Source organism: Physcomitrium patens, chromosome 7 (genome assembly GCF_059467195.1).
Source record: "Physcomitrium patens ecotype Gransden chromosome 7, ASM5946719v1, whole genome shotgun sequence".
Lineage (NCBI taxonomy): Eukaryota > Viridiplantae > Streptophyta > Bryopsida > Funariales > Funariaceae > Physcomitrium > Physcomitrium patens.
In genome coordinates, this window is record NC_143416.1 from 9,065,789 (window position 1) to 9,137,877 (window position 72,089).

At 31.7% G+C, this 72,089-nt stretch overlaps 6 protein-coding genes across 10 annotated transcripts; 2 read left to right on the top strand and 4 right to left on the bottom strand.

The window, feature by feature from the left end:
- Window positions 1-3,248: 3,248 nt before the first annotated feature.
- LOC112284197 (vacuolar protein sorting-associated protein 29) lies at window positions 3,249-4,864 on the bottom strand. Its single transcript, XM_024523771.3, has 3 exons — window positions 4,315-4,864; window positions 4,014-4,151; window positions 3,249-3,709 (listed from the first exon to the last, which is right to left on the bottom strand). The coding sequence occupies exons 1-3, from the start codon at window positions 4,444-4,446 to the stop codon at window positions 3,425-3,427; spliced, it is 555 nt and encodes a 184-aa protein (XP_024379539.1). The 5' UTR covers window positions 4,447-4,864; the 3' UTR covers window positions 3,249-3,424.
- A 3,394-nt stretch (window positions 4,865-8,258) lies between these two features.
- Window positions 8,259-9,960, bottom strand: LOC112284321 (glutathione S-transferase F10). Its single transcript, XM_024524027.3, has 4 exons — window positions 9,886-9,960; window positions 9,509-9,688; window positions 9,317-9,365; window positions 8,259-9,122 (listed from the first exon to the last, which is right to left on the bottom strand). The coding sequence occupies exons 2-4, from the start codon at window positions 9,653-9,655 to the stop codon at window positions 8,623-8,625; spliced, it is 696 nt and encodes a 231-aa protein (XP_024379795.1). The 5' UTR covers window positions 9,656-9,688; window positions 9,886-9,960; the 3' UTR covers window positions 8,259-8,622.
- An 11,475-nt stretch (window positions 9,961-21,435) lies between these two features.
- On the top strand, window positions 21,436-22,992 carry LOC112284977 (glutathione S-transferase F10). 2 transcript variants are annotated; one of them, XM_073535129.1, is made up of 4 exons: window positions 21,436-21,544; window positions 21,746-21,925; window positions 22,109-22,157; window positions 22,352-22,992. In XM_073535129.1, the coding sequence occupies exons 2-4, from the start codon at window positions 21,779-21,781 to the stop codon at window positions 22,849-22,851; spliced, it is 696 nt and encodes a 231-aa protein (XP_073391230.1). In that variant the 5' UTR covers window positions 21,436-21,544; window positions 21,746-21,778; the 3' UTR covers window positions 22,852-22,992. The 2 variants fall into 2 exon arrangements, with proteins under 2 accessions (XP_073391230.1, XP_073391231.1); XM_073535130.1 differs by having other exon boundaries at window positions 21,454-21,544; window positions 21,751-21,925.
- Window positions 22,983-24,411, bottom strand: LOC112284437 (uncharacterized). The gene is made up of 2 exons (XM_024524221.3): window positions 23,946-24,411; window positions 22,983-23,627 (listed from the first exon to the last, which is right to left on the bottom strand). The coding sequence occupies exons 1-2, from the start codon at window positions 24,285-24,287 to the stop codon at window positions 23,508-23,510; spliced, it is 462 nt and encodes a 153-aa protein (XP_024379989.1). The 5' UTR covers window positions 24,288-24,411; the 3' UTR covers window positions 22,983-23,507.
- Window positions 24,412-39,334: 14,923 nt separating this feature from the next.
- Window positions 39,335-42,016, bottom strand: LOC112284879 (uncharacterized). Of its 2 annotated transcripts, XM_024525218.3 has the most exons (4): window positions 41,644-42,016; window positions 40,941-41,341; window positions 39,845-40,813; window positions 39,335-39,660 (listed from the first exon to the last, which is right to left on the bottom strand). In XM_024525218.3, the coding sequence occupies exons 1-4, from the start codon at window positions 41,866-41,868 to the stop codon at window positions 39,654-39,656; spliced, it is 1,602 nt and encodes a 533-aa protein (XP_024380986.1). In that variant the 5' UTR covers window positions 41,869-42,016; the 3' UTR covers window positions 39,335-39,653. The 2 variants fall into 2 exon arrangements, with proteins under 2 accessions (XP_024380986.1, XP_024380985.1); XM_024525217.3 differs by having other exon boundaries at window positions 39,335-40,813.
- A 3,893-nt stretch (window positions 42,017-45,909) lies between these two features.
- LOC112284524 (uncharacterized) lies at window positions 45,910-49,189 on the top strand. 3 transcript variants are annotated; one of them, XM_073535180.2, is made up of 6 exons: window positions 45,913-47,127; window positions 47,321-47,413; window positions 47,856-47,943; window positions 48,149-48,312; window positions 48,459-48,524; window positions 48,816-49,189. In XM_073535180.2, exons 2-6 carry the CDS (start codon window positions 47,361-47,363, stop codon window positions 48,898-48,900), a joined length of 456 nt encoding a protein of 151 aa, XP_073391281.1. In that variant the 5' UTR covers window positions 45,913-47,127; window positions 47,321-47,360; the 3' UTR covers window positions 48,901-49,189. The 3 variants fall into 3 exon arrangements, 2 of the variants coding, with proteins under 2 accessions (XP_073391281.1, XP_024380166.1); XR_012217854.2 differs by having other exon boundaries at window positions 45,910-47,413; window positions 48,732-49,189; XM_024524398.3 differs by having other exon boundaries at window positions 45,913-47,413.
- Window positions 49,190-72,089: the final 22,900 nt, after the last annotated feature.

The window sequence follows — 72,089 nt, forward strand, 5'->3', positions numbered from 1 at the left end:
TGAGGAGATGGAGTACCAAAAACTAGCGGATTTGACTTAAGAGCCTTTGTTGCTAACTTGCCAGACAAGACATTATGATTGTCACAACCTTCAAGATGACGCAATTGAGATGAAGATCTTCAAGAACGACATGTTCTTCTTCGAATAAATGGCGAGATATAATGCGTTTGATATCACAACCTTGGAAGGGACTCCCGATGTTTGGTGATTTTACTAGAGGTAGGAACAACTCCTGACAGTGTTCCAAATGTTTTTTTTTCAAGGAAGTTATGAAGGCCTCAACAACGATCAAATAACTGAGTGGTCTTTCTACCCTCGTATGGAATATTATCAATGGTTGAGAGGCCTTATTAATCATCTTCGAAGAGAACAAAGATCAGAGTATGTGGCGAATACAATTCGTCGCATCATAGATTTTCTCAACATATGATGACCGCTCCTCGTAGAACTCGTACCTAGAAGGGGGGATAATGTCACGAATATATGCATGTAAGCCAATAATTACATGTATAAATAGATAGAAGTAAGTAAATATAAGTAAAGTAAGTAAAGGTAGGTAAAAATAAGTTAATTCTATAATATTTGCTATAGAAGCTTCCTAAAAGCTTCATAAATGCTACTTTGACTTTATAGGTGTCTTTAATTGACTTTTTGGATTAGAAACGTGGTCAACAAGTTGGCCATGTGCCATATATGTTGTTAGCTTGAAGACCAAGCTAACTATGTAGCCCACACGTAGAAAAACTTGCCTTGTAAGTCAATGCATGTATCCTACAAAGTCAATACATATTGGAGGTCCTATGGAACATCGTCATGTAACCCCTAGTTAGATAGTATATATAAAGACAAGAGTGAAGCCCTCTTCACTCTTGTCAACTCCTTTCTTGCTTCTAGTCTAGTTTCAAGGGTCTCTAATTTTCTTGTCTTTTGGAAATAGCCATTCCAGTTTCTTTTTTAATATACATATTGAGTTATTTCTATTTTATCATCTTTTTTTGAGAAAAGTCTCACTTATTTATTTGTTTTTATTAAGTTCTTGTCCTTGACACAAAGAAGGATGAATATTATTGTAGATGAAGAATCCAACTATAAGTAAAGAATGTTGGAAGTAAGAGTTATCTTATTTTACACTTCTCTTTGGTGCAACCTTGCTAATGCTAAGTGTTGTCTCTTCTAACTTATCTTTCTCCAATAATATAAATGTTTTATCTTGAAATTTGGTTCATAGTTGGTATTTGAATATGTGTGTTTTGGTCTTATAATTTTTAGTTCAAAAGAGCTTTGTATTATATATATATTCATTTATTTATATTATCTTTTTTATACATTGGTTGTATATTTTAGTACTTGGTAGTTATTTTTTTGAGATTATATAAGTGTCTTAGCAAGAATGCCTTCAAATTGTTTTAGTTGTTTTAAGACTTGCAAGTTTGAAGTTGGTTTCTATTCTATTTGGAATTTGTAAGAGTACTTAAGAAAATAAAATATTACATTAAGATGGTATAATTTCAAGTGTTTGTACTAGATTCGAATACATTAAATTAGATATAAATACAAGAAATAAGTCTTTGAATATCTATGTTAAAGTTATGTTAAAAAATCTTAACAGCTATTGATAACATTTATATAATTCATATTTTCTATACTCTATATACATTGTTTAAATTTTATATACTCTAGATACATTGTTTATACTTTTAGTTTTTTCCAATAATTACTTTGTATTCTTCATATTTCACTATGAATACACTATTTTATATTCTTTGTTCTTTTATTGAAAATTTCTTTTTGTATTTGAAGAGTTGGCTATGTTCTTATTACAACTGTATGAGAAGAATGTCTCATGGAATTGGACAAAACTGAACTAGATAATCAAAATTAATGAAAAATATAAAAAACATCATTGGAACAAATCAAGTAGATATCTAAAAATATTGCTTTGACTTCATAATAAATAAAATCATATTTACAAACATAAGTATCATATTGTTTTTTCATAGGATATGTCTTGATATTTTTTTTATCTTACAAATGTTTTGATGTAGAAGAATGTTATTGCATCTGACATCTCATTATTTATACTATATATATGTATAGAGATAAAGATATACTTATTTTTTTGCATGGGCATTATTTTGTTGTCCTTAGTTACCACTATTGCTAATACTCACACATAAGTTGATTGAAATTCTAATTTTAAAAATCCAATTATAAAAATTGTGATATCATAAATTAACAAAGTTCAAATAGAAGATTATTTTTAAAAAAACATAATTGTATTTTATTGAAGCATGCTTATTAAGTGCAAAAATAAATTAATGTATAAATAAAATGATAGGAGGTTAAGAAAATGGTCTCAATTTCATTTGTATTTGAATTGTTATTATATATGTTCAAGTGTCCGTATAATCACTTACAAATAGTAGGCTTGCATCAATTTAGACAACAAACCGCAATGAACTGCCACACCGATTCTTTCAAAAACAAATGTTTCATAACATAACCTACTCATGGCATGAAAATCAACAAAACAGTTGCTGAAAAACTCTGTAACGTGTCCATATGTTTCATCTCAACATTGCTACATCTCTGATTCACTACATCTTAAACCATCCACCTAATTTTGCTATCTTTCTGTCATAAAGTAAAATATAGCAACGTAGTAAAACATCAACCAAAATCAACCATAACCTATTTCCATGTAAATGCCGGCAATGTACCAGTCCTTGCTAAAGCGAAGTGATGAATCTACATGCAGCACAAAGACTGGGGACACGTTCAAAACACGGGAGAGGAAGCCCTAACGAAAGCTGAAACTGGCACAATTTTCAGGTTGAGGTTTTGCTGTAATGCAGCTGAAAGTAGCAAAAGGTGGAAGATGAGACACCATACCTGGGATCAGATCTGAAACGCAGGGTTTAAGGTGAAGACGAAACCCAACTACAGGATCCTTCTCATGACCCATGACTACAGCCCTAACTCTGTGGGTCATGCTTTAGAAAAACTAGAGTCCGTTACCATGTCTCCTACCCATTTTAATGTGTGCTCTGTGGTCTACACGTGGAAATTTCAAAAACCTCACCCATGTGCTTTTTTAAAAAGCAGCTATCAGGTAAAACAATGGGCCATTTCGGTAAAACAGCGGTCCGAACTTCTCTGTGAAGAACTTCACGTTCTGTACACCGCTCAAGACAACGAGATGTGATAGGAAAGAAAAACCAAAGCTTCCATGTTTGGAACAGTGGACATTTGATGAAAGTGCCCCAATTCTTCGGCACATCTTAACTTACTTATATACTGTTTACAGAACGACTGTCCTTATTTTTACACAATGGCATGCGACGTTGTAATCCCCCCAACTAGCACTACACAAATGAAGATGCTCATCAAGAACCCTGAACGAGACCACAATTCACTAGCTCCATCATTGTGGCTTCTTGAAGTCAATCTTGTCAACCTTCACTTCCCCATCAACGAGCTCGTAGACATACACCACAACCCTTAAGCCGTCAATATCCATAAGGACAAAACTAGGGTTCACATCGTATGTGATGCTGCTGTAAGCTCCGGTAGCAGATCCTGGATTTATTATCACTCCTCCTTCGTGCTTGTATGCTTTGAACTGGTGAGTGTGACCAGTGATCAGAATATCAACGTCTAGCTGCCGTTGAAGCATCGCCAATGAATCCAAATCTCCCCATGGCACAACCTGCAGATCATAGAAAAAACACCGAAGATAAAAGAAAAGAAAAGGAAAGGAAGCTAGTATAAATATTAATTTACGTTTAAATAAATAAACTAAAAACATGAACTTCAAAAACAACCAGTATCACGACGGCGAACGACAATAAATGTAACAGACAAAACCCTATTTTCTACGGATCGGACCTGAAAACATTGAACCAGTTGCAACCTGAAATTAACCCTGTGATAGCAGATATACGCATGAATTTCTACTTTGATGTAATGATTATGATGCAAGGGGTATAAGGTAAATGCGAAGAAGACAAGACCTGATGGCCGTGGCAAATGCCGAGCTTAAAAGCGCCGATATTCAGCTGCTTTGTCTCAGGGTAGCGGGTGTCTTCGTCATACTCACCCCGTGTAATTTGAACATCCGAGCACAATGACTTCAAGTAATCATGCACTTCCTGCAATTGCGATTGCCATAATGAGCACCCTAAGACGTGAGCCTCCCCAGCATGTCCCCATTGAACCCTAGATATAATTCCCAAACAAAATGAGCACAGAAATATATGATGCACATTCAACAGGGAGAGCTGTTTATTGCAGCTGCGTAAAGGGCGGGAAAACCTTGATGCAAAGATTGCCAGGGCTGAGGATGTGCTGAATCTTCCCGGGCACTAGCATAGACTTGAACTTAGCAGGCAGATCCGCGGCTCTGTATGGAATGTGGAGGTCACCTAGAGCCAGTACAAGCACCATCTTGAGCGATCGGTAGCTGGCTCCGCAATCAACACAAAACTGCGTCACTTCAACTCTGAAGCACCGCGTGAAATTCGACAGTCATCCAGGAATCATCAAGAACGACGTATTTTTAGCGTCCGTCCACGAATCAATGCACCGATCAATCTGCGACGAATGGAGGACAGAGTCTTGAAACACCGCAATACCCCAACACGGAGCAAATCATTCACTAAAGGCTTATAACAAGATGAGACCAAATTTGCGTCTAGAATGCCTCGTCTCTGAACCAAAATCTGCAACGAGCCCCAAAATCCGCAACGACCTCAAAACGGCCCTAACACTACTCCCTGCGCAGTTTTCCTGAGCACCCAGAGGCCTTGCATGCCACTCTCTGGCTGTGGCGTGCAAAATCCAAGGCAGACCATCAAACTCATCCACAGCAAACCCTAAGAGAAGGGGGTGCCAACTCACCGTGGCTAGAAAAAACACTCCAATTTTCGCGCAGGTTCGGCATCCGAACCTTCTCTCCAAAGGTGGACTGTACGTTCGGACCCGAACCTTGGGGCCGCGAACCCACACCGAACCCCTTCAAAAAATCTTCGTTTCCATTAAGACAAGATGTGAGAACTTTTAGTTGAAGTTTAGGCACGACAGCTGGGCAACCACCAGTATTCATTCAGAATTAAATCAATCATTGAATGTTTTTGAGGAATTGTTAAATTAATCTACCTTTTTGCTAAATTTACCCATCACGTCACTTATGTGGAATTTGGGCCTGTTTAATAGCTGAAAATGATTTTCTTCCAAGTCCTAAAAAACACTCATCTAGTATCATTAGCAGCTTTTAAAGGTCTACAAGTAGAAAACACAGTTGTAAAAAAATGAAATGCATGACAATCACGCCAATTGTCACGTGAAGGGTTGTTTTAGTGAAAGGGCAGATTAATTTAATCATTTTCTATTTTTTTCCTCATTCTTAGAAAATTGAATAAAAAAATTCTTTAAAAAAAATAAACATTTAAAATTTTATACTTTTTGGTTCTATTCACACAAATTTTATTTTTTTGTTTGATTTAAAAAAAAAAAAAAAAAAAAAAAAAAATTAGATCTTTTGAATTAGTTCAACACTATTTAAAATAGGGAATTGTTAACAAATCATTCCTAATTGATATTGTTACACCCTAACTAATATATTGCCACAATTGCAAGGAGGGCAATACCCTCATAGAGATGGTGCTGATTACTCATCAAGGGGCAAGGCTTGGCAAAGGTTTCTAGGGGTAGAGCTCTTAGAAAGAAAATTTGTTGGACTTTGTTTGTAAAACCTAATCTTGAATTGAGGAGGTTCTTTTTTGGAACTACTGCTTGGCATAATGTTTGTACTTGTTCTAGTAATTTGAGAATAGGTAGCTCACAAAATAGAAGGTTTTGAGAATTGGCCTTCCTAGCAAAGTGAGAGAAATACAAAGAGAAATTAAAGAAATGTGAGAGAGACTATTTTAAAGATTAGTGATCCAAAAAAAAAAAAAAAAAAAAAAAAACTCTTCAATTTAATATTACATTTTATAAAAAAAATATCATATATATATATATATATATATTTTTTAAAGAGCTTTGCCCTCCAAAACTCTTACACAATCACTGCCATTTGACTCCATCCATTGATCTGCCAACTGGACCATCATAAGAGGGGGTTGCACCGCCTTGACCCCCCTCAATTGGAGCATGTATTAATTAGGGTATAGCAATATCAATTGAGAATGTAGCATTAACAATTTCCTTAAAATAGCTAATCATTTATATTATGATGAATTATATAGAAATTATTACATAAAAAACCCATGTGTCTTGAGGTGGTCTATAACTCCAACTCCATATTACACGAGTTATTATTTGAAGGAAAATTTTCATATCTATATATATATATATATATATATATTCTTAAAATATCAAAAATACCCTACATTTTTTATAAGAGCAAATGTATCCCTTGTGGTGATACACTATTATATACAAGGGATATATTTGCTATTATTAAGAATGCAAGGATATTGTTGATATTTGAGGAATATATATATATATATATGAAAATGTTCCTTTATTTTTTATGTCATAGATGGTATTCAACATTAGTTATCTCCTTGCTGTTTTTAGGCATGTGCCACCTTAAACTAATAATCAAAACTTCAAAAAATTGCATTATATCAGCTTCATTTTTTAATTATAAATTTAATATTTGATAAATTCTTTGTCTTCTTTCCACATGGCCTCATTATTCCTATTCTTGTTTATGTTTGTATGTAGACAAAAAGAAAATGATGTTCTTTTAATGCTTGTAATTCATATCTATTTTTAAAGACACAATAAAAGTAACAGTGTAAAAATATAGTAAACACCTAATGAATGCAGAACACAAATCATTCTACATAACTTGTATATAAAACTTGGATGTTATACCGCCTTCAATAATTAATTATTAAAGTATCATAATTTATCAATATTCATTACTGATGAGTTAAGACTTTACATTACAAAATGTGCTATATCGCATAATCAAAGAAAATATCTGATTTTACAACTTGTTGAAAAACCATCATTCTTTGTAAACAACAATGACGTTAAAATTTTGGGAGATAAAGGAGATTTGAACCAAAATCAAAAATCAAAAGAAAAAGAGTTGAAAAAGGTGGAGTGAATCGTGGAATCTGGAAGCAATATACTTCTTTATGTGACCTAACATATTACATAAAAATAATTGTTGTGCCGTTTTCTTTTGCTGGGTATTTCATTGCTTTTTGTACAAAAATATACTTGCACATTGAGTAACTTTCATCACTATTTGCTTATTTTTTAAAATCCATTGCGTGCGATGGTGCTAATATGTATCTTGTATCTGTGGAATACGATTTCATGTACAAATAATTAAGAAAAAAAAAAAAATACAAAAAAACAAACAAACAAAAATAAATCAGATACACGGTTAAGAACTTTTTGAGGTCCTGTTAATAAAATTGATAGTAATAATGATGAATAATGTTATATTGATAGTAATATTGATGAATATTCATTAACGAAGACAGTGAAAGTAATAAAAAAAATCCACATATGTTCAAAGATGAGAACCCAGACCAACAACATAAAATTTCTTCAACTATTATTCCACCTCACTAAATAATTTTTGTTTTTGGGTATTTCATTAAGTGATTTCTGAAACATAAATATGTTAACATGTTTTTTTTTTTTCATTATTTAAAATAAAATAACAACTTAATCTTTTAGCATGTGAATTGAACATCTAAATTAATACTACTTTACATTTATTTGAAAGATTTACTGAGTTTTTTCAACTTATCCTTTGACTGTGTAACAGGCTCATAAGTTATGAAGAAATGTTTATGAGAATTAGCCGGAAAAAGCAATCACACATGCGGGATATTTTAGGATATTTGAGGGGTGTATCCCGCACGTGTGATTGCTATTTCATATACACCCCTCAAATATCCTAAAATATGATAGGTTATTTGAGGGGCATACATGTGAAAAATTCCCTTGTTTTAATCATTTGTCTAATGCAGTTGATTCCTTTTAGGTGTGTGCATTCTCTGGAGGCTGGTTCAGGTCTTTGCTTGTTTGGAGTTTAAATTGCTGAGCATTAGTATTTATCAGCAAGCATTGTGTTATTTTGCCTTGAATGCATTTTGGCTGTTGTGTGCCATGACGGTATTTTGAAATCGTGGCAGAAATCTGTGAACTAACCCCAACAATTCCAAATATTTGAGATCCTCAGCGTTGGACCATCCAGGATATTAAATTACCTTGGAATTAAAGTGTTAATCTCGAAATATTAATGCAGATGTATATTGAATTGTGTCGGAAGCAAATCTTAATACTCAGGAATTGGTCGTGAAATTGAGCTATTTCACAGCTCCATCCCGCTACAAAATCTTCAGCCCCAGCTGAAACATTACTCCTATCCACTATGCCTAAACTTAGGGTTCTGTATACATAAAATACTCTTCTTCCTGTCCACCAATCTCACCGAGAATGGGGTTGTCATCTGCTGCAGGTAACTGGTACTGAGTGTTCATACAGCAGCCACTGTTCAAATATACCAACATATATGCGAAATTACGGAATTAAGGACCAGTCACGAGTGATGACCTCCTGTCTGGAACGATCTCTCTTCAACTAATCTCACTGTGGCTTGAAGGACTTTGCAGCCTTTACCCACGACTCCCAGTCCGCACCCGAATTCTTTACGATCTCCTTCCAGGATGGCCGGCTCGTGATTGCTTCCCACCATGCTGCTACCCGCGGCCGTGAGCTCAACAGGCCCGGCATTCCATACTCGTTCAAGATCAAGTAGCTCACCGGCAAATGCACGAGGTCCGCAATGCTTACGAAGTCCCCTGCCAAGTACTGATGCTTCGTTAGATGCGCCTCGTAAGTGTCCATCACTTTCTGAAGCTTCACTTTGGTGTCCTCCACAGTTTGCTGGTTTGTGGGTTTCTTTTGCAACATCGGCGTGAAGATGAGCTCACGCACAAGGACCTGCATATGTGCGCCCCACGTGCCGACCTCAACCTCCATCCACTGCTCCACTAGCGCCCGCTCCGCTTTGGTCGACCCATACAGCTTAGGAGTTCCCTGAGCTTCGTACTTGTCGGCAATGTATCGCATTATTGCGCCAGACTCTGTGCAAACCAACTCGCCATTCATCAGACCCAACACTTGCAAACTAGGTGTCCACCCCGCCAGCTGCTCGCTACCGCTCATGCACCTGGCCCAGCAATCGCTTGCCGTAACTGTTGCCGCAATGCAAACCAACAAACAACCCATACTTGAAAGCAAAGCCAAGCCAAGCAACACACACAGCTACAGCGCGTACCGAACAATTTGAGGTCCTCGTCCTCCAGGAGTGGAACCAGTCCGAATGGCTGCAGGACACGCCCAACCCACGGTGGGTGTGAGTATCTCAGCAGGAATGAATCTGGCAACTACCCGAAAAATAATATGCGATGAATGCGCGAATAATGCTGGCAGAAAACTAGGTTGAAAATAGATAGTAGACGGTACTCACTTGCTTTGCTAAGTACTCGGGTTTCCGGTGCTCTCCATCCTTGACACTGACTCTGACAAGCTCAAAGTCCACTTCCTTCTCCAGCATCACCGCGATCGCCTTGGCAGTGGCGAGGGAATAGTACGTCCCATAAAGCTTGGGGGCCATTGTTCTTCACCTGCACGAAACGAGTTACGAAAGCTGCACCCACAACGCACCGTTGGTCAGCTTCGAGGAGCGCAATGAGAGACACCCAACGACACCCGAAGGAATTCTATGCCACAGTGTATTGGTCAAGCGAAGGAGAAAACTCAAGGAGCACTGTCAGCAGATGTACAGCCAGCAGCAGAACGTGAGTGAAGATGGGTCGGAAGAGAGCAAACGTTGAGCCTTCGCACCTGGAAATGTGCAGCAAGGCTGTTGATTCCACTAGAGTACTTGTCACAGGACAGCGATCGATGCGCTAACGATGTTGGGCAGGGTTGCAATCACCCTTCGCTGCATCACTTTTGTAGAGCTGCAGCCAGCAGACCCATCCACAGAAATTGGGTTGTTACATTCCTGATCAATCCAACTCGGAAGTTTGGTTGATACATTCCTGATTTACGAATATGCTCGACGAAGCTTCCGTCGAGGTTTCTGGCAAGCTAAAATTTCCACTGTCGGCGAATGATCGCTCGAAGCAACCTCAGAAGCCCCGATTCCTCGATGCAAGGAATGGCATTGAGTTGGTTCTTATGTTGGATTTTCTTATTCTGGACCACGTGTGATATGCATCCCTGATTGCAGGATATCCAGAATTTAGGTCTAGTAAACTTTTAGCCAGATTCGCGACGGTGTGCGAGTGACTCGTCCCACTCAATAGTCTTCGTCATAGCGTGTGCTTGTCTCCCTTGGGATCAGCCCTCATCGTGTTTTTTGTGCCGGCGTGCTGTAGGCTTACGTCAATGTCGTCCGGGTGATGCAGCATTTCCTTCTGCAGCAACAGAAGACGGTTTTCTCGATGATGGATGCACCAGATCGCCGAAGATCCGGCGATTGAGCGATCAGCTGAAGCCCTCACACACGATTCGATGAAGAGGCGGCTCTGACTCTGCGGATATGCCGCACAAATTTTCCACCTGGTTTTGGAATTACGTGGATTTGCAGTGTTTTTTTTTTTTTTTTTTTTTTTTTTTTGCAGTGTTTCCCAACTTTCTAGTGACAAATGAAGATTTTTGTGAATATAACTCACCGTCTTGACTTGGTAGTTACAAAATGAAAGTTTTGTAAAAAAAAACTCACAGTCTAGACTTATTAGAATGATGGAAGTTAAACTACTTTTTTGTTTCCTTCGAAATCGTCACCCAAATAGTGACCTTTTCGACTCCATAAGTGTGATCACACATTCATTTTCATTTGTTTTTGTGAAAATGTGTGATTTTAAATTCTAAGGATATTCGAAAATATCATTATTAAACCTGAACGGTCAATTTTTGTTGATAGGTACTCAAATTTCTTTAGTTCAGATTGGGCTTTGAACCTTAAAACTTCATCTTTGAAGAATTTTTAAAAGATTGTTGAAGTGAATGAGAAGATAAGCATTGAGAAGAGTCCAAGTATTAGTAAAGTGTGCAATGAATAGAACATTGGAAGTTTATTTATTTTTTTTGCATTTAATAAATAAATAAAAGTGGAATGATTGTTTTATAAAAAAAAAGTATAATTGCAATGCTTACAAGAGTTTTGCATTACTTAAAGACATATATTTATGCAAAAGAAATAGTTATAGAATACACATAGATATTAAAGAGGATGTTTTAGATTTAGAATTATGGTTATAATGATTACAATAATTTTATTTTTATGGCAATTAGATACAATTTGGAATAGATATTCTAGAAATAAATTTAATATTCTTTGAAGTTGTTTAATAGCACATTGATTTTAGATGAAAAGTATACATTTTTACAAAATTTACTTTGATTAGGTTTTGTTCATTACAAATGAGACAAAATTGGTCACATATCATCAAGGCACCAAAAAGAGATGATATTCATTGTTGTTACAATGCAAGAAATGGCAATGAGTTGGTTGTTTGTTATTTTGAATAATAGATTTTTAACTTGAAATTAAAATTATTTATTATATTTACTAAAAAAACATCTAAAATTATTTGATAAAGTCAAACCACATATAAGAGATTGCAACTTTATTGTCCAAATGTTACTAAAATTAATATTAACTTCACTTTGAATTAAGATCATATTAAGACCAAAAAAATAAAATCAATTGATTTGCTTTTATATTTAAAATAAGTATAAATTTAATTTTAATAATTTTGTATCTTACTATACACATCAAAATTTTATATTAAACAAAGATAAGGTGCAATCTTTATTAATTATATTACATATGCAAAGATATATTACAATCATTTCTAATCCAAACAAAGACAATGTTTACACTTAGAATTATATTTTTTACTTTACTCTTCCAATATCATAAAAAACTTGTTTATTTTCCAAAAATTAATTTTGATTAGATAGATAGATAGATAAACCCAGATCTTCCTTTCTATCTCATGACCTATTTTTGTACATGTTTCTTGTCTCCAATCCCATTCCTTACTTCATTCTAGGCCACTACCTCCACTCTATCTCACTCCCATTCTTGATCCTATCCCAAATAAGTAATATATATATATATATATATATATATAAAACTTGCTTTAAAATAATATTTTATGAATAATTTTTAAATCATTATGACTTACTTTCAATATAAATATAAGTTTTAATCCTAACATTATCAAAATATTTTTTATTACAATATAATTTAAAAAATATATATTTTATTTAATACATCTTACATCTTATATTTGAAATATATATATATATATATATATATATATAAATTCAATCACACTTTTCATGTTATAATATTTTTTATTCTCTTGTAGTGGTTTAAGAAAGATTTTTTTGGTTTAAAAACTAAAGTTTTAAAGAATTGCAAATAAACCTAAGACCCCACCTATTTACCATTAAAGCACTACTTTCACTTAGTTTAATGTTTTTGTGGTATCAGTTATTTAGAATTTATTTTTCTAAAAAAAAAAATATTCTCAATGCATTGTGATAATACAAGTTCAAGTCTCACATTTCTGAATAGAGATTCATGCCTCTATTTTATGACTAAAAAATATTATAATTTTTCATGTTTAGTATTTTTTTTAAAACCACAAATTAAATATTATATTTTAAAATTTTAATTTTATGAATAAAATCATAATTAAGTAAAATTTAAAAATAAAAATCTTTAAATAAATCATTTATTGTTTAGTTTTGCATGCACACATAAAAAATAACAAACTTGCAAAGTATTAACTTCTTATAAAATACTTATTTTATTAGAAAAAATATAATTTATTTAATAATAAATTAATAATAATGATATTTTTCTATTTTATTGGTATTGATTTTAATATGTTACTTAAAGAATTATAATATAATCATTTAATAATTTAAATTATTATATATATATATATATATATAGTTATTTATAATTATAGATGAATAGAATAGAAACAAGGTGGGATTGAGGTGGAATTAATGACATGTTTAAAGACGTGGATGGAGATAGAGAGTGGAGATGGTGGTTGGAACAATGGACATGTATAAATATCAAGGATATGAACCTCAAAGAATTAAAATGTCAATACATTCTTATGTCACTTGAAAAGACTAGAAAATCACTCAAAGATGACATGATATTAAACTAGAATGACTATTACCAAAAAGAAGAAGAATAGAAAGACTTGAAATAAAACTAAAGATTAGAAAGGCTTTGACAAGAGTAAAGAAGGCTTCACTCTTGCTTCTATATATACTCCTAATTAGGAACTATATGGCGATGTCCTATAGGACCTCCAAAATGTCTTGACTTTGCAACATACATATCTTAAATTGCAAAGCAAGTTTTTTATATGTATGCCATATAGTTACCTTGTTCCTTAAGCTACTAATACATGGTTATGTCACGGACATACTCATATAAGCTAGTAATTACATATACAAGTAGGTAAAAGTAATTTAATTCTATAGTATTTAATATGGAAGCTTTTTAGAAGCTTCATAGACGCTGCTTTGACTTCATAGGTGTCTTTAATTGACCTTTTGGATTAGAAACGTGGTCATCAAGTTGGCCATGTGCCACACATGTTGTTAGCTTGAAGATCAAGCTAACTATGTGGCCCACACGTAGAAAAACTTACCTTGTAAGTCAAGGCATGTGTCCTACAAAGTCAACACATATTGGAGGTCCTATAGAACGTTGCCACGTAGCCCCTAGTTAGATAGTATATATAGAGACAAGAGTGAAGCCTTCTTCATTCTTGTCAATTCCTTTCTTGCTTCGAGTCTAGTTTCAAGGGTCTCTAGTTTTCTTGTCTTTTGGCAATAGCTATTCCAATTTCTCTTTCAATATACATACTTGTTTATTTATATTTTGTTACCTTTCTTTGAGTGAAGGCTCACTTGTCTGAATTGCTTTTTCATCAAGTTCTTGTCATTGACAGATTGACAAGAGTACACCTACAATATCACACTTTTGTCTAATCTTGATTAAGAGTGGATTACCCCTTTTTTTTGATAAGATATAAGCATACTAGAAGTTACAGATTACCCTCTTCTAAACTGATACTGTCCTTAGTATTTTCTTTGTTCTCAAGTCCTCTCTTCTATTTGTCTTGAGCGATATTAGACATCTTCTCTTTTCTAAGTGTTATCATGGCAGAACTTGTTGAAATAAAGAATGCAATGGCACAAATGCAAGAGCAATTGAGGGAGGTAATGCTTGCGATGCATCAACTTAATTTACCACTACAAGGACCAACAAGATTGGCAGGAAGTGAAGATATAGAAATGGTTGGAGCTGCTTCAACATCTGCACCAAACCATGTCTTTTCTCCTATATTGGAATGCCCTTCCAGTATTAGACAACCAAGAATTGCCCTATCCGAGAAGTTTGATGGCACCAGATCCAAGTTTTGAGGATTTATCAATCAAGTATAACTTGTGATTGAACTTCAATCCCAAAGCTATCCAATTCCAAGATCGCAAGTTAGATTCATTGATACACTTCTTTCAGGTTCAGCACTATCATGGTTTTCATCTTTTCTTGAACGACGAGATCCAATATTGGATAATCTAGAGGCTTTTTTGGCGGAGTTTTGATCCATGTATGGAAAACATGATGTAATTTGTGTTGCAATCAATAAGATCCATATTTTACGACAAGATAATCGATCAATAATGTTGTATACTTCACAATTCTGACAACTTGCAATTGATATCAAGTGGAATGATGCTGCAATTATTAGCCAATTTTTCTATGGATTACAATATGAGGTAAAATAATTAATGCTCAACTTACCTGATCCTCAAACATTGAGTCAAGCAATTGACTTTGCTATCAAGTGCAACAATCGCCTTTTTGAATTTCGATCTGAGAATCATATAAGTAGACCTCAATGTTATTATAATTCAATGGCAACACCATCACCTCTTCAGCACATACATTCAGAACTAGAGGATATGCAAATTGATGTAGTACGTTTCAAACCTCTTACTAAGCAAGAAAAGACTCGTCGTCGTCAAGAAGGATTATGTTTACATTGTAGAGAATGAAAGCACACTGCTCAACATTGTCCAAAGAAATGATGCAATCACAAAATGAGGAGTATAGTTGTGAAAGAAGACAATATGTCAGAAAACGAGTTTGTCCAGTTACAATAGGGACTGTGCAGCTCGAACCTTGCACAACATCTAGTAAAGGTCCTATTCTCACCTTAGAGCCCTCTCCTTGTTTTACATTAAATATTATTTTAGGACCTAAATATTACAAAGCCTCTGCCTTGTTAGATTCAGGAGCCTCGGCATGTTTTTTAGATGAAGAATTTACTAAAAGACATAGCATATCTTTAGTAAAGAAAACTAAACCTGTTCATGTAGAAGTCATAGATGGTCGTCCATTGTCTTCTAGAGATATTACTCATGAAACCCTTCCTATAGAAGTAATAATCAATGGTCATAATAGCTTTGTAGTATTTAATATCATTAGATCTCCCTCTAATCCAGTAATTTTAGGTTTATTGTGGTTAGAAAAATACAACCCTCAAATAGATTAGATTTCTCGAACTCTTTCTTTCTCTAAAAGTATAACTAACAGTGTAATTAATCAAGTAGAGAGTCATAAGTCCAGTTCAATTAAACCCGTATTTATAGGTGCAAAAGCTTTCTTGCATGCTGCTATGAAAGAATCACCATATATTATTTATGCCACACCTGTTTCTACTGGTGGAAAGACTTCAAGTGGCATTCCAAGCCAATATCAAGAATTTTAAGATGTATTCGAAAAAAAGAATGCGGATACACTCCCGGAACATCGTTCCTATGATTGTTCAATTGATCTTTAAGAAAGAGCACAACCGCCATTCGGACCAATCTACAGTTTATCACAAAATGAGTTGACTGAACTCAAGGAATATATTGAAGAAAATCTAGCCAAGAATTTCATACGCCATTCTAAATCTCCGGCAAGAGCTCTAATTCTATTTGTGAAGAAAAAAGATAGATCATTACGAATGTATGTTGATTATCCAGGACTCAATAAGATTACCATCAACAACAGGTATCCACTACCTTTAATATCTGGACTTCTTGATCAACTCAATCAAGCTAAGATCTATATAAAAATAGATCTCCGGAGAGCATACAATCTAGTACGCATCAAAGAAGGAGATGAATGGAAGACTGCGTTTTGAACTAGGTATAGACATTTTGAATACAACGTCATGCCTTTTGGACTTACAAATGCACCAACAGCTTTTCAACATCTAATGAATGATGTTTTTTGAGAGTTTTTGGAAGATTTTGTAGTTTGTTATCTAGACGACATCTTGATCTATTCTAAGAATCCAGAAGAATATGAACTTCATGTTCGTCGTGTGTTACAAAAATTAAGAGATGCATGACTCTATGCCAAGATAGAAAAGTGTGTATTCTACACTACTTAAGTCGATTTCTTAGGTTACATCATTTCAAATGATGGACTTATGATGGATCCTAAGAAAGTTCAAACTATTATAGATTGAAAGATTCCAAAAACGGTAAGAGATGTCCAATGCTTTTTGGAATTTGCCAACTACTATCGGATCTTCATCAAGGACTTCTCTCAAGTTGCAGCTCCACTTACATGCTTGACTTGTAAAGACAAACTCCAATGGAATGAAGAAGCGGAAGTTGCTTTTGAATCTTTGAAGACAACGTTTGTTTCTGCACCAATCTTGTATCATGTTGAATTTTCCAAAGCATTCTTTATAGAAATAGATGCATCAGACTTTGCTCTAGGTGCAGTTTTATCACAAATGGGAATAGATGACAAACTTCATCCAGTAGCCTTTCATTCAAGAAAATTCTCAGCAGCAGAAATCAATTATGAGATCCACGACAAAGAACTTCTTGCAATTATGGATTCTTTTTAAGAATGGCATCATTATCTAGAAGGCGCTTCTAGTCTAGTCACCATGCATACGGATCACAAGAACCTCAAGTATTTCATGTCAACACGCGTATTAAATCGTCGTTAAGCTCATTAGAGCATGTCTTTATCAAAATTCGAGTTCATCATCACTTATTGGCCAGGAAAACAATAAGGTTTGTCCAATGCCTTGTCTAGTCGTTCTTATCTTGCACCAAAAGAAGGAGATGTAGCTTTTGAATAACAAAGAATGGTTCTCTTGAAGCTGGAGCAATTTCATCTTCGAGTAATAAAATCAACATTGACTGTTGATTTAACTTTTTTCAAGCAAGTCCAGTTAAGTATGTCTTTAGACCCTCTTGTTCATGATATCAAGAACAATTCTTCTAAATCTCATGATTCCTTTAAATTCGAGTTCAAGAACAACCTACTCTATTTCAAAGGACCCTTATATGTTCCAGAAGGAGAAGCATGTTTACGTGTTCTTCAACCTCGTCACGACTTCCCAACAACATGACATTTTCGGTATAATAAAACTTTGGAACTAATATCCAAAGATTTTTGATGGCCACAAATATGAAAAGCAGTCAAAGATTTTGTACAATCTTGTGATGTTTGCTCGAGATCAAAAACTCCTCGTCATCGACCTTACGGACTTCTTCAGCCATTATCCATTCCAGAACAACCATGGTCTTCTGTTTCTATGGACTTCATCACAGATCTTCCAATCTCAAGTTCTTATGACTCTATATTCATGATAGTAGATCGTTTTACCAAGATGGCATATTTTGTACCATGTACAAAATCTATCACAAGTGAAGAAACAGCTAAGCTCTTTCTTGATAATATCTATCACTATCATGGATTACCCAAGGATATTATATCAAATAGGGGAACTCAATTTGTATCAAGATTTTGGCAGACTCTTTTCAAGATTCTAAAAGTGGATATAAAACTATCTTCGGCATTCCATCCTCAAACTAATGGACAAACGGAGCATGTTAATCAAGTTTTGGAGCAATATTTAAGATGTACCATTAACTACCAACAAGATGATTGGACAACTCTTTTGCCATTGGTTGAGTTTGCTTATAATAACACGATACATTCTTCTACAAAACAAATATCTTTCTTTGCTAATTATGGTTATCATCCATGACTTGATACTTTTGACTTTTCAAAAGTTGATAATCCTGTTGCAAAAGATTTGGCGATTCATTTATCAAAGCTACATGCAACGATGAAGGTGCAGTTAAAAGAGGCTCAAGAACAACAAAATGTCAATGCAGATGTCTATAAAAAGGAACAACCACCATTCCTCTTGGGTGATAAGGTATGGCTACTTCGTCGCAATATCAAGACCACTCATCCTTGTGATAAGTTGGACTATCGAAGGCTTGGACCATTTTCTATTTCTGCACAAATCAATTCAATTGCATATCGTTTACATCTATCGGAGTCAATAAAAATCCATCTAATATTTCACGTGTCTCTTCTTGAACCATACAAGATAGTGGACATACAAAAAAGATGACAAGCTCCACCTCCTCCTATAGAAGTGGACAATAATGAAGAGTTTGAAGTAGAAGAAGTCTTAGATTCAAGGCGGCGCTGAAATAAATTGGAATATCTTATCCATTGACACGGATATGGTATTAGTGATTATACATGATAGCCAATAAAGAATCTTGCAAATGCACCAAAGGCGATGGAGGCTTTTCATCGATGACATCTATCAAAATCAAAATAAAAATCTTCTTTATAAAAGAAACAACATCTAGGTAAGATAACATTCTACTTTCAATTCTTGTTCGTAGCTTCTTTGTAGTTGTGACGTTCAAGAGATGGAGAACCAATAATTAGTGGATTCGACTTAGGAGCCTTCATTTGTTGACCTGTCGAACGAGAGATTATGATTGTCACAACCTTCAAGACCGCGCAATCGAGATGAAGATCTTCAAGAACGACATGTTCTTCCTCAAATAGATGGCGAGATACAATGTGTTTGGTATCATGATTTGGGAAGGGACTTTTGATGTTTGGTGATTTTGCTAGAGGTAGGAACAACTCCTGATGGTGTTCCAAATGTTTTATTTGAAGGAAGTTATGAAGGCCTCAACAATGATCAAATAACTAAGTGGTCTTCCTGCCCTGGTATGGGACACTACCGATGGTTGAGAGGCCCTATCAATCATCTTCGAAGAGAACAAAGATCAGAGTATGTGGCATATACAATTCGTTGCATCATAGATTTCTTCAACATATGATGATCACTCCTCGTGGAACTTGTCCCTATAAGGGCAGGTAATGTCACGGACATATTCATGTAAGCTAGTAATTACATATACAAATAGATAAAAGTAAGTTAATTCTATAGTATTTAATATGGAAGCTTTTTAGAAGCTTCATAGACATTGCTTTGACTTCATAGGTGTCTTTAGTTGACCTTTTGGATTAGAAACGTGGTCAATAAGTTGGCCATGTGCCACACATGTTGTTAGCTTGAAGATCAAGCTAACTATGTGGTCCACACATAGAAAAACTTGCCTTGTAAGTCAAGGCATGTGTCCTTTAAAGTCAACACATATTGGAGATCCTATAGAACGTCGCCACGTAGCCCCTAGTTAGATAGTATATATAGAGACAAGAGTGAAGCCTTCTTCATTCTTGTCAATTCCTTTCTTGCTACTAGCCTAGTTTCAAGGGTCTCTAGTTTTCTTGTCTTTTGGCAATAACCATTCTAGTTTCTCTTTCAATATACATACTTGTTTATTTATATTTTGTTACCTTTCTTTGAGTGAAGGCTCACTTGTCTGAATTACTTTTTCATCGAGTTCTTGTCCTTAATAGGTTATCTTGTTGACCAAGTTTCTAGCTTATTAATGAATTATAAATATATGTAAAGTCAAAGCAGCATCTATGAAGCTTTTCTAAAAAATATTATGAAATAAATCTACTTTTATCTTCTTCTACTTAATCATATAAGTAAATATTAGAATAAATATGTATGTCCATGACAACAAAATAGATCATGAGGTAAGAAGGGTGAATGTGGCTTTATCAACTCTTTTTTATTTATTTTTATTTTTTTATTATATATATTCAAGAATCACTAATTATAATAATATCTTTATATTAAAAACTTATTTGCATTGTTTATAATTTTATGAAGATATATTAATGCTAAGAACTATAAGTTGTTATAGTAAATGTATATAAGAATTAAATCAAAGTTCAAGCCTAAATGTGGTTTTTATTATGCTAATATTTTATTTTAATATTAAAAGTAAGTCTAAGAAATGTTATTAATATAAATTAGATAAGAATAAAAAAAACTTGTATATTAATATTTTTTCATATTAAATATTTAATAAGAAATATAAAACATCATTAAACATGAAGATATCATGGACTTCATTGAAATGTGTACTTAGAGGTTTTTTAGATATAACTATAGTATATGCTTTAAACATCTATAGACTTTATTAATTGTAATCCAATATGATAAGTATTTGATTTTTTTTTTCAAATTGGTAGATGGATTTAAAATTAATTATTTTTTTGCTAATATATAATAAATAATAAGTTTTATGATATATTAATATAAAATTTATATAAATAAAAATTTAAATATATAATTTTAATATAATATATATTTAGTAGTAATTTATTTTTCTAAAACAATAAAAAAATTGAAATCAAAGCCTTTGAATGTTAAGACAATTATAATGTCATCAAAAAAGGCCTTTCACAAGAAAAAAGAAAATATTCCTATAAAATTTGGAAGAATACAACATTATTAGATTATTTGTTAGAGGAATCACATATTAACCCAAAACAGTTTAGGCAACTAAAGTCACTTTATACAATGTTTTTATTTCTTATAAATTTCTCAAGTTATATATATGTATTAAAAAATCACAATACAGGTAGATTAAAAAAAGGTATTTTTTTCACTAGGCTAGAAAAAATATTTAGATTCCTTGACAGAATTTGCAAAAATTTAGATAATATAAAGAATTGCTCAAAAGATGAAGGAATAAAAAGATACTTTGAAAGGCACAATAAGACACCCCAAATAATCTAACATCACATGTAAATTTAAAAAACTAAATGATACCATAAGATCAACCTAAATACATTGAAAAACTACAAATAGAAGAAGTAATAACTGAGAAAAACATAAAGTAATAAAAAGAAACAAAAGTCGATTATTTTACCAAAAAAGTCTCTAAGATTGATAGAATCAGAAGTCTTAAATTGAAGATGACAGAATCAAAAAAATCAATAAATGGCCATACAAGAAAACAGAATTCCAACGCTCTCACAATTAGTTCCAGGAAAACTGGAACGAATCCATGAAATCAGAAACTAACGTGGAATCCATGCACACCCGGAACTCGACGGCGCCATGTCTACAAATGTCGATGGAGTTTGGAGGGACAGACACTGCAACAACTTAAGCTTGTCGATTTGAGTCCTGCCTACAAAGCATTTCTAGTGAAACCATCAGCCTTGATTGCTGCACACCACCACTAGGTGCCGCGTCTCTCACCGTTTAGCACTCTTCCCAACCATCTCATGTCTCATTCTGCTGGTTGTTGTTACATGTGTGCTGATGCCGTTGCTTGAGTTGTTGTATTCGCTGGACTGAACCATTGAGGCCTTTCGTTGCATCAGTGTGGATGTATCTCTCATTGTGGTCTTTGTGGCTGACAAAGTGGTGCGTTGTCGATGTAGGTTAGGTAACTCGTTTCGTGCAGGTGAAGAACAATGGCCACCAAGCTGTATGGGACGTACTATTCCAGCGCCACCGCAAGGGCGATCGTGGTGATGCTGGAGAAGGAAGTGGACTTTGAGCTGATCAGCACCAGCATCTTGCTTGGAGAGCACAAGAAACCTGAGTACATGACTTTGCAGGTAAGTAGCCTCCACTCTCTTTCTTTTTTTTTTTTCTTTTTTTTTTTTTTTTTTTCCATATTTTTTATTCTGGATTGCTGCCAGCATGATTTGTGCACTCGTGGCTATTTGTTTTTTGGGATGTTGCAAGATACGTTCCCACTGAGGTACTCACACCCACCGTGGGTTGGGCGTGTCCTGCAGCCGTTCGGACTGGTTCCACTCCTGGAGGACGAGGACCTCAAATTGTTCGGTACGCGCTGTAGCTGTGTGTGTTGCTTGGCTTGGCTTTGCTTTCAAGTATGGGTTGTTTGTTGGTTTGCATTGCGGCAACAGTTACGGCAAGCGATTGCTGGGCCAGGTGCATGAGCGGTAGCGAGCAGCTGGCGGGGTGGACACCTAGTTTGCAAGTGTTGGGTCTGATGAATGGCGAGTTGGTTTGCACAGAGTCTGGCGCAATAATGCGATACATTGCCGACAAGTACGAAGCTCAGGGAACTCCTAAGCTGTATGGGTCGACCAAAGCGGAGCGGGCGCTAGTGGAGCAGTGGATGGAGGTTGAGAGCGGCACGTTCAGCGCACTCATGCGAACCCTTGTGAAGGAGCTCATCTACGGGCCAGGGCTGTTCAAAATTGCAACGGACCAGAAGGCCGTGGAGGACGCCACAGAAAAGCTGAACAAAGTGCTGGACGTGTACGAAGCGCAGCTAACGAAGCATCAGTACTTGGCAGGGGACTTCGTGAGCATTGCGGACCTTGGGCATTTGCCTTTGAGCAACCTGTACTTCAACGTGTTGGGGAAGCGGGAGCTGTTGAGCTCACGGCCGCGGGTTGCAGCATGGTGGGGTGCGATATTGAGCCGGGCATCTTGGAAGAAGATCGTGTCCTTTGCGGGTGCAGACTATGAGTCATGGGTGAAGGCGGCAAAGAGCTTCCAGCCACAGTGAGAGTGTATTTGTTGCACGAATGTAAAGACCGATTACTACACAGATAGGAGTTCATCGCTGGATTGGATAATTCAAAAGCATGTGACCACTTGTACAACTCAAGAAATATAGTTTGCATTTACTCGATGCTATTCACCTTAATGAATGAGTGCCTTTTGTATTGAAAAGTGCAACAGGTGCTGAATTTCTCATGATTTATGATTGAATGTAAATGAATGACACACAGAGACGTGCTCCAAGTGTGCTCTTTAGTATGGAACAAATAATGTCATCGCCGTAAGATATGACCTATCCACTAAGGCCATGATAACTTCGAGGTTTGGTTCTCTAGTCATTGTTGAGGATATACAATTTTTTTTCGCTCATGATGAATGATGCGTAGGAGTAGGGATTCCTGGGTTGTTTTAAGTAATGTTTCGAATTCAATTCCTTATCCGAGGTTGTTCTGATTGATGGATACTAAAGACTACAATCAGATATTACAAATGTTTTGATACATGGTTGAGGGGGTAAATAAATTTTCTACAATTGTAAGCACTTTCAGAGACTTGACGTCGTCCTTCCCCAGTTTCGCTTCACTTGGCTGTCGTGGTTAATTTACAGAACACAGAAGTTTCGATAATCATGTTCGATGTTTCCGAAATCAATTTTTGTGTCTAGAAGTTTGACGTGTCTTCGTTACCTTGTGCAACTTGGGCAGCAAGCATGGACCGGCACTCCTTCAAACGAAGATCAAAGCTAATACTTCCGTGTGATGCACCAGATGGCAGGAAAACCTGAACCCAAAGTAACCACGTCAGATGAACTTTAAAAGAGAAAAAAGAAAAAATGCCTCAACACCATCATCTCGTTAATGATCTTAATCTTTCACACACTTTTCATGTTCGGCTTTAACTCTGGGGAACTAAGAGGCCCTAGTAACATTATATTCTTTGCGGAATGACCCTGGAGTACAATCAAATCTTTTGTTCTGTACAATATTTTCTCCAGCCTGTAGTTTGACAGATATCCCGACAGCCTTTCAAGACCATCGAACATTTTGGTTGAGTTTCCACATTTAAGTGGAAATCAGTTTAAGAGAAACGGCAACGTACCGGATAATTCACATACTCTTTCTTGACAGCCGCACCCGAAGCTCCTTGTTGCAGAATCTCAGCAAGATCAACAACCACGCTTCCAATGGGCTTGGTGGACACGAATCCTAGACCCAGCAATTCGATGTTAAGTTTTGAGCTTTGGCCTAGCGAGCGTCCCTTGAGCGTCAAGGTGATGGGGGTTTCCCACACAGGGTTGCTGCCGTTAATCCTGTCGACGGGACCTGGCACTCGAATGATGGGATCAACCCATGCCACGGCGTACGCGTGCATCTTGGTCTTGTTCACTTTCTTCAAGTCGGTCGCGGATTTCAGCAGAACTTCCAATTTCCTATCCGCCATGCCTCAGCAATACTTAAATTTACTTCTACGACAGCCCGCAACACCCACTTCAGCCTCAATATCAAACGTCACTCACGGAAACAATTGCAATCGACTTGCACAGACACAGCGCTAACAAGCTTCAATTTCAACCTGCAGATTTCAAACTCCGGCGCCGTTCATATACCATTAGCTCCAGACCATGAAGTCACGGCCTGGGTATTGCGCAATGGCAGACAAAGCTCCGCGAGTCAGAAGCACCGCGTCCGGAACGCGTGAGGATTAGCCACAGCATATTCGGTCATCAGTGCTCCTACCCTCCGTAACAATCGCACTACTTTGGTATGACCCCACCTGTTTGATCGGACGGAGACCGACAAACCAACAGCTAGATTCCAAGTAAACGTTGCCATTCCCACGATAAATAAATAAATAAATAAATAAAAAATATATATATATATCGATTTTGAACATCATTTTTTTTTCGACTAAAATAACATTAAAATATCACCACAATTGACAAGCCAAGGAGTTAACGAAATGGCATCAGTCATTCATATTCACGACTTAGCTCAGGGCTCTAAGTTGGCACCCTGATGAGCAAGCAATCCACCCCAAGTGCCGGTAACTTAAGAGTCTTCGGGTTTGGTGCTTCAGAACCTAAAAAGGCTGGTTACTTGTGAGGACTTGTCGGTTTCGAATCCAATGAAGGAATGAGTTCAAAATTCAAAGGCATTTGCGTGTGGAATTCCGAGCCTACTCTAGCAATCAGTTGGGGTGCTGCGAAATGGATCCGAGGCTTCGGCGACGCCATTTGCGCAAAGCCTCACGCGATGGCGACGAGGCTTTCCTCGCGGCGCCTGCTCGACGGCTTCGTCCCCGCCGTGATGCAACTCTTTTCACACTTCAAGTCTAGCATAACTTCCATGAATGTGTTATACTCCGAAAGTTGTTAAGATGAGGTGACAACTTTTTAATAAGTATGTAGTATTGTTAAAAAGTGTCTAATAATGAATTATTTCAAAACAATTGATACAACATTTCACTTATATTTCTTCTAGTAAAATATATTTAATCAATTTTTTTGACTTAATATTATGCCATATTGTTACTAGAAACATAAGATTGTAGTTATAAAAATAATAGGATTATAACATTTGGTAATAAAATAATAGATTAGAAAATATAATTTAATCTTTTTCAAAGTATCATCATCCAACCTTTACTTATTTATAAGTTTTATTAATTCTTGTTAATGATATATATATATATATATATATATATATATATATATATATCATAAGTTTTGCATAAATTTTTTAATTGCTTATATTTTTAATTTTATACGATTGATTTGTAATTATCTCTAGTAAAATTTATTTACATACATGTTTTTTTTTTTTATAAATATTCTTAATAAATATTTTTAATACTAATTAGTAATAGATTTTTTAGATATATTTATTATATAAAATAACTCAAGAAACAAATAAGAAGAGATAAAAATCCTTTGTGAGTGGTTGTATACCTCATTATTTTTTATCAAAAGTAATCATCAAAAGTGAACTAAAATTGAGATTAATTATTACTTTAATTGAAATTAACATATTATTTTAAGTTATTTTTAAAAAGGAAAGCATGTGAGAGCTTTGAGGTTAACGTATTGTTTCACTATTTTGTATTGGAATTGCTTTGATAGTAGAGCTTTACTATGTTTGATATAATAGGTTTGTAGTTCACGTTGTGCACATTTAACTTGTATAATATCTCATTGGAAGAGAGAATATAAACTTTATACTTGTTGTTGTCATGTAACATGGCTAATGAATCAAAGAGAGAAGAAAACATTATATTATAGAAGATCTTATTTTAAAATATTATAGCTAATTATCTTAAAAGTATAGATAATAATAAAAAAGATAGTAAAACTAAAAAATATTAATGTTGTCTTTTTACAAAATGGACTTCTATTTACTTTGTAGGACCATAAATAAGACAAATCAAAGTAAATTGAGAAATTAAATAATATTGGCATGTGTAGGAAAGAGTTAAGAGTAGATTTTAGCAAAGTTTACTTCAAGAAGTAAAGAATTGATATCCAAAGAAGACTAGTTGTCAACTTGGATTGAAATTAGACCTTAAGGCACAAAACTACACACCTACGATGACTTTGAGTTTTTTTGTAGATCAAAGAGTTTAATTTGAGGGCAAACTTCAAAAGTGATTTTTAGGCATTAGTTTCATGTATTTTGAATCAATATTAAAATATTGAGGGATTTTCAAAATTAATTATGTTCTTAGTAGAATTAGGATTTTAAAAATAAAAATATATTTAAGAATTTGAAGGTTTCTTAAGTTTTGTGGTGAGTGTACAAATAAAATTTGGAGAATGTGTTGGTGTGTTAGTTATAAATATGTATGAAAATTTTGAGATCAATGGAATAGTTAGATTGAAGTTTATAAGGGTTTTTGTGGATTGAGATCTCAGAAATTGGAGTTTGAAAGTTAGTAAGTGTTTCTAAGATCTTCAGAAATTTGTCAATTGGATCAAAGTGAATTATTTTTGTATGAATATTAGACTCAATTTCCAACATTTGGGTGAAATTTGAGAGCAATTCAATAGTTAAAAAAGAAGATATTGGCATTAGAAGTTCAGCATTCAGGTTGGAGTAGGAGGTTGTCCAACATCCAATTCTATTATTTTCTATTTCTTTCAATTGCTAGGTATCTAATGCATTTTAGAGCAAAAACACATGTAATATAATATATTTGGTGAATCCAACATGAAAAGCTTGAAATAGAAGGTATTTGGAATTGTTTTTGGTTTATTTAATCTATGGAAAAAGAAAGCAAGAAAATGGAAGGAAAGGCTTTTTGATGGTACTTCAAATAGAGTTGAAAGTGGAGCTACAAGTAGAAGACAAGGTATATATTTTTATCTCAACTTTGCAAGCATATTTGAGGCTTTATTCGTATTCATGCAATAACAAAAAGTTAAAGATTACAAAGATGGTATGATAAACAAAGCATAACAAGTGGTTGTAGATAGCACTGATGAATTTGAAAAGAAGGATATTATAAAATATTTAAGGTATTATGTAAAAGAAATGGAATTGAAGTATGTTTCAATGAAGAAGATGGTTCAATTATTTGAATTAACTACTACATCAGAGATAAGAAATCAAGTGAAGTCTTTATAAGATATTTTGGAGGTTTATGGGAGAAATTTTCACAAACATTAAAGGATGAGTTTTTCTTGGAAGATAGTAATTAGGTTACAAAGAAGTCATTTTTTGAATGGATTAAAAGGCCTAAGGAGGATCTTCTAGCAACAAAATTATTAAAGGAGTTTGAAAAGTAATATTCTTGTTTATCAAAGAAAGAGAGGAAATTATTAGATCCAAGTAAAGTGGAGGTTTTTTTTCAAGGAGTCAATAGAACGTTACAAGAAAAATTGGAAATCTTGCTTGAAGATAAAGATAAAATGAAGGTAGACAACAAATTGGAAGAAAGTAGAAGAGACAATAGAATTGCTTGTAAAAAGTAAAAGAAAAAAAGGATAAGGTGGTTATTTAAAGAACATTGCAAGCATCTAAGGTAAAAATGCTTATTATTCATCCAACATCTATAATTCAACCTTCAAAAGTTATATTAAAGAAAGAAGAAATAGGAATTGATGAAATCATACAAGGTATGAGAGATTTACAAATTAAATTTGCAAAACTTAAAGAGAAGGGTCAATCATCAAAAATATCAAAGGTTAGGACCAATACAAGGTGTAGTACATAGGTGCATGTGATATGATAGCGTGGATCATTCAAGAAAGAAATGTGAAGATTTTATAGAGGCATTATGCAAAGGAGTTGTTTTTTATAAGATGGTATGGTACACTTAAAAGAGAGTGGAGAAAAATTGGAAACAAATATTGGTAAGGAGAGAATCAAGATGTTTATAAAAAAAGAATTTAAAATTTCAAGCAATGAAGCATCAATATATTGGATGGAAGCAAATCTAAGCAAATTTTTAAGCATAAATCTTGAACTTTTAGAAGAATCTAGTTCTTTATGGTGTAATATAATAAATTATGCTGAAAAAGAATTTTTTTTCAATAGATGATTTAAAAAGTAGTGGTAATAATATTTAGCAAATTATTATGTGGAATGATCTAGAATATGGATTATTGGTACATGTTCATATTGCAAGGAATCAACATGAAGGATTAATAGTAGAAAAATGAAAGAGAGATGAAAACAACAAAATGCCATGTAAAAGAACTTTAAGAGGAAAAAAACCACAACAACAAAAAATCCCATGAATGAAGAGACAACAAAAAATATTTCTACAAAGAAAAAGAAATTTATAAAAGAAAAAGAAAAGGCTCTTGCTTATAAATTACAATTAGATATTGAAGCTACTACAAATTTAAAGAAGGTATTGGAGATGTGGATTTTAAGTAGAAAGCTTGAATTTATAATTGGTGAAATCCTAAGAATTGTAAAGATTAAATTTCATGAAGTTATTATTGAAAAAATAAAAAAATGACAATCTATAGGAGTTACTATGATATCAAATGTACAAGGAACAAAATCAATGAATAGCAATATAGATGAAGAAAATGAAATTTAATTTTTTGGAGATGTTTAGAAAATAAGATTAAAAAAAAAAAATATGATTCAAGCTTCTAGTCATTATTTTTAAAGTCATTGGGCAAAAGGTACTATAGAAATTTTGATTAATTTGAAAGATTTAGAAGAACCAATTGTAATATTAATTAATCATGGTTCTAAAATTAATTTGATATTAAATAAATTTTGTAAAAAAAAAATGACTCTTTAATATTGAATATGGATAGATGATAAGAACATTAAAAAATTCAAAAGAAGATTTATATGGAGCTTGTTTAAATATGAAGATGACAATAAGAGATGTTATTCATAAATAATTTTTTTTTGTAGAAGATATGTCTACATATCCTATTTTTTCTTTGTACAAGATATATTTACATATCTTATTATATTGGAACAACCATATATTATTGCTATACAAATAGAAAAAAAGTAATGGATGATGGTTTAGCTTATGCAAAGATAAGAAGTTAAGATGGAAAGATGGCGATGAATTTTTTAACAATTTGTGCAAATCATGAAAGAAATCAAGATAATTTGAAGAAACATCCTTTATCAAGGATATACAAAGAATTTAAAAAACTTGATGACTCAAAAGATTTTTATTAGACACCATTGTAAAAGGAGGTTGTAAAGATAGAAGAAGTGATAGCTTCTTGCCTATTAGAAAAAATGAGGCTAATATAAGATTATCATAGAATGAACATATTTCATTAAAAAATATAAATAATAGGATAGAGAACAAAATGTCAAAAATATGGAACATGAGTTGAAAAAATATGAAATAATTAATGAATATAAATGCATATCAAGAGTATTTGAAGAATTATTTTTTAATAATACTATGAATAATTTATAAATATTATTGGTTTTAGATTTTGGAGGTGGTGATAAGTTAATAAATTTGCATTCTAAAATTTTTTATGATAGAGTGAAAGAATATATGAATAAGTATGAAATAAAGGTGAGTACAAAATATAAGACCATTGCAAAGAAGGTTAAACCAATGGCATTGTTACTACCATCGAATTTTGAAGAAAGGATTGAGAAAGCTTTTATGAAATTTAATTTAAGAAATCCAAGAAAAATAAGTCACAAATTCAAAGATGAATTGACATTAAATGGTTTGAAAATTTATTGTGATTTTTTTTAAAAAGAGATGAGGAGAGATGTTTTAAAGAAATGCTTTTATGACATGGTAAGGCATTTGTATTTGAATCACATGAAATAAGGTGTATTGATTCAGGTATTGTAGCTACTATGATTATTTTCAGAATTCCACATGAACTTTGGATTTCCAAAGGCCTATTTGCCAAAGCTGATCAAATTACTCAATAAAAAGATTATGATGAAAATTTTAAAACTATCTATTATACCATATTCTAATTAGTGATTCATAATACGTAAGAAAAATGGAACATTAAGGTTTATTCAAGATATGCAACCAATAAATAAAATAATTATTAGAAACATGGATTGGAGTCCAATTGTGGATGAATTTGTAGAGGCATTTGTAAAGAAAAAAAATTTATTCAATGAAAGATTTTTATTTGAGATATGATCAATTTTAATTAGTAATGCAAAGTAGAGATTTAATAACTATGAAGACACCATTAGGATTAGACAAAATTTGTACCTTACCACAAAGGGCTACAAATTTTTTGGCATACATGATAAATGAAATGTATAAGGTATTAAGAAAAAATGATTCTAAATATAGTGATTTTTTTTTTTAGATAATGTACCAATTAAGTAATGTAAAAAAAAAAGTAAAGATGAAACTTTGGATTCAAAAGGATGTAGAAAGTTTATTGCACATCATATTGATGATTGTAAGAATATTTTGACAAGGTTAGAAGAAGTTTATTTAACCTTATTAGGAGCAAAAACAATGTTTGGAATAAAAGTAGTTTTGGTGGTAGGGCACATGTAAATATCATATGAATGCAAGCTAAGTATGAAAATATTGATATTATTAAAAAAATAAAAGAATGTGTAAGTATGAAAAAATTAAAAGGTTTTTAGGAGCATGTATTTTCTATCATATATAGATACTTCATTTTGCATATGTAGCAAATCCATTAAATGAGCAGTTAAAAAAGATCAAAAATTTCAATAGAAAGGAGAACAAAGAAAAATTATGAAAAAATTCAAAGAACTTCTTTCTTTACCTCTAACTTTAAAGAAAGTAAATTATGAATGTAAAAGGTTGATGATATTAACAATTGATGCAAGTAGAATTGAATTAGGTTGAACAATTGAACAAGTTCATGAACAAGGGAATAAATATGTAATAAAGTTTGTAGCAAAGATTTTGAATACTAAGTAAGAGGCATATGCACAAATCAAAAGAGAATTATGAAGTATAGTAATAGCTATAAAAAATGAAAAAGAATACTTAATTGGTGCATTGATAATTATAGAAATAAATTGTCTATCTTTATTAGATATAATTATAAGTTATTCATCTTCTAATATTGCTATGTTAAGGTGGATAGTATATATCAAATCTATAATTCCAGAATTTAAACACATTGTAAGATATATTATGAAGAATAAGGTATTAAAGGTGAAAAAGATATGATTGATTTAGAAGATGATGTGAGTACAAATTTTTATACTAATACATTATCAAAGGGAGAAGGTGTATGTTTGAATACACTATTAGAAATATTTTCAAGAGATCTATATAAAAGAGAATGGAAAGCTGTTGGAGAATATTTAAGTACATTGAAGTAAGAAGAAGATTAGATAAATTAAGAAATTAAAAAAATCTATAAAAAAGCCTATGGATATTTTTTATGTGATGGATATTTATGAAAGCATGCAAAGAAGAGAAGATAAGTATTATAAAGAATTAAATGTGGTTTAGAAGCTTGATAAAAGATTATTAAGGAATTTCATAAAAATTTATAAATAAGGCATTGATATATTTGGACAACATTTACTAAGTTGAAAGAAAAATATTGATGGAAGAGCATACACAACAACGTGGCAAATTTTGTAGGATCTTATAAAACTTGCTAAGTGTATTCAAACATTTGGCATTGAGATGGATTCTATCTAATATATCTTTTAGCTTTATAATATAAGTGGATAGTCGATTTAGTGGTAATGCCTTTGAAACTTGAACAAATAAAGTATTTGATACTTGCACAAGAAGATTTATCAAATATGATTGAAAGACGAGTATTAAGAACAAAGGGTACTAAAGATATATGCCGATTATTATTGGAAGATGTTATTTGTTGTTATGGTTGTATTAAAAAGATTATAGCAAATAAAGATGGATTGGATACAAGATAAGCAAGATTTTTTTTAATAGAATAAGATTTAAACTTTCTTTTAAAATAGCCTATAATCTAGAAAGTAATGATAAGAGTGAGTGTAGACATTCACCTATTATTAAGGCATTATTAAAGATATGCCATGGCAAAGTACATGAATGGCCTAGACTACTACCATTTGCACTATAGGCACATTATACAACTTATAGCTTAGTAATAGATTATATGCCTTCTAAATTAATATATGGAAAAAAATCCATAATGCCAATAGAAGAAGAAGTGCTTATATGGGATGTATTGTCTTAAAAGAATGATTTCAATAGAGAAGAATTTTTAGCATTATGGATTGAACAATTAGAAAGAAGACCTAATGATATTGAAGCAATAATAAAGAAGTTGTAAGAAACAAGAAAAAAGAATAAAAAAATATTTGATAAAAAATAATGATTACGACCTAAAATAGTTGAAGGTGGTAATTGAATGTTAGTTTATGAGAGTATCTTGGAAAATCAATATAGCACAACAAAAAAATTTGCAAAGAGATGGTTTGGGTTTTATATTGTCAAACAAGTGTACAACAATGGAACATACTTGTTACGAGAATGTGATGGTATAAAATTGAAGACATCTATAGCAAGCAAGAAAATTAAGTTATTTAAACAAAGAAATGACGATATTTATTTTGATAAAGAAAAAAATTTATTATAAAACATTGAAGTGGAAGTAGAAGAGAAAATTTAAGATCAAGGATTTGACCAAGATTAAGAATATTTTATATCAATGTAATAAAGAAAATTTGGCGCATGCCAAAAGATGCACATGTTCAAAAGAGATGGATGTCATGATGTAATATGGCTAATAGATAAAAGAAAAAAAATATAATATAGAAGATCTTATTTTAAAATATTATAGAAAATTATCTTAAAAATATAAATAATAGTCAAAAAGATAATAAAATTTAAAAGTGCTAATACTACCTTTTCACAAAATAGACTTCTATTTATTTTGTAGGGCCATAAATAAGACAAAACAAAATAAATTAAAAAATTAAATGATATATGCATATATAAGAAAGAATTAAGAGTAGATTTTAGCAAAATTGATACTCAAAGAGAATTAGTTGTCAACTTAGATTAAGATTAGACCTCAAGGTACAAAACTATGTACCTATGGTGATTCTATAGTTTTTTTGTAGTTCAAAGACTAGAATTTGAGGAAAAACTTGAAAAGAGATTTTTAGGCATTGGTTTCATATATTTTGAATCAATATTGAGATTTTGTTTTTGGTATCAATCAAACAATTAGATTGAAGTATATGAGGGTTTTTTGGATTGAAGTCTCAAAAATTGGAGTTTAAAGATCAATAAGTGTTTCTAAGATCTTCAACAATTTTTCAATTGAATTGAAATAATTTTTATTTATTATTTATTATTTTTTTATTTTTTTATAGATATTAGACTTAATTTTTAATATTTGGATGAAATTTGAGAGCAATTTAATGATTTAAGAAAGAAATATTAGCAATGAAAGTTTAGCATTTAGGTTGGAATAGAAGGCTACCTAATATCCAATTGGATTATCTTATATTTCTCTCAATTGATAGGTACCTAATGCATTCTCAAGGAAGAACATACATAATATGGCATTGCTAGCAAAAATTGTATTATTTTAATTATAGTTTTGAATATATGCATATTATTATTTTATCATTCACTCATTATCTTTATGGTAATCAATATGCAAGGATGAATGAATGCTATGTAAGTCATACATCATACTTTATTATATTGAATTTTGATTCTTTTATAATATTTTTATTAATTTGTTTATCATATATTATAATAAACAATTGTATTACAAAAATTCATACAAGTGTCAAAATACCAGTTATACAAATATTGAAGTGGCCTTTCAAAATCTATTTGTGTGAGTAGTGCGCTTGCATGTTTGGTTGGGATTATTGTTTTGTTGTGCAGATGATTAACAAGTCAATGCCTACTCTAATTTCGGATATGTGAGTCAAAGTAACTTTGACTTTCATAGGTCTTAGTCATTCTAGAGTCTATACTCTTAGTAACATGTGCTAGAGGCTCTTCTATTAGTTTGTATAGTAGCGCAGCTTCTTAGTTGTCATAGTGTATATAGTTGGTTGTTAATCCATTATATTGTGGATCCTTACAATATTCAAGCTCTGAAATTATATTTGATTTAGGTGTAATGCAACCAAATCTATTATTGAAGGTTTAGTCATAATGTGATGAAACATCCTCAAGCTGTTGTACTTGAATGGATTGAGATCATTGTTGCTATATTATTTGTAGAGATAATGAAAAACAAGTGCTTGAAGAACTGACACATGGTGTTTTGGTTGTAATTGCAAGCATATCTTTTTCTTTTAAAAGTCTCTTACCATTCTTTCAACCTCAACAATGGATTTTCAATTCAATGAAGTTTTTTGTATGCTAGATGTTGGTATTTTTTTCTATTATAGTGTACTAAAATAGATCACAAAAATCAATACAATCTTTAGAGTAAGAATATGTATTTTTTCATTTTTTTTTGCTTAAGTGAAGACTTGTATATTAAATGCAATAATGATCTTCACTATACAAGTATCCACATTTGTCTACAACTACCTATGATTCAATTCCTTGTTTATGAACAATACTAATCAAAAATTCAATTTCATATCTGCACAAGTAAACTTTTATCACAATTAGGCCTCCTCTGTTGATATCATTTTTATATCATAAGCTCATGCTTCCAAAGGCACTTATAAATGATATTTTTTTTAAAATTAATATGTGCTTTGAATAAAGACGTGATAAATAATTGTTTGAACAACGTAAATAAGTACTATAATAAAGTTAGTGATTAGAGATTTCCAAGTAGTTTTGTTTCATTATGCAAAGATTATGTGAGAATGGATTCATATTAATAAAAATGCTTGTTTTTTTTTTTTTTTTTTTTTTTTTTTTTATTATTTAGGATGAATAACAATTATTTAAATTATGCACATAGGTCCAAAGGTAATAAATAAAAAAATTCTCTTACTAATTACATTAAAGGAATATAAATGGTTTCATTTTTATGCATATACTCTTTTATTTATTTATTTATTTATTTATTTTTGTCGTCAATATTTCTTTAAGAATGATTAATTTTTGACTTAGCAATGGAAAATTAAACTTTTACACCTTTTTTGTAGCCAATGGCATAGATTTTCATTAGTGTACATGTATATACACTCAATCTGTATCATAATCAATCTCTCTAGATCAAATAAATAATTAATTTTATAATATAATTGACTATATAATATTTAGTATATAATATAGATTACTTTTTGATGGTGCAGATTGAGTTGGAAAAATGAGCTAATTATAATTCAAAGTTGATTTTGATAAGTTTGACTACAATAAAGGCTAGCTATATATATTTATATATTATTAATAAATTCAATAAAATTTATTTTAAAACTAAAATTTATATTTTTATACTAAAATTAAAAATAATAAATAGAAGGTATTCAAGCTTTAGGATTAAAATAAAAAAATTAAAATATGCTTCATATTATAAAAATACTATTAATTTAAAAATTAGAATAATTAATATTATCTTAAAACTTATTGAATGTTCATTTATTTCAAATATAATTAAGATTATGTTTTTTATATTTATATTTTTTTATTAAGTAATTAAAATTTAATCACATATTTTTATTTGAATTAATAAAATATAAAAGATGATCAAATCTCTTTAGTAAAAATACTATCTACAATAATATGAATATAATAAATAAAAATAAAATTTAAAAAAACTCCTGACTCCTTTAAAGGTGATATTAAGTTTAAATTTCTATCTATTTGAAAAGATTATATTTCCTCACTCTTTTGGCTTTGATCTTAATTTCAAGTATAAATTCATATAAAAATATATCAAAGATATCTATTATTTTATAAGTTTATCAATTTTTTTAAAATTGAAAAAAATTTATATTAAGATATATTAAAGATTTAAAGTCGTTAAATATTTTTGACAAAAATTTTAAGTTTAAACACATAAGTTAATGAAGACTTGTTAAAATTTTTAAATTATTTGAATATATAAAAATGATATAAAAATTAAAAACCTGCTAACATCAAGATATATTGAAGATTTTGGCTTACTTAAATCTTTTAACAATGATATTATGAAGCATCAATTAATACTAGATGATTAAAATAATTACTTAACTATTTATTTTGGTAATATTACTAAACTTTTATAATTTATAATTTTATTTTTGATGAAGTATATATATATATATATATATATATATATATTTTTTGTATTGTATCTAAAATTTAAATTTACTTAAAGATTAAATTAATGATTTGGGACTTTTTATAAATCAATATTATATAGAATATATCTTCTTCTTCTTTTCTTAAATAAATAATTATAATTATATTTTAAATAAATTTATATTATGTAAAAAATAATTTTAATTTTATGAGTATTTTTTTTAAAAATGATATATATTTAGTATTTTTATATTAAATTTTGAAAATTACACATCAATTGTATAGCCTTTATATATAACATACTTCTTATTATACTAATAAGATAATGTTTTTATTGTTGAATAATAATAATTCCAATTGTGTAGCAACATAACACATAGATATAAGAATTTATATTCAAATTATTTTTAGATCATCTAAAATAAATTTAAAATTGTTTAAATATATATATATTTAATAATAATAAATCATGTATAAGATATAATACAAATATTATTTAAAAATTTAAAAATTTTAATTGATTTTTTTAAATGAATTTTTTTTGTAGTTCAAACAATCATTTAATGCATGTAGGTCATTTGGATGTAAAAGAATGTCTTAATTATTAAATATAAAATTCGGAAATTTTATAAAGTTAATAATAATAATAATAATAAATATTTTATTTAATATTCTAAACTACAATTACTTTATTTAAAAAATATTTTTATATAAATTTATAAACAACATAATTATATAGATGTATTTTAATGAAAGAAGAATAAGTCCTAGTTAGTTAAACATATGTTAGATACTAGAGTTTAGATGACAACCTAGTAAAAACACTAAAATTCTTCATTGTAATTTCATTATCTATCCTCCAACTAGGTTGTAGAAAGATAAGGTATAAGATACTCTTTATTTCTAAATGTGACTTGCCATGAAATATTATGACATAAACAACCTTGTTTCTTTTGTTCTTCCAACAATAGATGCATTTTATTTGTCCTTGTTAAAAATAAACTGAAGAAAAGAAAAAGAACATGGGCACAATGTGAATAAGATAGTCAAGATTTTGGTTTCAACATGTTGCAATATATTTATTGGCAATGTTATTTTATAGAGTGTCGGTTACTCAACTGATTGTTGCAATTGTTTCCTTGTATATAAGATAGCTGATCCATTTTTTACCACACCCCTTCCCTTCCCCCTCTTCTTCCATCCCTTGCCATTTCCAACATGTAGTGTGTGCTATTTCCATTATATAAGGCAATTAGGTTTAACATCCATTGATTAGAAGTAGGCCGGGGGTTGATTGAAATGATATTGAGCTCTGAGCAATGAATAAAATTTATTATACTTGAAATGGATATGTGTGAACTTATTTTGAAATAGATATGTGTGAACTGATATGTTCAGAGGTAGAATGATAATATAATTAGATGCCACACATTACAATTTTATAAAAGTTAGATTTTTAGTTTTGTAACCCACTATTTATTAGTTAAAATTAAATAGACCTATATGTCCAAAATGGGTTGAAGAGAATCTTCAGCTAAAACATTTATTTGAATTTTGTTCTAGGGCCAAATTGTCTAAAAAAAACACTTTCAGTACATGGGGTATTTTTTCAATATTTTTACACCTACTATATATATATATATATATATATATATATGTTGAAATGCTTAAGTTTTGGAAAATGGGTTTACCTTGTGTGCCCATGGAACAGAGTTCACACCATGCTGAATACATTTTACAACTTCATGGGTTTGTGCATGTGTTACAACTGCTACAGGTAGACCACACAGAAAGAAGTGAATGAAGTGCTTCTTTCTGTGCTTCCAGTGATGTTGAAACCGTGATCTGGTGAAGCAATTCGCACAACTTTCAAGAACCAAAAGATTTTGATGCTCTTGATAATGTGGAGGCATTTCCAGCACTTTGCCATTACTTTGGAAATGCTGCTGCTCATAAGCTTCGTTCCTGTACTCGAGATGATGCATGCGTGTTAGCATATCCTGCTACCATCATCTTGGTGATGGCAATTTTTGGAAGTTTTTGACTTGTGTAGACTGAGAAATTCCAGGCATCCAATAGTTTAAACTGAGTGTACAGAAAGACCTGCCTACACTCTGCTGCTGTTCGATGGTGAAACAAGGGCACAGCAGTGGAGGTAAGCAATCACTATTAACAATGGAAGGTCTTTATGACATAATTCATTTTTAGTTGAGTAATAAAGAGCTTTCATAACTTATGTAGACATCAACAGAGAGCTGAATGGACGATTGTTGAATGGACTATCAACCACGAATAAACAGCAACTCAAGTTTGCTGGTGGATCTTTCGACCCTTCAGGTTGTCTTGCTCTGTGGAGCATTGGCTAACATGCTACATATGATTCCAATAAAAGCATGTTGCGAACTTGGATCACAATTCAGAAGGATATGGTCATTTTCAACAGGACATCTCTTGGATTAGAATTAGTGAGTCTCAAAAACATTACGGTTTCATCATTGCACACCATGATGTTTTCACTTTTTCAGAAATCCAGCACAGTTGAATGATGCACAAGATGGAAGATGCATTGAAGTATTGCAAAGTGAGTTCCATTTAGATTGTACATCTCAGACAGCAGAGGAAGGTGACATACTAAGATATTTGAAACCATGAAGTTTTTGATGGTCAAGGAAACTTGCAACTATTCGGTTACAAATATTGCAAATTTCTTTTGAAACATTACTTCCACGGAAAATTGAAGAAATTATTCACAAGATTGAGTGTTCCTTGCCGCTCAAGCATATCTCTGTGACGCTGATTGAGACGATGCCACGGAGAAGAATAAGCAATTTGTGCACAGAAAATGAATATGATCGCAGTGCGAGCACGAATTACATAGAACAAAACTCAATTACAAAAGGATAAACTGTATTTACAACACTTGAAGTACGTTTGCAATTAAATCGCTGCACATCAATGATTTGTACTCTGATCCTCTCAGATAAGCTCCACCTGGATCTACGGAAGTTGAGACTCGAATGGCAAGCTACATATGCAAAACTTGTTCTAATCGAAAACTAGCGCCTAACTAGCATGGTTGAAGCATCAAAAGCACCGCTATCTTTTCACATGAGCTCAAAAATTTACGTTCGCAGAAGTTATTCTGATGCCTGACTGCACAGTGGGATAACCATCTCTCATCCCTCAGCATCACAATCTGCGCATCATAATTCGAAGACATCCGCGATCAGCATCTAAACCTAGAGCTGGAGGGGTACTTATTCTTTCCAAGCGTGAAGTAATGAAACTACACATTAGTCTACAGCGATTGCTCAAAAGCTGGAGTGTCGCCAGCAGTCGCAGATGCGATGTCGACTTCCTTTCCTGAGGCATTGACATACCTGTTCCGTGCATTGTCCCAGGTCACGCCGCTGTCACCAGCAAACGTAGACTTCTCTTGCGCATCCTCCGATGCCTTGCCTGCTTGCTCCTTCGTTGCATCCCATGAGGATTTGGCACTGACAGCTGCCTCGCTAGCCTTGTGCTGAGTTTCTCCGGAAACATCACTGGTTTTGTCTTTGATACCTTGCCAGACATTTCCAGCTAATTCTTGTAAACCGCCACCAGTCTGCTTGGTCCCCTCGCGGATTTCCTCGGCGCTCTTCTGTGCAGATCCAGCGCAGTCGGCGGCAGTGTCCTTGGATGCATCCCTACTTTCTGCGGCTTTCGACTGTGCGGCATCTTTAGTCTCAGCAGCCTTGTATTGCGCTGAATCCTTTAATTCTCCACCCTTCTGTTTCGTGGCTTCCGTAGTCTCGGCAGCCTTCTCCTTTGTTGCGTCCAAAGTGGACGCGGCCTTATCTTTAGCCGCTGCAGCTTGATCCTGCGCGGCCTGGTTTGCCTCGCCAGTTTTCTGCTGCGTGGCACCCAAAAGCTCGGACGCTTTCTGCTTGATTGTTCCAAACCACGATCCTGCTGTCGCCTGGGCACTACCGGCCGCCTCCTTTGCTTTCTCATTCGTAGCGGCTGCTTGATCATATGATTTGTCCTTGGCGGAAGTCAAGGGCGACGCAGTCGAATACTTCGCTTGCCCTGCCTTCTCCTGCGCAGCACCAGTTGCCTCGGACGCCTTCTCCTGTGCAGCTGTGGCGGTATCCGCAGCACTCTGCTTGGCTTCCCCTGCTTTATCCTGCGCCATACCGGTAGCTTCCGCTTTCTTCTGCTTAGTCGCATCCCATGTGCCCATCGCTTTGTCCTGCGCCGTTCCTGCATAATCCGCGGAAGTCTGTTTTGTTCCTTCCCATGCTTGCCCAGTTTGTTCAGCTGCGGCATTAGTGTAGTCCATGACCGTGTCTTTTGCAGCTTGGTAACTACACCAACCGAACACAACAACATGAATAGTCAGATGCCAAGGTAAATTGGAAGTTTTAGTCAAGTGAAGCTGAATAAAATGCATTTCAATATACATTAAGATAACTAAAGCCAAGAAGAAATTACGTTTGTCCGGCATAATCTGAAGCTTGATTTGTTTTCTCAGCTAACATATCCTTCGTGTTCTGGGCAGTCGAAGCAGCGGCGTCGTATGCTTGATCCTTCTTTTGTACTGCTGTGTCCTTTGCGCTTTGGGCAGCCGAAGCAGTAGCGTCATAGGCTTGATCCTTCTTTTGTACAGCAGTATCCTTAGCGCTCGCAGCAGTGTCCATCGATGTGCCCTTTGCACTTTGGGCAGTCTGAGAGGTGGTGTCTGCCGCCTTGTTATACGTACCAGCTGCTGCAGCCTTCGTGTTTTCGGTTTGCTCCGCAGCTTTGTTCAAGGCTTGCTCGGAATATTGCTGCGTGCCGATCTTCATCTGTTGCAGTTTGTCCAAGGCTGCCTGGGTGTACTGAGAAAGGGTTTCCTGTGTGATGCGCACAACCATGTTCAGACACGACTTGTGTTGACAAAATTCAGTGTCTACGACCTAGAATATTAATCAATTCCACATCCTGTAAAGCTCTGGCACTATTCTACAACTTCATCCAACACATCGATTTGTTCTCCATTTTTTCTATTAACTTTTTCTTTTTTCCTTTTTTTCTTCTTCTTCTTCAGTTCTCGTGACGACTTCGACATGCAATACAAACTTGAAAAGCCGCGTGAGAAGCCATAAAAGAAGACTTCAAATTGCGGAAAGATGAAAACCCAAATTGAGGTACCTACCGCAACCGTGTTCTTCTTCTGACCAGCAACATTGGCGGTCTCGTCTGCCTTCTGAGAAGCAGTGTTCTTCGCCGCCTCATAACGATCCTGGGCGCCCCTCAAGGCTGCCATCCCTTGCTCCTGTGCGGCACCTCGGTACTGCCCGATGGATTCCAAGGCTGCATCAGTTCCCTGCTTCGTCTTGTCCGACGCCGCATCACCCCTCATCTTAGCCTCATCCGCCATGATTTCTCTGAATTCCACAACAACCGCAACAAACCCTCTTCACAGACTCACATACAAGGACAACCAATCTAACAAGGTTTTCTCACTCTAGATATGTTCTGCTAACAAAGTCTTTCCTACTGCAACACACAAAAAAGTTACTGAGTATGCTTGCAAATATGAAGAGTTACTCATCGGCAGCGGTATTAAAAGAGACACCATCCCCACGAAAGGGGAAGGAACCGCTAAGTTGCAGTTGCTGCACGATAGCCAAGTGTCAAACATGAAGTGGCTTCCCAAGATGATGCCATCTGTCTAACTTTATCCACGTGTTTGCACCAACGTTGTTAGTGTGGAGAAGGAACACCCAACTGTGACTGCCTTGAATGGCGAGGTTGGTTGTCCGATGGGGATAACCACACCCAACTGCTGGAAATATCGCGAAACTACGTGAACCCACTTTGAATCGGTCAATCTCACAACCCAGCCTGAGTGTTCGAGGGAACGTGGCAGTAGATGCGGTTTCCTTGCTGTAGACTTGAGCACTCGTGGGTTCAAATGCGATAGATACGTTGATCCAGCTCCAAGTCTATGGATTCCGTTTAAGTTGATTCTAGTGTTGGAGAACGCCATCCCCGCGCTTGGGTTTGTGTGGAATCCGAAGCAGTCTGTGCAGCGTGTAACTGATCGCTGAGTTGCTGCCACTCCAGGTTAAGTGTAGCACATGCGAGTGATGAGCCTGCTGCAGCGGTGCCTCAAGCTGAATAGTATGAATGGGACCCACCCATCCATCCCTGCTACAGCAACATCACCTGCATCGGAAACTGCGTGCTGTTGCGGATCCCACAACGACGACGGAGAAACCGAGCTCGCGACATCGTGACGCGGCCATCGAAGGCGCTCCAGTCGCGTCGCCGCTCAGTAATACTAAGCACTCTCGTTTTCTGGGTTTTCTACTTTGTAATATATTCTTCTTTAAATAAATAAATAAATATATATATATATATATATATATATATGGACACATCTGTACACATAGATGGAAGTGTTGTATGTTTTGGGAAGACATGATCAGTCTAGGGTTGATCTTGATTTTACTCATGATTTTTTGGTGTTGATAACTTGGAAACTAGTGTGCAAACCCTAAATGAGTAAGTATTGACCCAAAGCAACAAACTGGAAGGGAAAATGATTTCATTGCAAAAGTTGGAGGAATGGGAAAAAAAAAGACAAGTCTGATGCTTACTTGGACTAGAATAGAAACTTGCAGTTCAGAGCCAATTTAAAGTTTTGTTGGACCTTTGATCTATGCTTGTATGTGGGGCATTTCTCTTGAATGTATAACTTCGTTATCTAATAATGTAACTTTTTTAAGTTTAGATATACAACACTTGTGAACAAGTAAGACAACCTTATAAATAAGACACCCCTTGTTCTTGTTTATTCTTAAGTGTTTCTAGTTTTTCTACTTCAAACATCCTTCTAGCTTCAAAATAACAGATTGAAGTTAAATTTAAAGCAGTTATTAATATGTAACACCGCCCTCTCAGATCTAACAATGGATCATTAATTTTTGTTATTATCATTTAAAAAAATACAGATTGGAACAAAGGTTAGTGACAACAACACATCCCACAGTGCCTTGATTAATGAATACGAGTTACTAAAATAAAAATGCAGAATATGTTAATGTGCTTATTATTGCATCAAATATTGAGCTAAAATCTTGTGATAATTTTTTTATTTTTCACTTATAACATAATGACTCGAAATTCTAAAATTAAATTTTAACAAATTGGTGCTTGAAAATTTCAAAAATAAAAATAAAGTACTCCTCGCTTGTTTACAGCAAATAAAGGAAACTTATAAAATAATCCTTTCCTTTAATTGGCTTTTAAAGGAAATTTTATTTCAACAACAAGAATATTACGTTTTCACTTTAAATTCAATTATGATGGGCTATAAAAAAAAATTGCTATGAACATACACTTTTTTCTTTGTAGTATACAAACAAATATTAGATTTAATGCACTAACTGTATTAAACAAAGGAGACAGATCAAAAAGAAAAAATAGAAAGAGATTCTACGAAGATATGAAAAGGGAATTTAAGAATAAAAAGATGGATTTGGAGAACAAAAGAAAAAAGAAGAAGAAATAAAGTTCATGGGAATATTTCACAAACAAGCTTTCTGTTACTGTTAATAATAGTAGTTTGATGTATAAGATCCAAAGGTTGATTAATACCCATTGAAATAAGAAAATAATAATGATTATATATATATATATATATATATATTTATTGATAGGTTGACCTGGTTTTTTACTAAAATGACCGGGTTTAATTACTAAACCTGGTTCAAATGTAGGGGTCCTTGATAAACATGTATGTTCATTTATAAACTGTGCAATCAAATTTGGTCACCTGACCTACTTCATTGATATACTGTAGAGCCAAAATATAGTGCATATGGTTATTAAAACCAAAGTTGAATAATTAAGTGCATTATTTTTGTTCACAATTCATTTCATACTCCATTACATGTGAACAAAGTTACATTAGTGCATATGGTTTTTAAAACCAAAATTGAATAATTAAGTATATTATTTTTGTTCACAATTCATTTCATAATCCTTTACATGTGAACTATGAATTAATTCATCAGTTCATCAACTTTTTAGTTTACAATGAACAAATGCCCCCGTGAATTATTTTTTTTAATCCATAAATTTGTGTAACAAATGTAACAAAGTATTTGAAGAATTTTATGTTCCTTCACTATGTAGCAACAACTACGACTATGTGGCCATAATTTCAAAACTAGAATCCACATCAAACAATTAAGACATAGTTGCCCGTGATCGAAGCCTTGCTTTTATGGCTTGTTTTGTTATCTCGCATATGTGGAATATGTAGCTTCTAGTGAATTTGGCAGATGATATATCTAAAAGTACTAGCTACCAAGTAACACACTCTTAACAACTATAACAGGACCTCAATCACCTCTTGAATGATCCTATGCAACAAAAGAAAGAGAGACCAACTTAAAATATTTTGCCCATCATCGTGGATTTGTACTTTGATGACTATAGAGCTACACGTTCTTCAACACAAGACTTACTTGCATAGTCTTTTCTTGCTGCATCCATCAAGGTGAATACACTATTAGTGCTACGAGCTGAGTTACTACATCTAGATGATGTCAATGTCCGTTTTAGATTAAATTGCAACGTATTTCACAAGAAGAAGATGCAATATAGATGTCCTATGTGGTTAACGCTCACCACAACCACAACCTAGCTGCTAATGCAATAGCCTATCTATCTGAAAGAACCTTGTCAATCAACAAAGTTAAATGGTTTGAAACTTGTTTATTGTTGGTGCATCTCTTTAGGTCATCCATGCTAGATTGATGCAGTTGAACTCCAATTGCAGATGTATCTAAAGGAACATATACAACCTTTGAGATATCTTGAGATGAAAGAAACTTCACAGCCATACTCCTTTGGAAGCATCCTTGGATGAGTTAGAAAGCAATATCGTCTTTTATACAAAGAAATTGGATAGCAATAGGTTGCTTTTTCACTTTTTCTTTGTATATTCCAAGGCAGTTGAATTTGCAAGTTGACATGGCTATGCACTCAATGTCATCTTATTATATAATAAGAATTGCTCAATATATAAGAAGAATTGCTTTTAAATGCCATTACTACATGTTGCTACTAGTGTAGGTACAAATCACACTTTTTTGCTATGCTTTTGCTTCATGCAAGTAAAGAAAAAAGATGATTATATTTGAACTCCGAGGAAGTTACAATCTATGTTTTAGTAAAAACCCAGGTCAACCTATCAATTTCCTATATATATTTGTAAGTATAAGAAAATTCTTTGGTCCTCAATAGTAGTGCTTTAACATAAAAAAATCAAAGTTTCACCACAAGTCATTCCAAATCTTAAAAATATGATAATATTGATGCAAAAATCAAAATCAAAAATCCTCTTTAAGTCAATCTTGTAGTAGGTACAACTTCCATTGTACCCAACATCTTTAACAATTACTAACATTAATGATTCTAATTACTACATCTCACATTAAATCCATCATATTACTGTGTAGTAAAAAAAATTACAATTTTTTGCACAATGGTTAAGCAAACCTCAATACAAGTAAAAAACCTAAGATATTCACCAACATGAAACCATCTTGTGGTTGCATTTGCTTTTTCTTTCTAAATAATTCTATTTTCCATGCCTCTATGCTATTTACAAAATTTCAAATGATTGTAGAGAAACATCAAGATATGAAATAATATCAACTCATTTATCTAATGCTCTTCCCTACTATCACAATCAGTTCAGAAAGTTTTTTTTCCAATGAAAAAACCAATTAGTTATTTATTTAATTAATACCGTTCTCAATATTTTTAGTAGGGTGATCAAGGATTCCTTGACATGAAGACATATTTTATGAGCAAAATAGTTGACATTTGTTACCACCTGCTGTTGCCCTTAATTTGTGCACCTCACCCTTCACAAGTTTTTAGTTAATCTGACGTGGCAACTGTGAAGAAAACAAATGTTTGAAATCATACATCTCTTCATCCTTCATTTGTTTTCTAAGTTTGCATTTCTATTTTCTATTTGTTAGGGGAAGAGTAGCAACTGTGCTTTTACCACAAAAGACTACCCAATAGAAATAGAAAAGTCTTAATTACATTATGCAGGAACGGCCTTTGGAAGCTTGCTTATTGGCTTACACTTTGTCCCTTTTATTTTATTCAAGTTAAAAAAAAGAAAAAAAAAATTGTTATTTATGATGGAAATTCAATTTGTATTGCAACTATTATGTGCAATCTGCAATCAAATGATCAAAACACACAAATATATACAAATATATACAAATATATACAAATACATGAAAAGCATTCTATTGTGAAATGACAAAAGCCTTATAATTAAAATAAATTCAACATGATCAATTTAAATCCATTATTTACACAAACAATAAACCTTTTGTATAATGCCCATTAATCGCCACAATTGTTTTTTCCATTTATTTAATCGTCATGATAATGACTTGTCAACATGCAAATTCAGATGTATTAACCAAAAACATAAAGAGTGGTAAAACTTCTAGGGTATGTAGTTTATCCCCAAAGCATGACAAAACCTCCAAGAATGATTTGACAAGAGACAATGTTGTATGTGTTAAAAAAATAGGAAAAAAAGACTTCACCATATGTTTGTCTAAGCTTTCACAAAGTCAAGTAGACTCAAATGGTAAGTTGAAACCTAAAATGCCTATGTCAATTATTATACATTCAAGCCCAAAATGTAAAGTTGACCCACATCCATGTTTTGAGACATTGGCGGATAAAAAATCAAATGCTGTTGTTAACACAGTTAAAAAGAAATTAAGCTATACAATTGACTCACCTGCTGACAATTTGAAAATCTCATTGATGGGCGATAGTCTTGATGAAACATTTAAATCCAAAGCTCCTCTTTATCCCATGATGTTGCTTAAAGGTGGTGGACATGGATCGGTGCCCAACTCTCATACATGGTTACTACTTTCTTCAAAAAAACTTACATGATTTGATGATATGTATATGTGTATTTATACAAAGTGACACAATTTCAAGTTGTGTTTTGAAGTTTTATTTATTTTGTAATAAAATCAAATAGCAATGTATGATTCTGCTACAATTGAAAGTATGTCTAAGAGTACAATATTTTGTGCAAGCGGCAGCTAATTTTATTGGGTTTAGTGTGGAGGTTGTAATAAACATTGTTACTTGAAGATGCCATGACAATAAAGCATTAGGTTTTGATTTTTGAGAAAAATTATTTGGGTTTAATTTCATGATTTAAATCCCTTAATATGTCAATTTTACTTGCAACATTTATTTTTGTGTGTGATATATATATATATATATATATATATATATATTGATAGATGCACAGATGTAAGTATAAATTCCGAATTGGTTTGCTTGTGTGTGCAGTCAAAAGTTTTCAAACCCTCAAGCAAAATGCTCTTTTGTATCTCCAGATACTTTAGATTCTTCTAATTCTCAAGGAAATGACGTGAATGTATTCAACATCATTTTTTCCCCTTGCTCTAGTTTATTTTTTTTGCTATCAGTTTAAAAATTCTCATAAGTAAAACATTTTTTTTTAGATATGTCTTAAATTAAATTATGAATTAAATTCTTGTTCACGTTGAAATTCGTTTGATTCTTTTTAATGTGTTCTGATTCATTTAAATGATATAATTTCGCAACATATTTTTATGCAGGTAAATTTGCCAAGAACTGGTGTTAAGTTGAATATAAAGATAAAAAGCAATGATGTTAATGTTAACTATGGTAGCCCCACAAATAATCTCTGTAGCCCTAAAATTCATGATAGCCCAAAATATGAAAGCAAAATTTGCGACAAAAGTTGCAATAAAAACGAAAGGTATATGTGTATATATATATATATATATATATATAAAAGTTATATTTCTATTAAAAAGACTCATAAAATTTATGCCAATACACATTGATTTAGTACTATATTTTTTCCAACTAACTTCAATGTCTGCAATCTTTGTTGGTTATCAGATCATGTCCATCTGTAAAATTAGGAGGTTATTTGCAACCCACAATATCATCCACTATTGCAAATAGGTAACTTCAGTTACTTGACAAACTGATTTATCAATAATTTATTACTATTTTTTAACAATTTGAATAACGAGCTGTGATGATTCTCAAATAATAATAAAACATCTAGTTCCAAAAGAATGTTATGCTTAATTTGATGAATTACTTAATAATAAGTTGATATCAAAGTTGATTGATATATCCAAATTAATAATTTTTCTAAATGAACAGGAATGAGATTTAAGGTTGAAAATGTGTTTAATCTACCTGAATTGAATGATAATACTTAATTACTTGAATTCTGTATGAATGTAGAATGACGCAGCTAAAAAAAGAAATGTCAATCAATTCAACACTCATACATGCACCTGCTCCACATCCACCATTTGTAAAATTTTGAAAATTAAAAATAGAATTGATTACATTTAAGTTTAAAAGACAACGTTATTCATTGCATTAAATTTAAATGTGTTTCTTTGGAAATCTAAGTATTCTATTTTGGTTTCAGAATGAGTATTAAACATACATATCATTAAAAATGACTACAACAACATGTTTTTGCTATAATTACTCGTGGGATTATAATTCATTTAATGAAATCAAGATAGGCAGCCTATTCTTAGTTTTCTTTTCAAAAACATACAAAAGGAAATAAATTTATCAATATTTTTAAAAAATTTTCCAACAGTACATAATGTAGTAAAATTAGATAATAATCAGGATTTGAAATGAATAAATGAATTACCATATTTACAAAAAAAACATATATAAATACATTGAATTCATTACACAGATTGAAAAATAGTAGTAATTGGTGATAATTGATTAAATATCTGCACTTGAAGTCCATATTCGGAAAATAATTAGCCGAAATGATTTGTATTTTATGTTTTTATACAAAAATGACAAAATCCCTTCAATGACCAAACTAATTCTTGAATTAAAATTTTCTTTTAGGATTAAATATAAACATTTATTCCTTTGTATCAATTCTTTTCTTAGTCAATCATTCAAGAAAAAATTTAACAATAAAGCATTCATGATAGATAGTTCTCATTTTCCATAGTGGGTAGTAAATAGAATACGTAAATATTTTCAAAATAAACGAAAAATAAATAAATATATAAATAAACATATTTTTTTCATATTTTTGTTTATTAATTTAATTTCTTAAAGCATTACAGCACCCTTGCAAGTTTGTAAGACTCTTTTTAATCTCAGGAAGATTATACCTCTGATAACTTAAAACATGAGAGCATGAAATCAAATCAAGTTCAATGTAATTTTCGAAATCAAAAGTTAAAACATTATTTTTCCTTTATAAATGTAAGGATTAATTCGCTTATTGACATGAAGTAATTTATAATACAGTAATGAATTGCAATACAAACAATGTGTCAAAGAATCCTACAGACACATTCCATTAATGTAAAAAAATTAATATATAAAATTATAAATAAATAAATAAATATATATATATATATATACATTTGATAATTTTATTAATATTCTAAATTTTAAAATTATTTTATACAAATTTCAAGTGTTCATTACCAATTAGAAATACTTTTTAATGTATCAGTGATAATTTCATTTCATATTTTTTTGATATCCATGATTGGGGCAAAACTGATTCAACCTAGAAGTACAAATTCCAAAAAACCAACCAAACAGTGGTACAAAGAATTACTAAAGTAGATATTATTCTACTTGTTTTAGAATATACAAGTTTCAAACTTAGATGCAAAAATTTATCCAGAGTTGGGAATTCACATTGCAATTGTCAGCAGCTCTTTATGCATTAATTTAGTAATCAATTTCACAATCTCTACAGACAAGTGTATATATATATATATATATATATATATTTTGTACATTCTGAAATTAGAACAACTTAAGCTTTGAATTCTACTAGCCACCTGGAAGCAGCCAACTTGCAGCTTTAATGAATGTTGGAACTGTAACTTGATCTACATACTGGAAGTTAAATCAAGGACAATTACATAGGTATCATCTTTTCATCACAAATTGTCAACCTAACATCATACTATCCAATTTGACTACACACACTTTTTCAAAACTCAGACAAATGTGGACAAGTAACATAGGTATGGAAAGCTTGCTAAGAGAAGCAAAATGTATCATTGAATGTCCTTGTAGAGCCCTCATAAACAAAAAAATTCAGCAAATGTCACACTCTTAAAAAACAATTATAATTATAAGAATTTGTTTTAAACAAAAAAATCACAACTAGTTGAGAAATGAGGTAGTAAGCGATTGATGCTATTTTGTCATAATACACCCTTTAAATGAAAGAAGAAAGAATGTATATTATTATAGAAGAGCCTAATTAAAAAGACATAGTAAAAAAAATCATAGATAAAGATGGATAAATAGTAAAATCTTACAGTATTTAAATTTTTTTTTATGAAAATGGATTCTATTTATTTTTTTTGGCCATAAATAAGACAAAACAAGATAGATTAGAAAAATAAAGAGTATAAGCATGTGCAAGAAAGATTTAGAAGTTGATTTAGCAAAACTTACCTCAAGAAAACAAGAATTGATACTCAAAGAGGACTAGTTGCCAACTAGAGCTAAAATCAAACATCAAGGCACAAAACCAAGCACTTGTTCTACTTTTGAGGTTCTTTTATTAATCAAAAAGTGGAAATTGAGAGTAGATTAGAGAAGAAAATTTTAAGAGTTAGTTCATGTTATTTGGATTAATATTGAGGTTTTGAGAGATTTTCAAAGTAGGTGATGTAGTTGGTGGATTTAGATTTTGAAAAATAAAAATATATTTATAAATTTGAGGGTTTTTTAAATTTTCTAGTATGTGAATGGATAAAAATTTGGAAATTTGTTGTTGTGTTTATTATGAATGTGTGTAAGAAATTTGAAGTCAATTGAATAGTTAGATTGAAGAGTAGAAGAGTTTTTGTAGGTTGTGGTCTTAGATAATTGAGATTTAGGATAAAGGAAGGATTTTGCAATCTAACAATATTTGCTAATTAAATTGAAGAAAAAATTAATAAGAAAAATTTAGACTTGAATATCTATACATGATCCAAATTTTGGAGCAATTGAATAGTTCAACAAAAAAAAACTTTATAGAAAGATCAATATTGAAGTCAGAGAAGGAGAGTGGCCAACAATCGAGAGGTTTTGAGATTTTATCTTACAATTGGTATGTGTAATTTTCTTAAAATATTTTTTTCTTGTTTTTAACTTAATTTTTATAAATTTTATAAATTTTGAATCAAAATTAATGATTTAAGTATTAATTATTGAATTTTCAATCTGTTATAGGATTTATTAAGAATTTATTTAAGATTTATTAAGAATTTAGGATTTATTTAAGGATTGATTAGGATTGATTTAGGTTTTAGAGTTTGGATAGGATTTGCTTAAAATTTGGTTAAAGATTAGGATTTATAATTTGATTAGATTTTATTTAGGATTTGATAAGGATTTAGGATTTTATTAAGATTTGATTAGGATTGATTTAGGATTTAGAATTAGGTTAGGATTTAGAATTAGATTAGGATTTAAGATTTGATTAGAATTTTCTTAGAATTTACTTTATAATTTGGTTAGGATTTAGGATTTTTTTAAGGTTTGATTAAGATTTAGGATTTGACTAGGATTTTTTAAGGTTTGATTGATTAACATTTTTATAATTTAATTAGAGTTTTTTTAGGATTCTATTAGAATTTTTAAGATTATCTTATTACAAGTTTAATTTTTCCTTCTACAACTAGGTGTCTCGTGCATTTTTAAGCACACTTCATATAATACAACAATGCTTATATCAACCTCATCCTTGCAAATGATAATGGAGTTCATATATTGATAATTATCAAAAATCATTATATTTTTGGAATAATTATACTGTTTGGTAGCAAGACCATAATTATTATATAATAGTTTTTATATAAGATCAATATTTTTATTATTTTATTAATTTATTATTTTTACAACAGTCTTTTATTATTTTACAAACTTAATCAATTTTAATTTTTGACAATAATGAAGATTGCAATGAAGCTTGTTGGTGATTAAATAACTTGAATTAGTCAATGTAATATAAAATAACTTTTTGACAAGTCAATTACTCACTTTAGATGAAAAACAAATCCAAAAAAGAAGCCAAAATATAGAGCATAGTAAGCAAGATACAATAGAATTCTTTGAAGATTAAATACACTATTGCTTTAATAAATTAGTATCTTTTTTCACTCTTTAATATTAGATTGTTTGAGTTATTTCTAAGAATGTCACCAAAGAGTGGCTACAATATTTTCTACTATACTTTGCAAGAACCACGATCAAAATTCTCATACAAGAACACTACTTTTGTTTTTTAACATCATAAAACCTTTGACTAAAACCAACTTATAGTCCTCCAAATATTTTTGCTTTAACAAGATGCTTTATAAAAATTAAGGTGGTCAAAAATAGAATTTTTTAAAGACAAAATTTTTATATTAAGTTTTAATTTTATCAAAGAAGAAGATCTAGTATTACAATGTCTTACTACTATGATTATACTATAGTTATTAGAATTGTTTTTTATCTTTTAATAATTCTATATTACAAGTTTTGTTTTATTATAGCTTTTACTTGATTTGAAACTAGTTTAAGTGACAACTATAATAGCCCAGCACTCTCTTTCTTCACAAGTAAATAAACCTGATTAGGTTGGTACTAAACTTCCTTAAACTTCCTAGCGAGTCTAATGTTTTTGAGATTATTTTTATACAAAATCAGTAGTCAACCATATGTTGAAAACTTTAAAATATATTTTATAAGTTTTTATACAAGATTTATTTTGAAAATATATATATATATATATATATATATATATATATATATAAAATTAAATTAGTATAAAAGCATGAATTCTTCTTCATCAAATTTTAAAATGGCTCAAATTATATATACTATGTAGAATATGGAGCCTTTAGATATATGAGATTCATTAATTTTATTTATATTTTCTAAGGCCCTTATCTTTATCATTTTATAAGGCTCTCATTCTTACTTGTCGTAAAAAAAACCTCAAAACTTTGATCTTGTTCCATCAAACTTCTTGGGCATACTTATCTTTGTTTCATTCATACTTGTTGAAGCAAGACTTCTCGGATTTGATTGTGAACTTCATCTATTTGCTACTTTTAATTGTATAACTTATTAGCACAAACTTTAAACTTTATTTTTGATTTTTTTCATAGGCTAAGGAATAATACCTCCATGATTCATATTAAAAATATGTTAGATTTCTACTCTTAGATTGTTGACAAGCTCGTGAATATTTGCAATAGTTGCAAATTTATTCTCACTTCTATTGAAAGTAGAATCCATAATCTTGTCTTCCATAGATAATGCAAAAAAATTCAAAAAGTTAAATTTAAGGAAGATAATACACAATCTTTAATATCAAATGAAAATTTTTACAAAGAAAAGTAATCTACTCTCTTTAAAAAATAAAAAATAAATGTCAAAAAATTAAACTATTTGTTTAAAGGTAGGTAGTAATATAAGTATATAGTAAAAAAATAAAAATATAGATGTTATTATTGAAGAAACTAGCAAAAATATGTAATAAAAAAATAAAGATAAAATATAGAAAGATAGTAAAAGATTTAATTTTAATACTACTTTTTTATAGAAGGAACTTCTATTTATTTTGTAGATTCATAAATGAGTCAAAATCAAAATAAAATAGATAAGAAATTTATACAACCATGTTTTAAAAATATCTAATAATAAGATAAAGAAAAAATTTGGAAAATATATTGATGTGCTAATTGTAAATGTGTATACAAATTTTGAAATGAAACAAACAATTAGATTGAAATATATAAGGATTTTTGTGGATTGAAATCTTAAAAAATAGAATTTAAAGGTTAGTGAGTGTTTCTAAGATCTTCAATGATCTGTCAATTGGATTAAAGTAATATTTTTTTATATAAATACTAGACTCAATCTCCAGTATTTGAACCATTGAAAGTTATTCAATGGTTCAAATAGGAGATATTGGTGTTGAAAGTTTAGCATTTTAGTTGGAGTAGGAAGCCACCTAACATCAAATTGGATTATCTTATATTTCTTACAATTAGTAAGTGCAATCAATTTTATTTGTCTTGTGCTTGTTTTTAATTAAGATATTAAGAAGTGTAAAAATTTTGAATTGATATTGATAGTTTGATTATTAGTTATTGAGGTTCTAATTTATTATAGGATTTGGTTAGGACTTAGGATTTAATCTAGGATTTGATTAAGATTAGGTTTTTTTAGAATTTTTTTTAGAACTTGACTAAAGATTGATTAAGATTTTATTTGGATTTCATTAAGATTTGATATAAGATTTCATTAAGATTTTATTTGTATTTCAATTAAAAATTGATTTAATATTTGATTAAGGTTCAATTAGGATTTTAAATAGAATCAAATTAGATTTTCTATTTTTATTAATCTTTTAGGATTATTTTTTATTTCTTTTAAATTTTTTATTTCTAATATTTTTTTAAATATTTCTTATTATTATTTTTTATATTAGTTTGGAACTTTTTTGTGTTTCTTTCATAACTTCTTTTAAATTTATTTTAAATTGGTCAAAATTTGTTCATGATTATTAAGGTCTATTTAAGGTTATTTAAGATTCTATTAGACTTGATAGGATTGTTCTTGCATTTCTACTTACCTTCTATAGTTAGGTGCCTGATGCATTTTCAAGCAAGAACCCTTGTAATACAACACTACAATCTTTAAAATACAATAATATAAGTGGAATAATCCACTCACTTCTAAAATAAGATAAAAATTATAAATTAATATTCTTATCAAACTATCAAAGATATGAATCTTGAAGAAAGAAATCTTCAATATGCTCTTGTATCACTAAAAAAGATTAGAAAATCATTCGAAGATGGTGATATATTATACTAAAATGGCTATTGCTAAAGACAAAAAGACTAAAAAGTCTTATAATAAGACTAAGAATTAGAAAAGCATTCATAAGAGTGAAGAAGGCTTCAATCTTTTTTCAATATATATTATTTAATTAATAGCTATATAATATTATTCTATAGGACCTCTAACATGTGTTGAATTTGCAATACATGTATTTTAATTTTTAAGCTAAGTTTTCTATATGTAAGCCACATAATTAATTTAATCTACAAACTATCAATATGTTGTCAAGATAGAGAGAATTTGCATTAAGAAAGCACTAGGCTTTTGGCTATCACTAATTACTCAATTAAGTCTCAAGATAAAAAAGTACTAAGTTTATATATAAAATTGTCTCTATAGGAGCAATTACATTAATACAAAAGCCGTAAATACCAAAAAACATCCAAAATATGATAAAAATACTCTAAATCCTTTTATATCCTTAAGGTGAATTTTTTCCAAACTTTAACAGTTCATATCTCATGATTGAATTATCCAAACAAATTAAAATTTTACATGATGTACTGATATACTTTAAACAATTGCCAAAACAAATTTCAATTGTAAATTCATTTTGGATCTTGAAATATTGCCAAAATCCTAACAATAGCTTTAAATCCCTACTTACATATACTTTTCTTCATATTTCACAAAATTTTCTTCATATTTCACAAATTAAGTACTTAAAGACCATAAAATTTTGATATGTAGCTTTTTAACTTAATAACTTATATCTTTAAAAATTTTGAGTCAAAAATTCGTTCAAAAACTCAAGATATGTCTCCAACAATTACTATCAATAAAATGACTTACTTATTGCCTTTGAATTACATGTGCTATCTTCAATATTCTATAATTTTTTTTATATAAATTCCAAATATAAAAATTCTTTTACAAAAGACATAGGTCTTAAGAACACCCTTGTGATCGTATCTCTTGAATACCAAAAGCTATCGTAAAACTCCTCGTATCTTCAAAAGAACAACACTAAATCTTAAAAGAAAACATGTTAATTTCAAATGGCTATAATTTCATCATCCTAATTCCAAACCCTCTAAAATATTCACACAAATTATAGCCCAAATCCTAAACCTTACAATCTTTATTTTTGATTTTCAAATGCTTCTTTTGAAATTGTCAAAATCCTTGTTATGGTTGCAAACAACCTCTCAAGAGCCTATTGGGCATGGCTTTTGACCAATAGGAATGAAGATCCTTACCTCTTGCCTTCATCCATCCATACCTTGCTTTCATTCTTCTAAATAAGCTTCTTTGAGATTTGGATCTTCATCTTTGAAGTCCAATCTTCTCTTTAAATTTTATACTAAATATCTAAATCTTATATAATTTAAATACTATAATAAAAATAAGTAAACTTCAAAATAAATTTTCTTACATCAACTCTCTTTAAATTAATCTACTAACCACTTTAATACATACCAATAATTATAAATATATTATTTATTTTAGTTAATTTTTATATATTATAAATAATTATAGTACAATAATGTGTGGTAATTAGTTAACTTATTGACCAAGTTTCTAATCTACCAATCCATTACAAACATTTGTATAGTCAAAACCATGTCTATGAAGCTTCTAAAAAGCTTCTCTAGAAGATATTATGTATTTAATCTATATTTGCCTACTTCTACTATTCATATAAATAATTATTAGAATAAATATGTATATTTGTGATAATATTCACAATATCTATCCTATTTTTATCAGACAAAAATTACAATGATTATTATATATATATTTTTAATATAAAAATAAAATCATATAAGATTTGAGATACTTCAATTAAAGTGTAAAGATAAAATCATATATTCTTTGAATTAACTACCAATAATTTTTTAGTATCAAAATTTTTAATTTTTCTTAATAATATATTTTTAATTATAGCCAAAAAAAATATAAATTATAAAGAAATTTTGATGATTTTTTTTGAATTTCTTTGTCAATCAATTATAAGTATTTCTATTTGATCATATTATCATGCATACAAATTCAAAACTAATGTTGGATATATATATATATATATATATATATATATATATATATATATATAATTAAAGTATAAAGATAAGATTAAAGAATTTAATGAAACTTATTTTTTTAAAGATATCCAGCATATAAATTTAAAATTGGATTAAGATCTTAAAACAAATTATATTGAAAGTTATTTTATTCAAAAAAACTAAAATGGAGTATTAAAATAAATCTTAAAAAATTTGGATTTTTAATTAGAATTATGTATTATTGATATTTTTTCTATAATACGCCATTATAAACGTTTTTGGATGATGATCAATATTATCATTTTTGGATGATGATTAATATCTATACTATTTTTATTATTAAAAATTTCTAATATCTTCTTTATATAATTGATTATAAATTTATTCTTTTATAATCAAATTTTCAATTTATATATATCCTTACCTACATCCATATTTATCCAAAATCTTAAATTCTATAACATTTATGATATAATAATTAGTATTAATATATTCTTTTATTTAAAATATAAATATAAAGATAAATGATAATTTATCTTATTTACCTATTCAAATAATACCATTATTAGTAATACATAAATATTTATTAAAAATATAATTTATCATTAATAAATTGATATTTATTTTTATAATCAATAATAGTAGGCAAAATGATGTGATTTTTAAATTTTGATTTATTGTAAACCAATGTTTTTCGTAGAAGACTATTAATATTTGGTTGTAAGTGATTGGTATATTTATAACATTTTCAATCATGATTTATTTATCTAAAATAATAGACTATACAAAAATCAAAATAAAATAAAAGATCAATATAAATTATTTGCATTATATTTTTTACAAAAATGTACAACTTTGTATCTATAAAATACTTAAAGATAAAATAAATAAAAAAATCTAAAAATAAAATACAATAATATATTAAAAAATATATTAATATTCGTTAAATAAATCCTTAAAATTCATTCTTTGATTCATTATTATGCATTGATTTTTATTTTAGCTTTTTGTGAACTCTCATTTATGCTCGAAAATTTTATTTTTTAAATTTTTTCTTATTTTATGATAATTGAATATGTTAGATTAGAATTTAAATAAATAGAATCTAATTTTATTAAATTTTTAGGATTGTAACCTTTGATGGTATAAATCCTAACTTGATTCCTTGAATTAGGTTAATTAAGACCAAAATGATAAGGATTAATAAATTAGAGTACTAATTTGGTTTATTTTAATAATTTAGAAGTTGTAGTCATTGCTATAAAGGTTGATTGAGAGCTAATGAGTTCACCTACAATCATCTCATATATTTTAGAGTGAATTAGAATTAGAACTTTCTAAAAGTTTTAATGAAGTTTAGCAATGATGGTTTTGAAGTTTTTTTTTTTTTTTTTTTTTTTTTTTAACTTCAACAAATCCAAGCGATAAGGTAGTTTTTTTTTTTTAATTAATGGAGGCTTTCAAATGTAATGGCAGCATTGGATTTACTTCATGGAGTGAAGAAAACATGATCAGCACCTTCTCCTCCAACATACAAGTGGAGCATTAAAATTTTCATTTTTGAAAGATTTTACAATAATTGCTAAAATCTTTAGAGGTAAAAACTTTCATAAAAATTACAAATAAACATAGATGGAAGCATGTGAATAGTCAATCTTAGCATAAAAAGTTATTTTTGAAGATAATGCTTAATTTAGATTTATCAAAAATTTCTTTTTTGACCACTTATAATAGCCATCAGCCTTGATAACGAAATTAGCTTTTGGGTGAATAAAAGCCGTAGATCTAGATTAGAGATCTTAGAATGCAAGGGTAGAGATGTAGCTACCCTTTCACAAGCATCTACTCAATTGTATAAGAGAGGCTTGGTTTTCTAAGCCTTCTCTCTCTCCTCTTTTGGTGAAGAATAAAGCCATGTCAAAATTTGGCCAAAAATACTTATTTTAATTTCATTTCGATTTTTAAATCTCATTGTGAACTTTGTAGGTAGGTATGCATGGATTTTTAGTTGTGAATGGTAGTCATTAGATTTTAAAACATGTTTCATTTATTGAAGAAAAGAAGTCTAAAAGCTACAAACACTTAGCATCAGCAAGGTTTGAATACAAAGAGAAGTGTGGAATAAGATAACTCTTACTTCCAACACCCTTTAATTATAGGTGGTGGTTGCTAACCAACAAGTCAACTTCCATCTTTTTGATATTATATCCATTTCGACTTCTTTTAATTAAACCTTAGGTTCTTTCTTAACCTAGATGCCACTAACAAATCTTAGTTGCCATCATAGTAACTTTCTTTAATTCTTTGCTGCCTTTTGACTATTAGCAATAAATTATGTTTAATTTCTATGTGGTTATAACTAAGCAAGTACTTGTATTCATCTTCAACACTCCTACTTTTTTAATTTTTAAAAGACTTTCAATCTTAATTTCTATATCAACTTGTGATGTCTATCTCTCACTAAAACTTTTGTAAATACATCAGCAAGTATGTCATTTGTAGTACAATACTCATACCTATTATTCCATCTTCAATCTTCTTTGATATAAAATGATGTTGAACATCAATGTACTTGGTCTTTGAATGGTATTTTTAGATTCTTTGTAAATGTAAGACATATTTGATTATCACACATAATTAAAGTTGCTTCTAATTGTACTAATCTTATGTCTTCTAAGAGTTGCCTTATCCAACATGCCTACATTGCACAATGACTTATTGCCATGTACTCTGATTCTATTGTTGATCTTCAATTGGTAGATTGTCTCTTGCAATTCTATGAAATAGCTCCTACTCCAATGAAGAAGACATAGCTTATTGTGGATCTTCTATCATTTGCATCTCTTTTTTGTCTTAAACACCCACTTACAACTAATACTAAATCGATTTGCTGGAAGGGGTGTCAATTCCCATGTACCATTGTCCATAAAAGATTCGTACTCTTCTTCCATAGCCTTCTCTCACTTGATTGCATCTTCACACTTCATAACATCTGTCACGGCCATAATCATGTAAGCTAATAATTACATATAGAAATAGGTAGAAGTAAGTAAAAGTAGATAAAAGTAAGTTAATTCTATAATATTTAATATAGAAGCTTCCTAGAAAATTCCTAAACGCTGCTTTGACTTCATAGGTGTCTTTAATTGACTTTTTGGATTAGAAACATGGTCAACAAGTTGGCCATGTGCCACACATGTTGCTAGCTTGAAGATCAAGCTAACTATGTGGCCCACACATAGAAAAACTTGCCTTGTAAGTCAACGCATGTGTCCTACAAAGTCAACACATATTGAAGGTCGTATAGAACATCGCCACGTAGCCCCTAGTTAGATAGTATATATAGAGATAAGAGTGAAGGCTTCTTCACTCTTGTCAACTCCTTTCTTGCTTCTAGTCCAGGTTCAAGAGTCTTTAGTTTCTTGTCTTGTGGCAATAGCCATTCCAGTTTTCTTTTAATATACCTACTTGAGTATATTTTGACTCATTATATCGAGATAGCCTTTTTGTGTATATTTTCCCTCATCGAATCTTTTGTCCTTGACAGTTTGACAAGAATACACTTACAATATCAGAGCTTTGTTTTTCTTGAGTAAGAGTGGATTACCCCTTTCTCTTGACAAGACATAAGCGTATTAGAAGTTTGCGGATTACCCACTTCTAAACTGATATTGTTCTTAGTATCTTCTTTGTTATCAAGTCTTTCTTTTCTTTTGTCTTGAGCAGTATCAAACAAATTTTTTCTTCTTAGTGTCATTATGGCAGAGCTTCTTGAAATGAAGAATACAATGGCACAAATGCAAGAGCAAATGAGGGAGTTAATGCTTGCGATGCATCAACTCAATTCACCAACACATGAAAGAACAAGAATAGCAGAAAGTGGGGATATAGAGATGATCGGAGCTGCTTCAACATCTACAACAAATCACATTCCTTCTCCAATTGTACAACACCATGTAAGCACTAGAGAATCAAGAATTACCTTACCCGAGAAATTTGATGGTACGAGATCTAAGTTTCGAGAGTTCATCAATCAAGTACAATTGGCAATTGAACTTCAACCGCAAAGCTATCCAACTCCAGGATCACAAGTCAGGTTTATTGACACTCTACTTTTTGGTTCTACATTATCGTGGTTTTCGTCTTTTCTTGAACAACGAAATCCAATATTGGACAATTTGGAAGCTTTTTTGGCGGAGTTTCGATCTATGTATGGTGAACACGATGCAACTCGTGTTGCAACAAATAAGATCCGAATTCTACGACAAAGAAATCGCTCAGTAACAGTATATGCTTTACAATTTTGACAACTTACAATTGACATCAAGTGGGATGATGCTGCACTCATCAGTCAATTTCTTTATGGATTGCAATACGAAGTAAAGAAATTGATGCTCAACTTACCTGATCCTCAAACTTTGAGTCAAGCAATCGATTTTGCGGTAAAATGTGATAATCGACTTTTCGAATTTCGATCCGAGAATCATTCACGGGAACCTCAACGTTATTACTCAATGGCAACATCAACACCTTTGCCAAACGTACATTCGGAAGTAGAAGACATGCAAATTGACACGGTACGTTTTAAACCCCTAACTAAGTAAGAAAAGATTCGTCGTCGTCAAGAAGGATTATGTTTATATTGCGGAGAACCTAAGCATACTGCTCAACATTGTCCAAAGAAACGACGCAACTATAAAATGAGGGGTACGACGGTCAAAGAAGACAACATGTCAAAAAACGGATTCGTCCAGCTACAATAGGGACCGTGCAGCTGAAACCTTGTACAATTCTTAATGAAGGTCCTATCCTCTCCTCAGAACCCTCTCCTTGTTTTATAATAGACTTATATTTAGGACCTAAGAATTACAAAGCCTCTGCTTTATTAGATTCGGGAGCCTCAGCATGTTTTTTAGATGAACAATTTGTTAAAAGTCATAAAATACCTTTTGTACAGAAACCTAAATCAGTACATGTAGAAGTCATAGATGGTCGTCTCTTGTCTTCTGGAGATGTCACTCATGAAACTCATCCTATAAAAGTAACAATAGACGGTCATGATAGCTACATAGCTTTTAACATAATTAAATCCCCGTCCAATCCAGTTATTTTAGGTTTATCCTGGCTAGAAAAATATAACCCTCGAATAGATTGGAATTCACGTAAACTTGACTTTTCCCAGAGCGTTATTAATAGTTCTACCAACCAAGTAAAAAATTATAAGTCTAGTATAGCAAAACCCGTACTGATAGGTACAAAAGCGTTTATATACGCAGCAAAAGAAGGATCAACTTTTGCTATTTATGCTGCACCTATTTCTGAAAACGTAAAGACTTCAAGTGGCATTCCAAGTCAATATCAGGAGTATGAAGACGTTTTTGAGAAAAAGAATGCAGATATTCTTCCTGAGCATCGTCCATATGATTGTTTAATCGACCTCAAGGAAGGAACTCAGCCACCATTTGGACCAATTTACAGTTTATCGCAAGATGAGATGGCTGAACTCAAGACATATATTGACGAGAATTTAGCGAAGAATTTCATACGCCATTCAAAATCTCCAGCAGGAGCTCCAATTCTATTCGTAAAGAAAAAAGATGGATCTTTACGAATGTGTGTTGATTATCGAGGACTCAACAAGATCACAATCAAGAATAGGTATCCATTACCTTTGATATCAGGACTCCTTGACCAGTTGAATCAAGCTAAGATCTATACAAAAATAGATCTAAGAGGAGCATATAATCTAGTACGGATCAAAGAAGGAGATGAATGGAAGACTGCATTTCGAACCAGGTATGGACATTTCGAATATAATGTCATGCCCTTTGGACTCACGAATACACCAGCTGCTTTTCAACATCTCATGAATGATTTATTTCATGAATTCTTAGACAATTTTATCGTCTGCTATCTAGACTAGATCTTGATCTATTCTAAGAACGTCGAAGAACATGAAATACATGTTCGTCAAGTATTACAAAAACTTAGAGATGCAGGATTGTACGCCAAGATGGAAAAGTGTGTATTTCACACTACTCAAGTTGACTTTTTAGGATACATCATTTCAAATGATGGTCTCATGATGGATTCTAAGAAAGTCCAAACAATCGTGGATTGGAAGATTCCAAGGACAGTAAGAGATGTCCAATGTTTCTTGGGATTTGCCAATTACTATCAGATCTTTATCAAAGATTTATCACGAGTTGCAGCTCCACTTACACGCTTGACTAGTAAAGATAAATTCCAATGGAATCAAGAAGCTGAAGCAGCATTTGAAGCCTTGAAGACATCGTTTGTCTCTGCACCAGTCTTATATCGTGTTGACTTTTCTAAGGCATTTTTTATGGAAACAGATGCATCAGATTTTGCCTTGGGTGCAGTTTTATCACAAATGGGAACAGATGACAAACTTCATCCGATAGCTTTTCATTCAAGAAAATTCTCAGCAGCCGAGATCAATTATGAGATCCACGATAAAGAACTTCTTGCAATCGTGGATTCCTTTCAAGAATGGCGTCATTATCTAGAAGGCGCTTCTATTCCAGTCACTGTGTATATAGATCACAAGAACACCGAGTATTTCATGTCAGCACGTGTGTTGAATCGTCGTCAAGCTCGTTGGAATATGTCTTTGTCAAGATTCGACTTCATTATCACTTATCGGCCAGGAAAACAACAAGATTTGTCTGATGCCTTATCTAGACGTTCTTATTTTGCACCAAAAGAAGGAGATGCAGCTTTTGAGCAACAAAGAACGGTCCTCTTGAAACCGGAGCAATTTCATCTCCGAGCAATGAAATCAACATTGACTGTTGATTCAACTTTTCTCAAGCAAATCCAATCCAGTATGTCCTCAGACCCTCTTGTTCATGATATCGAGAATAATTCTTTCAAGTCTCATGATCCTTCTAAGTTCGAGTTCAAGAATAATCTATTATATTTTGAAGGACGCCTATATGTTCCAGAAGGACAAGCACGTTTACGTGTTCTTCAAGCACGTCATGACTTTCCAGCAGCAGGGCACTTTGGATATAATAAGACTTTGGAGCTCATATCAAGAGATTTTTGGTGGCCACAAATGTGGAAGTCAGTCAAAGACTTTGTACAATCATGTGATATTTGTTCAAGATCAAAAATTCCTCGTCATCGACCTTACGGACTTCTTCAGCCATTACCTATACCAGAACAACCATGGTCTTCTGTTTCTATGGATTTCATCACAGATCTTCCAAGCTCAAGATCTTATGATTCTATATTTGTGATAGTAGATCGTTTCACCAAGATGGCACATTTTGTGCCATGTACAAAATCTATCACAGCTGAAGAAACAGCTAAGCTTTTCATTGATAATATCTATCGCTATCATGGATTACCTAAAGATATCATATCAGATAGGGGAACTCAATTTGTGTCAAGATTTTGGAGGACCCTTTTCAAGATTTTAAAAGTGGACATAAAGCTATCTTCGACTTTCCATCCTCAAACTGATGGACAAACAGAGCGCGTAAACCAAGTCTTGGAGCAATATTTAAGGTGTACTATCAACTACCAACAAGATGATTGGACAACCCTTCTGCCATTGGCAGAGTTTGCTTATAATAATACGGTACATTCTTCCACGTAACAAACACCTTTCTTTGCCAATTATGGCTATCATCCACGACTTGATACTTTTGATTTTTCAAAAGTTGATAATCCTGCATCAGAAGATATGGCAAATCGGTTGTCAGAGTTACATGCAATAATGAAGACGCAATTAAAGGAAGCTCAAGAACGACAAAAGATAAATGCAGATCTATATCGTAAGGAGCAACCACAACTCAACATGGGTGATAAGGTATGGCTACTTCATCGCAATATCAAGACTACTCGACCTTGTGACAAGTTGGACTATCGTAGGCTTGGCCCCTTTTCTGTTTCTGAACAGATCAACCCAGTTGTATATCGGTTACATCTACCGGAGTCAATGAAGATCCATCCTGTATTCCACGTGTCTCTTCTTGAACCATATAAGACAGTGGATATACAAGGAAGAAGACAAATGCCACCGCCTCCTATAGAAGTAGATAATAATGAAGAATTTGAGGTGGAAGAGATATTAGACTCAAGGCGGCGCCAAAATAAGCTGGAATATCTTGTTCATTGGCGCGGATATGATATTAGTGAACGCACATGGGAGCCATCCAGGAATCTAACAAATGCATTAGCTAAAGTCAAAGTTTTTCATCAACGACATCCATCAAAACCAAGATGAAAATCTCTCTTATAAAAAAGACAAGATTGAGGCAAGATAACATTCAATTTCTTATCCTTGTTTGTAACTTCTTTATATTTGTGACGCTAATTAGATGGAGAGCCAACAACCAGCGGATTCAACTCAAGAACCTTCGTTTGCTGACCTGTCGAATGAGACATTACGATTGTCACAATCTTCAAGAGGATGCAATCGAGATGAAGATCTTCAAGAACGACATGTTCTTCCTCGAATAGATGGTGAGATACAACGCGTTTGGTATCACGATTTGGAAAGGGACTCCCGATGTTTGGTGATTTTGCTAGAGGTAGGAACAACTCCTGATGGTGTTCCAAATATTCTATTCGAAGGAAGTTACGAAGGCCTCAACAATGATCAAATAACTGGGTGGTCTTCCCGCCTTGGTATGGGACACTATCGATGGTTGAGAGGCCCTATCAATCATCTTCGAAGAAAACAGAGATCAGAGTATGTGGCGAATATAATTCGTCGCATCATAGATTTCCTCAACATATGATGACCGCTCTTTGTGGAACTCGTCTCTAGAAGGGGGGGTAATGTCACGGCCATAATCATGTAAGCTAATAATTACATATAGAAATAGGTAGAAGTAAGTAAAAGTAGATAAAAGTAAGTTAATTCTATAATATTTAATATAGAAGCTTCCTAGAAACTTCCTAGACACTGCTTTGACTTCATAGGTGTCTTTAATTGACTTTTTGGATTAAAAACGTGGTCAACAAGTTGGCCATGTGCCACACATGTTGTTAGCTTGAAGATCAAGCTAACTATGTGGCCCACATGTAGAAAAACTTGCCTTGTAAGTCAAGGCATGTGTCCTACAAAGTCAACACATATTGGAGGTCCTATAGAACATTGCCACGTAGCCCCTAGTTAGATAGTATATATAGAGACAAGAATGAAGGCTTCTTCACTCTTGTCAACTCCTTTCTTGCTTCTAATCCAAGTTCAAGAGTCTTTAGTTTCTTGTCTTGTGGCAATAGCCATTCCAGTTTTCTTTTAATATACCTACTTGAGTATATTTTGACTCATTATATCGAGATAGCCTTTTTGGTGTATATTTTCCCTCATCAAGTCTTTTGTCCTTGACAACATCACACAAAGACAATGGATCAGCAAGAAGAGCAACATTTGCATGTTCTTCACTTATTTGAAGAAAGATGTGATTCTTCTACCATTCACCACGTTGCCTTCTTTCTCTCAAAGATTATCTTCTTTCATTTGTAGAAGAAGATTCACCTTGTTATACCTTATATTTTTTTCCAACCTTCTTCTCTCTTAAATCATGTTGTTTTTCAATTAATGGTTGGTACTCCTCATTATCATCATCATCATAATCTTCAACATCTTCATTTCCTTCATTGCTGTTTTTAGCAATTGTAGGAGCCTTTATCTTTTCAACTATCTTTGGCTTTTCATCTTTATCATCTTTATTGTCTTTATCTTCTTGTTTTTTTATTGGATTCAAAGATGTGTCCAAAAATACACCATTGCTCATACTTGGATACATTTCGAAGTGCTCACAAGCACTCTTGTGCTCCAAAAACTCAACATCATGACTTTTGTTGATCTTTTTGGTTTCCAAGCACATTAGCCTATATGCCTTAGTATCTTCACAATAACCAAGAAACACACACTTTGTATCTTTTGCATCAAGTTTTGACCTCATATAATTTGGTGTTTATGCATATGCAATGCAACCAAAGGTCCTCATATGAAAAATGCAAGGTTGTCTACTATTGCAAGCTTCTTGTAGTGTCATTGATGCAAGAACAATTATTGGACACCTATTTCTTATATACAATGTATTTTCCACAGCTTTCATCTACAACTCATAACCAAGGTTTTGAGCATGAAGCATGCTCCTTGCCATCTCTAAAATGGTTTGATTAGCACTTTTAGGAACACCATTTTATTGTGGAGTGTTGTGACCTCTCAATTATAGTCTAAAATTTAAATTTTTGTTATTTTCTTATTTTATGATAATTAAACATGTTAGATTAGGATTTATATAAGTGGAATTTAGTTTTATAGAATTTTTAGAATTATAACCCTTGATGATATAAATCATAGCCTAATTCTTTGAATTAGGTTAATTAGGACTAAAGTGATGAGAGTTAAAAAATTAGAATAGCAACTTAGCTAGTTTAATAATTTAGAGGTTGTTAGTCATTACTATAAGGGTTGACTAAAAGCCTATGAATGCATCTATAATCATTCATATGATTTAGGAGTTGGAATTATAATTCTTTAAAAGATTTAGTAAAGTTAGTAATGGTAATTTTGGATTTTCCTCCAAATTTGATAAATTTAAGCGGCATGGTAGTTCTTCTAATTAATGGGAGTCTTTTTAATGCAATGGCGGCACCAGATTTACCTCGTGGAGTGAAGAAACAAGATCAGCAACCTCTCCTTCAAGTTACAAGAGAAGCAATGAAATTCTCATTTTGAAGAATTTCACAAAAATTGCCAAGATCCTTGTAAGTAAAAACTTCCATGAAAATTATAATTGAGCTTGGATTGAGGCATGAAAGTAGTCGATCTTAGCTTAAAAAGGTGTTTTGAACACAATAGTGAAGTTTGATTTACAAAAAAATGCTTTCTTGACCACTTACAAGAGCCATCAGCCTTGGTAACGAGATTGGCTCTTGGATGAATGAAGGCCGTAGATCTAGATTAGGGATCTTAAAAATCAAGGGTGGAGATGTAGCCACCCTTCTACAAGCCTCTATTCAATTGTATAAGAGAGGCTTGGTTTTTCAAGCCCTCTCTCTCTCTCCTCTTTTGTGTGAAGGGCAGAGCTATGCCAAAATTTGGCCGAAACCCTAATCTTAATTTTATTTAGATTTTAATTCTCATTGTGAACCTTGTGATTATGTATGTATGGATTTTGCATTGTGAAGGATGGTCATTAAGTTTTAAAATATGTTTCATTGAGATAGATATTTCCTCGGCCTTCCAAATATCCCAAGGGTTTCAAGGGCCTCGGATTTTCTTCAATCAGTCACTCAATTTCTGTTGTCTCAATGTGAGATTTTCAATATTTGTAGCTATTTTTTATTAGCTTTCCAAAAAGATAAGACTTTCTTGTTTTGGAGTAAGAAGGAATTTTTGGTGAATTTTTGAATTTGAGGGAGTCGACTGCCTTTGCAGTTTGAATCAATCGAGTTTGGAAAGGCATTTCTCAATGCCTGGTGATTGGATTTATTTGAAATTTTGGGAGAATCAAGCTTTATAAGTTAGGCTCTGAAAGACACAAGTTTTGGTAAATTTAAAGAAAATTTTAATTTTTAGTGAATTTCTAAGTGAAGAGGATTAGTCACTGCAGCAGTTTGGATCATACAACTTCAAAGGAGAAATTCTCACGATTGGATCATTAGATTGCAACAAAGACTGTTGGATCAAAAGCGTCTTCAAGTCAGCCTTGCAAAAAGCTAAGAATCATTCAAATTGAAGCCAATTAAAAATTTTGGCAAATTTTGGAGTAGAGGGGGGTCGCTGCCTTCAATCATTAGGTGTTGTCAAGGTACCTTCGCTTTCACTTCTCACTTTATTTTTACTATCATCTTCACAGTGAATTGTAAGCTCCACATTTCACTTTTTGGCTAATAAATTTTAAGCTTAACTTTTAATCTTTAATATTCTCACTTTAAATTTTAACTTTTACCTTTAACTTTTAAATTGAACTTTTAATTTTAACTTTTCACTTAACCGTTAATCTTAAATTTTAACTTAATTTTTTTACTTAAAATTTTAATTTTAACTTTTAACTTAACCTTTTAATCTTAATTTTTAATTTTAACTTTTTTTAACTTAACTTTTAACTTAACTTTTTTATTCAAATTTAAGTTTTATTCTTATGGTCAATTATTAGTAATAATTTAGTTAATTATTTTTATTATTTTTACATAGTAAATTTCATTTAATATGTTAATTTAATATTGGTAACTATTGCTTGGAAGGCCTAAACTAATTAAATTTTTAATATATAGATTTAAATTAATCTAACAATTACACAATTGGAAGCTCTCCAATTCCACCTCTTGGACTTGTTGTGTGGTATAGGTTTCATCAAGTGGTGAAATTTGGCCTCACAAGTGTATCAAGTTGTGGTTTGTCTAGAAATTCCTTCATTCTTCAAATAAACATCAAATTACTTAGACATGTACTCACCTCCTTTGTTTGTATGCAGCACCTTGATCTTACATTCACTTTATTTTTTAATAGGTGTTTTAAACTCCTTAAATCTCCAAAAGCATTCATTCTTGAATTTAAGAATGTAGATCCAAATGTTTCTTGAATAATCATTAATGAAAGTGAAAAAATACCTTCATCCTCCAATACTTGTGTTCTATACAGGTCTACATATATTAGAATGGAAAATTTTCAACAACTTGGTAGCACGTGTTGCTACACTATCTGAAAATGAGGCCTTTTATTGTTTGCCTTGTATGCATCCTTCACATGCAAGTTATTCTTTATTTTGGCTTGTATTACCAAGATCTAAGCCACTTAATATAGACTTGAGTTCTCTCATGCTATTCACATTCAGATAGCTAATACAATGATGCCATATGTTCAATTTGTCTTGGTTTGATGTAAACTCAGCAAATGTGGCTACCTCCACTCCATTCACCTTCTTACAAATGAGGTAGTACATATTTCCCTCTCTAAAGCTTTTGAAGACGTTTTCACCACTTAATGTTCTTATAAAACATCCATTTATGTTAAATTAAATTTTAAAACCTTCTATTACAAGTTTACTCATCGAAAGTAAGTTTTGCTTCATCTTAGATACATGAAGGACATCTTTGAATCTGATCCTATTCATTTGTCTATTCACAACTACCTCCACCATAATAGAGCCAATTCCAATGGCTTCACATGTGCCACTATCCGCAAATATCACATTTGATATTGGAATAGCCTCATAAGTGTCAAATGAACACTTATAAGATATTATATACTTAGAATAACTTGAATCTACAATCCATCTTGACATGGTAGCCATAAATGTTTCATTTATTAATGCAAATGCATAATCATATTCTCCAAATTTATCTTGCACAATATTTGTATTCTCCTTCTCCATCTTTTTGCCTTTGTAGCAATTTCAAGCAAAATGCCCTATTTTGCTAGAAATAAAGGAAGATTTGATATTACCTTGTTGATTTGAATAGTTGCCCTTGCCTTGATGTGAATAGAGTGCTGAATCTTCACTCTAGGACTCTCTTTCTTTCTTCTTAATTACTTCATAGATAAATCTTCCTATCACATAGTCCATTATAAGCTCTTTTAGTTTAATAGACTCTAATGCAACAATAAGGTAGTTGTAGGATTTGGGAAGACTCATGAGCAAGGTCATGACAATATCACTTTCTTTTAAAGGCTTGTCAATAATTGCTAGTTAGTTTGCAAGAGCCTTTACTTTATTGACATGAGCTATGAGGTCTTTACCTTCTTCCATCTTGCAAGTAAAGAACTTCTTCCTTGTATAGATGATATTAGATAAGTTATTACTCTCATAGATGTTGCAAAGAATCTTCCATGCTTCTACTAGTCCTTTGCAAGAGATAATGTGGGAGAAGTTGGCTTCATCCACATTGGTTGCAATCAATCCAAAAGCCTTTTTTTTTTACATTTGAACTCCTTCTCTTCTATATCAGTATCTATGCTTGGAAAATCTTCACTTTCATCTATAATATTCCAAAGATCCAAAGATGCTTATAAAATCTCTATTTTTATCTTCCAATAGTAGAAGTTCTCACCTCTAAATTACTCAATTACTTTCAATCCTTCACCTCCACATAAAGCCATATTGAAGAGAGAGATATATCAAAAAAATATTGAAAGAAGAAGTCCTAATGCCCTCAAAATCAGCAAGAAAGTATTGGATCCTTAGAATCACAAAATCCTTCTTTGTGAACAAACTAATATTCTTACTCTCAAAAATACTCTCAACTTCACTTCTAAGACTTTTCACAAGTTTGATGACCTATCTAAATGTCTCAAATTTGAATTGCCACTCATATATCATTCTTATGCTTACAAATCATCTCTATATATCATAAGAGACTTTTTAAGTACATTCAGCATCTTTAAAATATAAAACTACAAAGTTAGACCACTAAGGATCTATCTCAATAAAAAATACAATATAAGTGTTCTATAACTTTGTCTTCAGGTGAAAAACTAAACACCAATATCAAAATACTCTTAACCACAAGTAAGAGCAAATCAAGATCAAGATCTAGATTTGAATCTAAAAGTTAAGTACTTCTAAAGCCTAACATTAGCAACAATGACTTGATCTACTCTATACATCAA

Coding starts and splice junctions, on each gene's coding strand:
- LOC112284321 (XM_024524027.3), bottom strand. CDS start 9,655: ATGGCCCCCAAGCTTTATGGGACGTACTATTCCCTCGCCACTGCCAAG. Junction 9,366..9,508: donor CCGAGTACTTAGCAAAGCAA/GTGAGTACCGTC, acceptor CGTGTCCTGCAG/CCATTCGGACTGGTTCCACT. Junction 9,123..9,316: donor CGAGGACCTCAAATTGTTCG/GTACGCGCTGTA, acceptor TGGTTTGCACAG/AGTCTGGCGCAATAATGCGA.
- LOC112284197 (XM_024523771.3), bottom strand. CDS start 4,446: ATGGTGCTTGTACTGGCTCTAGGTGACCTCCACATTCCATACAGAGCC. Junction 4,152..4,314: donor CTGGCAATCTTTGCATCAAG/GTTTTCCCGCCC, acceptor TCGCAATTGCAG/GAAGTGCATGATTACTTGAA. Junction 3,710..4,013: donor GCATTTGCCACGGCCATCAG/GTCTTGTCTTCT, acceptor TATGATCTGCAG/GTTGTGCCATGGGGAGATTT.
- LOC112284437 (XM_024524221.3), bottom strand. CDS start 24,287: ATGGCGGATAGGAAATTGGAAGTTCTGCTGAAATCCGCGACCGACTTG. Junction 23,628..23,945: donor AAGAGTATGTGAATTATCCG/GTACGTTGCCGT, acceptor CTTTGGGTTCAG/GTTTTCCTGCCATCTGGTGC.
- LOC112284977 (XM_073535129.1), top strand. CDS start 21,779: ATGGCCACCAAGCTGTATGGGACGTACTATTCCAGCGCCACCGCAAGG. Junction 21,926..22,108: donor CTGAGTACATGACTTTGCAG/GTAAGTAGCCTC, acceptor CGTGTCCTGCAG/CCGTTCGGACTGGTTCCACT. Junction 22,158..22,351: donor CGAGGACCTCAAATTGTTCG/GTACGCGCTGTA, acceptor TGGTTTGCACAG/AGTCTGGCGCAATAATGCGA.
- LOC112284524 (XM_024524398.3), top strand. CDS start 46,914: ATGATAATGACTTGTCAACATGCAAATTCAGATGTATTAACCAAAAAC. Junction 48,313..48,458: donor AGTTGCAATAAAAACGAAAG/GTATATGTGTAT, acceptor GTTGGTTATCAG/ATCATGTCCATCTGTAAAAT. Junction 48,525..48,815: donor TCATCCACTATTGCAAATAG/GTAACTTCAGTT, acceptor GTATGAATGTAG/AATGACGCAGCTAAAAAAAG.
- LOC112284879 (XM_024525217.3), bottom strand. CDS start 41,868: ATGGCGGATGAGGCTAAGATGAGGGGTGATGCGGCGTCGGACAAGACG. Junction 41,342..41,643: donor AGAAGAAGAACACGGTTGCG/GTAGGTACCTCA, acceptor CGCATCACACAG/GAAACCCTTTCTCAGTACAC. Junction 40,814..40,940: donor TCAGATTATGCCGGACAAAC/GTAATTTCTTCT, acceptor CGGTTGGTGTAG/TTACCAAGCTGCAAAAGACA.